Source organism: Hyalella azteca, unplaced genomic scaffold, assembly GCF_000764305.2.
Source record: "Hyalella azteca isolate HAZT.00-mixed unplaced genomic scaffold, Hazt_2.0.2 contig16271, whole genome shotgun sequence".
Lineage (NCBI taxonomy): Eukaryota > Metazoa > Arthropoda > Malacostraca > Amphipoda > Hyalellidae > Hyalella > Hyalella azteca.
Window position 1 is genome coordinate 57,898 of NW_025946097.1, and position 62,134 is coordinate 120,031.

General features: G+C 37.1%; 2 protein-coding genes across 2 annotated transcripts; one reads left to right on the forward strand and one right to left on the reverse strand.

Annotated features, from left to right (window-relative positions):
• Nucleotides 1-2,558: 2,558 nt before the first annotated feature.
• On the reverse strand, nt 2,559-11,931 carry LOC108683389 (low-density lipoprotein receptor-related protein 4-like). The gene is made up of 8 exons (XM_018172702.2): nt 11,879-11,931; nt 9,948-10,040; nt 8,561-8,657; nt 6,088-6,204; nt 4,403-4,525; nt 3,729-3,854; nt 3,410-3,538; nt 2,559-3,206 (listed from the first exon to the last, which is right to left on the reverse strand). Exons 2-8 carry the CDS (start codon nt 9,951-9,953, stop codon nt 3,202-3,204), a joined length of 603 nt encoding a protein of 200 aa, XP_018028191.1. The 5' UTR covers nt 9,954-10,040; nt 11,879-11,931; the 3' UTR covers nt 2,559-3,201.
• A 3,561-nt stretch (nt 11,932-15,492) lies between these two features.
• On the forward strand, nt 15,493-58,012 carry LOC108683386 (low-density lipoprotein receptor-related protein 2). Its single transcript, XM_047884838.1, has 40 exons — nt 15,493-15,573; nt 16,423-16,513; nt 17,153-17,269; nt 17,989-18,111; nt 18,986-19,102; nt 24,014-24,062; nt 29,439-29,496; nt 30,253-30,346; nt 30,564-30,668; nt 31,034-31,147; nt 31,703-31,785; nt 32,770-32,803; nt 34,285-34,401; nt 35,260-35,382; nt 35,855-35,977; nt 36,152-36,280; nt 37,112-37,234; nt 37,544-37,666; nt 37,953-38,078; nt 38,331-38,444; nt 38,824-38,931; nt 39,653-39,769; nt 40,048-40,167; nt 41,594-41,713; nt 42,059-42,163; nt 42,862-42,999; nt 43,972-44,076; nt 44,348-44,485; nt 44,916-45,020; nt 48,110-48,256; nt 48,567-48,671; nt 50,869-51,006; nt 51,363-51,467; nt 53,042-53,179; nt 53,616-53,720; nt 54,225-54,362; nt 55,048-55,161; nt 55,921-56,100; nt 57,109-57,227; nt 57,474-58,012. The coding sequence occupies exons 2-40, from the start codon at nt 16,423-16,425 to the stop codon at nt 57,609-57,611; spliced, it is 4,446 nt and encodes a 1,481-aa protein (XP_047740794.1). The 5' UTR covers nt 15,493-15,573; the 3' UTR covers nt 57,612-58,012.
• Nucleotides 58,013-62,134: the final 4,122 nt, after the last annotated feature.

The following is a 62,134-nucleotide window of genomic DNA, read 5'->3' on the forward strand; positions in this document are numbered from 1 at the left end:
GATTAAGAAAATGGTGGTGACCCAGTGCATTGTCTTTCAAGAAAAGTAATATTTGGAATATTAATACTGTTGAAAAAGTTATTTTGCATCGAAAAGTCAATTTTAAATTCGCAGTTCTAAATCATATTTCTACCCTTCAACGCAAGCACTATCCTAAGCTGAAGATCAACAAATAAATTTGTTTTCAAAACATTGTAATGAACTTCTACTCACATTCATACTTAGCTTCATCACTTTCGTCATCACAGTCTAAGATTCAGTCAAATATGTAGGTTGTCATGATGCATTTGCTGATGGGCTCTCAAAGTTGCAATTTACTAATATAGTAAAAATATAAATAAATATAAAATATAAATAAAAAATGAATTTAATATAAATAAAAAAATAAATATAAAATTTTGGAACCTTTCCGTTTCAATTTTAAAAGACTTTCCTGTGATCAGTGCACGGAACAGTACAAAAATGATGACGTGGATTAAGATCAAGAAATTTATTTCATTTGAGGATTTTGTATAAATGGCTGAACATTAAAGTAGACTTAATATGTGTGCAATGAACGAGCTACTTTTGACCAGTTCATATTAATGCCACACTCAATTAACTTCATGGTAAATGATGTTAATCATGAGTTGTCAATAACATCAACGACTTTTTTATATAGCTATATTTTATATGAGAGAGAAAATATAACGGAAGAGCGAATAGATGCTTATTTTTATTTTAAATAATTTTAAATGAAGCATAAATAAATTTTGCGCTCGAGCGATCAAATTCATTTCATTAAAATTAAATCATTAAAGGGAATCACCTAAAAATTAGTCCGTTTATCGGAATGATAAAACGTATGCTCATTATTTCCTTGAACCGGAATAGGCAGCAAGGTAAGTGTCATAAAATTCTCCCCTTTCCTGGAGTTTCGATTTTGCTGGCGATGGCGATTTTTTGCAGGCAAATAAAAATGCAGTAAAACATTTTTTAATAAAATGCATTCAAATATGAGACTTAAAGAGTGCAGTTCAGTTCATTGCTGCCGATGAACTCAAAGTTTCCTTATGAAAATGAAAAATTTCATCAATAATATAGCCGTAGACCATGCATATCCGGGAACCATTGGAAGCACGTCGCAATCGAGTCACAGTGCATATAACGGGGAACGAAAACCTGGAGAGTTTGGGGCTTGTTCAGTCAATATGTTCGATAAATCTCTGAGTTATTATAATTTGAGTCTCATGTTTGTCCGGTAAAGACGTAATTTCTCGTAATTTATATCAACCGATATGTTGCATTAGAGCGCCAAAATGATTTGATTATATATGAACTTATCTTTTATGTAGGCATACTAGAGTACATTTAGCGCCTGATAGATAAAATGACTTACTATGTCTCGTGTATGTTACAATGCTCTATTTTCTATAGTCTTATCTTGCTACGAGCGCATCTATTTAGATTCTTGTTTTTCAATTTTCTTTGAATTTAACATATAGTTTTGAAATCGCTAGGCAATATTAATTCGGGTGACAAACTAACATGATTTTTGGGCGAAAATGTGGTCATTCAACTAACCAGGTCTCGTAAAGTATGTAAGGATTCGTTTTATATCTACTGTTCTATGCACAACTGTAGCGATGAACGATCTACGAATTCAAACACAGAATCTCCACCTTTGATGCAGTGGAACATTCACTTCTCTAGAAACAAATTTCGATTTCAACATTATTTCATCATAAAATTTTGGCACTTTTCCGCTTTTCCTAATTCATCTGTAATACAATGACTAAACTTTCTTAACTGCTATTAAAGCTATCGTACTTTCGAATTTTCACTTTCGTTGGCCATGAATATTCTTACTGTGAAATTTTATTCTAGAGCGGTGAAACATTATATTTCGCGTGATGAACAAATATATTTGTTACTGATCAAATAATCTATTCAAGTTTTTTAATTCTGTGATTTGAACTGTGAAGAGAGGACATGATTAACAAGGCGTCGAGTTTCGGCTTGTTAATGATGTCCATTAAATTTTTAATATATTCCCCCTCTATTTGTCGTTACACTATTCGTGTTACCACTACATCCGTTAAGGAATTTTATATTCTTCCTGGGGAAACAAAGTTTTCAGAGTTATTTGCTTCAATTATCTCAAAATACTTATAAGCATCTAATTTATATAAACTTCTACTTAGCTAGCTATTCATTACGATATAAACAAGTGCACAGAATCTTCTTGCATTTATCTTCCATTCCAAAAGCAAATTTGAAAAACCTGTTTTTTTTAACTCATTTCTGACTCCGACTTCAGGGTCATTTTCCGGCGCATCTCGTCCAATTTCCTGGTTTCATAAAACATTTTGCTTCACAAAATAATTTTGTGCAGAGTTTCGTACAAGACGCTGTCTTTGTTTTAATTTCGTTATCTCCATTCTTATGACTGTATAATTGTGTTCTTTTTTGTTTCTTTGTTTTCTCTTGATGAATCTGAGGCTCTTTACATACCATGCGTAATTGTATACACGATGCCATTTTTATGCATTAATGAAGATAGGTTAAAAAGTACACAATACAAGCAAATTTGTCTGTATGGAAGCAACATATTGAACGTGTGTGCTTAGTTGCTATGAAATAAAGATGTATTAATATAAGAAAAAATTCAAGGAAATGTATATCTATTTGCATAAAGAATGTTTGAAGTTATCTTCTGCACATTACAAGGGTTAGCTGATATTTATTATGCGAGTCCCAAATTTATTTGGCTCTTGAAATTTCCTTGAAAACATTTAAGAATACAGCTGATAATTTAACGGACAATGCTGAATGATTGCAATGATTTATTCCATTACAGTAACTACCGATGAAACATAGATCTGAATTTAATCGGTTTTGCTCTGAGATCCTTTCAAGCTTCGAGGATCAATCAAAATCAATGACAGCCATTAGCTGCATCTGCAGCTAAATGAGCTTATTTTGAACACAAAAGCCTTTCAACTTCTTGGTTACAATTGTATAGTTTAAGTGATAGTATAAACAAGTAAATTGAAGCTGACAACAATACAATTATGAATGTTTTGATATATCAATAGATAGGAGCATGTGTAATGGTATACGAGAGTGGCTTTTTATTTGTGTTGCATGTTGGTCGTTGTCGAATGTACGTCGGTTAAACAGTATTACCAGATGAAATCTGGAGAACCTGGACCGGACGCCTCAACCTGCAAGGAAGCATGAGGATTAGTCATATGTTCTTTATAAATTGAGAGCATGAAAATATCCTAACCTATAGAAGAAGTCATCATTGCGAACCTGAATTTTCCAAACTCGTAATTTGAAAGAGTTTAAATCGTTAGAGAGTTTAAAGAGTTTAACTGTGATTTAATTGAGTTCAATGTTTAATTTAATTCTTATTGAGGCGTACCGTTAGTGCAGTTGCGCTCATCGCTGTGATCGCTACAGTCGTTGTCACCATCACACTCATATGAACCTGTAATACAGTCACCATTGTCGCATCTGAACTCCGTTGGCCCACATGAAGTCTCTGTTGCATCTGTAGCAAGAACGAAATTATTTGTTTGAGTAAAATGAACTGCAATGAAGTTCATTTTCATTTTATTTTATTCATTTTATATGATTGAAATGGACACGTTTTACAAACAGAGGCCGCATCAAATGCTGTACGTGATTATGAACAATTTTAAATGTTAGGTGGCGCAGTTTCGAATCGAAATTCGACTCACCTTGGTTACAGTTGCGTTCATCACTTCTGTCCCAACAGTCGTTGTCGCCGTCACAGACGAAGCGCGCCGTGATGCATCTTCCGTTGTCGCACTCGTACAGATCAGTCCTGCATCGCCTTCCCTCTGCTATAGATAGAAGTTTATTTGCAATTACTGACTCTACACTCTTTCTAAATGTAAATTAACAGAAAAAATTATGTATCCTAATGAGGGAAAGTTGAAACCTAACATCCTGGAGATGTCCAAAGGACTATGATCTATACGTGCGTATTCATGAACTCCATCAGTGAATATGGTGACTGTACTAAATGATTTATTTTACTACATTGAAATGCATTGAGTAGGTTGCAAATTTACATTGGCGCTTAATTAAAAAAATTACTGGCCAAACAAACGGAAACTTAATAATCGTATGGTAAGACTAAGGTTACACGCAAGGGAAGATGCTTCTCATACAGAACATCTCAGCTATGCAATGTTCTTTCATTTTTCTAGACTGATATCAGTTATGTTAGTTCAGTGGGCTGATAACAGTTCTTGCTCTAATTGCGTAAAAACTAATAGCATTTATCACGAAAAAAATTCATGATTGTCAATCATGAACAACTATAACATTCCTTGTACAACGGTAACAGAGATGTGTTGGCACCACAGGGTAACAAAATTTTACTTACGCAGAGTACAGTTGCGTTCATCACTCATGTCTCCACTGTCGTTGTCGCCATCACAGATGAAGTGGGCCGGAAAGCACCTTCCGTCGTCACATTCATGCTGAGTTATTTTGCAGTTCCTGCCAGCTGTCGGAGAAAAATTTCGTTGCACATATTCACATACTGCAAACTTTTTTTAGATAATCGCTCATTTAAAAGCGAGTTGTTGATGTAATAATTAACCCAAGCGCCTCCTGGCAATTATTGTGAATCCACTCCAACGATCAGGTCACCAGTGCCTGTCGCCAAATATAAATGGTAATGTTTATCGCCAAACAATGAGATCTGTAGCAATTTTCAATAGAATAAATTGAAAAGAGGTTGCCGTCACCAAAATCGTGGTAAGACTACGAATAGTACAGGCGATTTAGTCACTGCAATTACCACAGTTATCATGTGACTTACGAACAGTGCCGTCAAGTTCGTCGCTGTTGTCACCACAGTCGTTGTGAGACTTACGAACAGTGCAGCTGAACTCGTCGCAGCCGTCACCACATTCGTTGCAAAACTTACGAAAAAGGCTCTTACTTTACCTAGGAGGCAGACACCGACTTAATATTGGGCATTGCTCTTTACCATGGTGTAACCACCTTGGCCGCAGGCTTATAAACTTAAGTTAAATTCCTCGATAGATATATTCCTACCTTGATAACAAGAACCGAGTTCTTCCAGCTAAATTTATTATTGCTTCGGATTCTGCCTCTCCTACTTTCATAATTTTCCCTTATATGGCCTCCTATTTGCCTCTTAAAATTGTTTACCGCTTAGTCGCAAAAGATTTTGAGGTGGGTTCAAGAGGTTGCTATAAACTTGTTAAACAGTGTGATATAGATTGGATATTGATCAAATTCTTTGTTGGTCGATTGTTTACATGCGTTTGAAACTATTGTATCTTTCTTTCCATAGAATAACTATTATTCTGGTGGGGTCCGTCGGCAACTTTTTTGGCTCGAGACCGCAACCACTTAACTAAACTATAATTTCGCTATTTACCTGTTTCTGAGATGTATGGTTTATTGCATCATTATTTGTTGAATGTCCATTATTGAAATATTTGACAGCCAAATGAATTGACATTTACTAGCTGGAATCTAAAGGCTTGGTTTGTTTACTTTACAGTTATGTTGAGTCGAGTATTCGTCAGTTACGACGAACCTGTACTAAGTCGACTAAGCTGTTTGACCTTAAGTTTGGACCGATTGTCAACGAGCTTGACTTGATTCTGGGACAGACTGGATACGAGAATTAATTCGATAAATAACATTTTTTTGGAAAATATTTGTTTAAACTTAACACTTACGAACAGAGCAGCCGAAATTGTCGCAGCTGTGTCACCGCAGTCATTGTGACGCTGTGTGTCGCAGTCATTGTGAGACTTACGAACAGCACAGCCAAACTTGTTCTGCTATCGCCACAGTCGTTGTGAGACTTACGAACAGTACAACCGAACTTGTCGCTGCTGTCACCACAGTCTATGCGAGATTTACGAACAGTGCAGCAGAACTCTTCACTGCTGTCACTACAGTCGTTGTGAGACTTACGAACAGTGCAGCCGAGCTCATCGCTGCTGTCACTACAGTCGTTGTGAGACTTACGAATAGTGCAGCCGAACTCTTCACTGCTGTCACTACAGTCGTTGTGAGACTTACGAACAGTGCAGCCGAGTTCGTCGCTGCCATCACCACAGTCGTCGGCGTCGTCGCACCTGTAGCTCTCCGGGACGCAGCGATTGTTGGCGCACCTCAGCTGTCCATCCTCGCACGGGTCTGTGGGCGAAAGTTCAGAGGCATTGTCTATCAACATCATACATTCAAGATCATATTGACTGAATCTCATGATAGAACATCGATGTAAGGTCTACCTATAAGTTTCGAATATTCCTGGATTATATGCTTATTTATTCGTTTCGAACTAGGTGTGCCTGGATGAGGTTCGGTGCAGTGCTGTAGCCTGGAGCTCGATTTAACGTAAATATACATTGGAATAAAGACTGTTAGACATTGAGTGCGAAATGTGAACCTCGTACAAAAATTGTTTATGTAACCATAAGCATGAAATGAGGAGAAGCCGAGAAGTCCGGTCCGATATCTTATGAGAGTCAATAAAATTGTGTTTAGAATGGTTAAAGGCGAAATAGTTCCTGTTTGTCTCAGTTATTAGATAACCATCACCGCCTTGTAGCCCAACTGGAGAATGGTGCTTGCGTAGACGTTGTGTACGTGGACTTTGCTAGAGCTTCTGACAAAGTTGACCATGGTGTACTATTTAGAAAGCTGAGGCTGTTGGGGGTAGGAGGGAACCTGTTAAAATGGATCCGCAACTTCCTTACAGATGGAGTACAAGCTGCCGCAATTTGAAAATCGAAATTGAGAAAAGCGAGGGTGAAAAGCGGAGTGCCTCAGGGTTCGGTGATTGGACCGATCCTCTTCTTCATCCACATCGTCGACATTGATTCGGAACTTACCCACGCATCTACATCGTCATTTTCGGACGATACAAGAGTGCCGATGTAGATAACAGATGACTTAGACTGAGATAACAGAGGTTACAGGATGACTTGTAGACATTCTACTATTGGGCCATAGTCAATAATATGCATTTCAACGGCACAATAATATGTAATTCTATTAAGTGCAAAGTTATGAGATATAGAGTCGGCACAGAGACCTGGATGCCTCATCGCTACTTGGCAACGGTTGGCACTGAAATTAAGGAGAAACAACTTATTCGAGATTTCGGAGTGCTGATGAATACCAAAGACACGTTCGATGACCGCATCTAGGAAATAGTTGCGAAAGGTAGATAACGGATGGGTTGGATCTTGCGGACATTCCGAACGAGAGAAGCAGCACCAATGATAACTCTCTTCTGAGCACTCGTGCTCCCCAATCTTGGGTACTGCTGCCAGCTTTGGGCGCCGCTCAAGGCGGGCGCGGTGCGGAAACTGGAGGCAGTACAGCGGACCTTCACGTCCAGTATCAACGGCATGAAGGCGCTCAAGCTGGAGTGGACTACTGGGGAATATTGAAAAACCTGGGACTGTACTCACTGGAGAGGAGAAGAGAGAGGTATATCATACTGTATACTTGGAAGATAATAACCGGACTGGCTCCCAACTTTGAGAGTGAGACCTCCAAAAGAGCGACATATTACAACGAAAGGAGGGGGAGACTGTGCAGGATTCCCCCATTTAATAACCGAGCCGCGATTAGAGTACAGACACTTTGGGAGGGATCACTGTCCGTAACAGGACCGAGGCTGTTTAAAGCTTTGCCAAAGGTCCTGAGAGGAGGGAGTTCACCCTTGTGTCAAGATTGGAATTAAACAGACTGGATCTGTGGATTTTATTTAAAAAACTATCCAAAAAGTCGTCCTTGGAAAATGAATTCTAAGAAAAGGAGCAAAGTAATTAATACCCTTGGTAACTAAATGACCAGTTAAGAAGTGAATCCAATAAATAATCGTCGTTTAAGAGATTAAAAGGCAATTAAAAAACAATGTAATAGTTATTCAGATGATTAAAAATAAACCTGACAGAGCCTAAACTCACTAAACTACTTTACATGAGGATCGGACGGAAGATAATGATGAAGGACTAAATATGCAAACAAGACGTAATAACTACCTACGCAGTGTTGTTAATTCAAAGGAAAAAGTTAAATTTATTCGAAAATAAAACTCGTACGTTCTGGTATACTGCCTCTATACAAAAAATATTGGGTATTGGAAATTTTGCAGTGATTAATTTCTAATTGCACCCAGTGGATATTTTTTTCTATATTTTGCCTATGAACACGCATTCATCAAATTTTTCTTTTGCCAGAATATTAATGTAAATTTTCTGTCATTTTTCTTATCTTTTATTATGCACAGTAGATAATGTGTATCTTTAATATAAACCCTTGAAATTTCAAGCGGACTGCGGCCAGAAATGAATTGGATAAAAACGGTGAAATTAAATAATTTATTGGCTAAATATCGGACTTAAAAATACTAAAAAAACTTAATATGTCAATATCACGGGAACAGGAGGGTCCATAATTAGACTGATTTTCGAATGGGAGAAGAAAATTTCAAATTTTTGTACTTTGAATGAAAATTTCATTACTCCGCATCTCTCACCGGAAGTTGCGGATGCCTCAGAGCTTGCGACGGCTGCGCAGAGCCAAGCCAGCAGCACCAGCAGCTGCGGCCACCAGTTCAAACGAATGCGCTTTTGCTGCATTCATGGAAGGAAATTAAATCAACTTTAAAAAACATATAATCATATAATAAAAATGGTTATTTTGACTTTTAATGAGAACAGCATGATAAATGGACCGATTTGTTGACATCGATCAAAATTTAATAATTCTAATTTTATCGATTTTTCGCGGGTGTCATTTGGGGCCAAGTATTTTTCCGTTGTGCTACTGTAAATACCGCGAACCTTTGAAAATTTGGCTCTGGTTATAATCGTGAGAAAGATCACCATTTTTCAAATTTAGTTAGAAAAAAGTAGAATATAACCTAAGAAATCCTAATGTTGAAGTACCTCATATCTATAAGAAAACATTAATATGAAAATTCAAATTCAACGAAAATATCGTTAATGTATTTAATTCTAAATAGAATAGAATAGAAGTGTCGGCGCTGAAGAAATAGGCCCATGGCCTGTTGCCGATTCTTGAACTTTTCGTGACTTGATTCACAAGGGATATTATGCATTTAAATATTACTTTGAAGAAACAACACTTCTAAAGAGGCCAGTGTCTCTGATGTTACACATGTACAATGAATTTCTTATTTTATTTTCATATATAAAAATTTTTTTACAAGTTTTCCTTTATATTAATTTTTTATTTTTAAAAGTATTTATTCTGTCAATTGATTAAAGCATTGTCTCTGACTTTACGCAAGTGTGCAAAATTTCCAATCGATTGGACAGGTAAAAGTGTGTTAAATACCGATTATAAGATTTGTAGTAGGCAAACAAACAAACAAACAAGAAGTAAAGTTAAAGAGAAATGTTTTAAAAATGGTGTGCAATATATTAAAATCACCTGATCTGCCACGTAGATAAATAAATTTAGTTATGCAACGAAGAATATCAGTTTATTTGCGTCAACCAACGTCATTCATGCGCGTTGGGCCATAAGCTATAATTTAATTGGAATTCTCTATTATTCCTAGCCAGTGCTACCTATTTTTCCGGTGCAAGTTAAATTACATAGGAAATTATGGTTATTTGTATAAGATATATATAATTTATTCCTATAATTGTATATACTTATAAAATAATGATTTATTTATATAATTATAGTTATTTATATATCTATATAGTTATATAGTTATTTATTATACCGCCTGACATAGTAAGTCAAAAGTCTTTCAATGTTTACAACGGAAAATTATTTTTCATTTGTGCACTAAAAATTATCGACAATGCAACAAAATCAGTTTGAACTTTGAAGAAAATTTTTGGCAAATTCGGAGTTTGAAGAAAAAATTTGGCACACGGTGCACTGACCGTCATAGTTGTGCAGCTGGTCCTCAGCTGGAAAAGATGTCCTGGGCTTCGACACGTATTGTTAAGTTGAGAAAATATATTCTTTTCCGAAACCTGGAATCAGAAAATGAGAAAAATCAATGGTGGCTTGAAAATTTTAAATGAAATGACACATTTATCTTAGGAAACTGTGCGAAACCAGGAATCATAATTAACTCAAAAATAATAAAAATTTGATGTAGTGCAATATAAACAGAATCAAATAATTTTATCTCGACGAAAAAATAGCACATCAATTATTTTTTGTGCTTATCTTTTGCCAGTAGAGATGAGATGAAAATTTCTAAAGCCAAATATTGCGTTTTGACTGCGATGGAGGGCAGAATTCGATATTAGGAAAGAGTTGATATGCTGTACAGCGGGCATTAAGTAGAGACTGATTCGAACATTTATGGCAAGAAGATTTTTATCAACCAATTAGACTATAAAAAAATTTAAATTAAAACATTCATACGAAGCGGCGGATTCAACTGAACTCTCTTTCTCCAGCTCTGTTACCTGAATGCTTGAGCTGAATTTCCTCAAAGCTCTGAACGTTAATCTATCCTCTTCAAAAAATTCCAACATAGTCTATTTACTTGACTTCAGAAAATATCGATTGTGTCTTCAAAATTTGTTAAATCAACGAATTTCATAATGACAGTCGGTTAATCGCATAAATTACATGTTTGATTCTATTACATCTTGTGTTTAATGTATAGGTACAATTAAGATTTTACTAAAGACATTTAAAAAAACTTACATTGAAAGATTATAATCAAAGACGAAATAAAACTTTATGCACACAGTTTTAAATTGTTTATTTCTGTAACGTAGAACCTGGCTTCTCCGTTATAAAATCGAAAATAAAACTAATAGGAATAAATAAAACATATAAAAAACTTTTAAAAACCACGTTTTCTTAACGGACAAAAAAGGAAAATATTTACTCTTACATAACATTTAAGTTATGTAAAATGTTATGTAATGTTATGTAGGAGTAAATATTTTTCTTTTTTGTCCGTTGACAAAACGTTGTTTTTGAAAGTTTTTTTTATATGTTTTATTTCATTATTTTTAGTTTTGTAAAAACCAGAAAAACGTGGTTTTTAAAAATGTTTTTATATTTATTTATTTTCCACTTTTTAGTTTAGCAATTTTAGCAATTCAAATCAATTTCCAGGGTTGGAAAGTCTGGATGTTCGAGAAAAAACTCGATTCCGAAACGTGAATTTTTAGTTTTATTAAATTTTTTTGTTAATTTGTTATTCTAAAAAAATTTTTTAATTCTTATTTCTGATGAAAAAATCTTCTATTGTTAGGCAGCATAAGCATGCATGCCAAATTTCAAGTTTCTATGATGTTCAGAAGAGCTCTTAACCAAGGTCTGAATTTTTGATGACAGACAGACAGACACGAAGCGAAGCTAAGAAAAACGTGGTAATAACATAAATTTTCACCACGTTAAGAATAGTTTTAAAGATAATGGCAAAATTTGTGCCAGAATTGATGAACAAACAAGGCATGTATTCAACTAAATCTACTAGGAAGAGATTGCACGTTTAATTCTGACTTAAATAAATATTTTCATTCGTTTTTATTATGTACCGGAAACTAGAAACTAGCTAAAACTATGTATATACTCGCGTTTCAAACATATAGTTTATACAGTTAGTTTTGAAACTCAAAACTAAGCAATACTAGGTTAACAAACTAACAATGTGCTAGAAACTAGCAAAAAATCCGGAATATGAAGCGAAACTTTTTCGAATTTTTAACATGCATACAAATCCTGATGCAATTAAATTTACGCTATGAGTTCGGTGGCTAGGACTTCATTAATTAACAGAATATACATGAGGCAACTTTGTCAATTCTTAAAAAATTTATTACGAACAAAATGTTTACAATACCTTGGCTACAGTTAGTGAGACCGAAATGCAATGATGGCTCTCTGCAAGCCACCTGCAACTGCTGCAGCCGCTGCTGCCGTGACTGAAAATTGCTGCTGGCGATAATTGCCTGAGTTACCCCGAAATTTTTTCTATAATTAAGAGACTTGAGCTGACAATCTCTTTCGCGAGCTTCGTTAGACTCCAGTTATCTTGCGAGGCGCTTAACTAAATGTTAACCCATGCGCAATTAGCATAATTTGAGGTATTATTATCTATGGTTTTATTTGCATTTAACAGCAGTTTAAAAGTATTGGTCTTTTATTGAGAAATACGTTATTTCCCCGTTTATAGTGTAAGAAAACAGCAATAGTAGAGAATAAAGATAGATAATGATATAATGAATTGTCCTTGCTAATTTATTGATTCCGTCTTTTATAGGAAAAAACGTAATATTTTATTGAACACACGTATTTCATGAGTTGCAATTCTTGGGTTGGACAGGATTTAACTTTTTGTAATTCGAGTTACAACTACTGAGATAGTCGTGAAAAAATTTTGTCTAAAATTAGGCTCAACTTCCTGTCCAAATGTAAATATACTGAATGAAGCAAAGAAATGATGGTTTAAATTGAAAATGGCAATAAAACAAACAAAAAATAAAACGGTGTATAGAAAGATGACAGGAATATTACAACAGCAGCTTGGTTGCAGAGTTTTTGATATTCCTACTGTTCGCGGACAACTAAAGCCGTGATCTTACTTTATTTAATCAACCGATAATTTTATCCTTTTCTGGTTCACGCCCGCAGTATTTGCTACAATTTATCAATAGGTGACGCAACCTTTACGCAAGTAAAAAAAATCACTTACGCAACGCACTAGTGACAAAAAGTATTCTAAAATAATAATAATTTAAATGAGCCTTAAATAGTTCTAAGAAGAAATCAATTCCTGGTGGCGATCAAAATTTAAATTTCGTTGATAAGTTGTGTTGTGAAGTTGATTGCCGTTTAAGCCTTTATCAGATACGTATGTAGCGGTTCCGTTTAAGATTTTGTATAAATATAATACAAAAATTTACAAATTTAGAATTAGATTCAAGTGTAAAAATAATATTTTGTTTATATATGAACGTCACCTAAATGAATACAACAATAGTTAACTTTATTCCAGCCTATAGTATTTTGCTTCATTTCACTAAAACCTCTTATTAGAGTAAGTACTTATAGGTGTTGCCACAGTCATCCTGTTCTAATCATTTTGTTTAATAGATAATTTGATTTATTTTATTTACTTTCCGTTTTCTATCTATTTCTTTTTGTAACTTATAACGATTTGTTATTCATACAGGGTTCTTTACTGAGACCAGAAAAAGCGTCTTTCTTTCCCTAAAATCGAACGTGCGATGCTCTACGTACAGCGTATTGAAAGTTAAACTAAACATGTTATAATCCAAAATGTGTTATAATCCATAAATGGACCTCATATAATTGCATTATAAATCTAACCTTTGCCCTTCTTAGTCAACAAAGCAAAGCTCAGTAGGAGCTTCAGGCGCCCCGCGCAAGTCGAGATGTGGAGCGTTATGTGATAAGTTAACAGTGATAATAAATAACACTGAGTGAACACAGCGCAAGAGTGGAAACTATATAATATTTGTACGCATGTAAAAAGATTTTCTAATCTTAAAATACATTTTAGCATCCAAAGTTTTCTTTGAGTTTTGGTAAATTACAGATGAAATGAGGATCATTTAATTTAAAAATTTAACATGAAATTTCATACCACGAAGTTGAAAATAACTTTGCATATGTATTAAAATCGTTTCGCAGTCATATAATTGAAATGCCTCAGGATCATCGCCAACAACATCCTAAACTTTTACTTGCTTTAAACACGAAAATGACAAATGCAAATTACAAAAACTACTCAAATACTAACGTAATAACCAGTTAGAATAGCAAAAAATATTGAAGTTATCGCTTGTGACTATCGTTAATTAAAGAACAAACTTATTTTTATCATTAATTGCAAATTAAAAAAGATAATTTCTCTAAAAATGATTAATTAGAATAACACTAATTAAAAAAAATAACACTTATATAATATAACTATTTAACATTCTGAATTCTATTAATTCTATACTTACATTTATAGGGATGTTTAAATAAAATATTGTAGTCGGGTCGCTCGTTCTGGTTTGGTTCAGTAAAATGTAGCGCCAGGAATAGATAAAGAGCCTATATTTTATTCAGACATTTATTATGTTTGAATTATGTCATTATTAAGTTATGTCATTATCAGCCTATATTTTGATACAGGGAGTTACAGTTCAACATAACCGGGGGGCAGGAGCAGAATGACGGAACAAAACATGCTTCCAACTATGTGTTTTATGCGAATGTTGATCGTCAGTAAACATTTCGACGTCAAATGAAAATTTTGACGGCAAAATGCTTAAAAATTGATTATTTAAAATCTAAGGAATATTTTTTATTGCATATGTATTAACATCGTTTCGCAGTCATATAATTGAAATGCCTCTGGATCATCGCAAAGAACATCCTAAACTTATATCTGCTTTAAACACAAATGCACATTACAGAAACTACTCAAATACTAACGTAATAACCAGTTAGAATAGTAAAAAATATTGAAGTTATCGCTTGTGACTATCGTTGACTATTAGTTCTATATCTACATTTATAGGGATGTTTAAATAAAGTGTTGTAGTCGGGTCGCTCGTTCTATAGTTTGGTTCAGTAAAATGTAGCGTCAGGAATAGATAAACAGCCTATATTTTGATACAGGGAGTTACAGTACAACATAACCGGGGGGCAAGAGCTGAATGACGGAACAAAACATGCTTCCAACAATGTGTTTTATGCGCATGTTGATCGTCTGCAAACATTTCGACGTCGAATGAAAATTTTGACCGGAAAATGTTAAGAAATTAAGTCTAAGTAATGTAAGGAATATTACACTAAGTAATATTATCGATATTATATATATTAGTATATAATATCGATATAATTCGATATTATATTAGTAATATCGAATTACAATAAGGAATATTACACTTAGTAAATATAGTGGATTATGCTCATTTCTGCCATGGTTTTTCATAATAGTTTTGAAATACTTCCAAGACATTCAAATAAAGAATAAAATTTTCGAAACCAAAAGCAACTGCACGAGTTATAATTTTATTTGTAGTAGTAATAAAATACTACTAATGTCATAAGTTATGATAAAGTTTTCCAATGTTTTGTCAAAATTATGCGGGAGGTTAGGCAGTGTAATATCAGAGTAATATAAGGATACAATCAAAAGGATACAAAAGACTGACATATATTAGTTTATATTGTAACTAACAAAATTTGACGAGCTTATATTTCCAATACTTGACAGGCTGCATATATAGCATGTTCGCTTCATCTCGGAAGATTTTTCGACGGAAAATATGAGGATTCAATTAAAAATGTTACAGGACAGGTGATTCCGAAATAACTAATGCCACTATTGAGGCCTATAAGACAATGATTACGAATCTGGCCCTTATTAATTAAAACTTTTTGGAGGGCTTAACCGCGCTCGTCCACCCAGCAGCAGTTATCAGTTTCTGCAGCAGCGGATGCAGCAGCTGCCATATCAGGCAGGCGTCTCGCAAGGAGCGAACATTTGCACTCTGGACTTTCTTAACAGCAGCCAAGGTAAATTCTTAAGTTACTAAATATAAGAATATATACAGTGGTAAAATTTGTTTATGCTGTTGTAACTGTTATTACCTCTTTTACTCATCGCTTTTTTTTGTTTATACCCTAGTCGTCTTTTCTGTATGTATAACGTTGTATCATCTGTATCCTGTAAACAACGCAAAATATTTGATTATTATATTGTTGATGCAGGAAATGCATAATTATTATGAACGTCCAAATACTTTTATTGTTTGTGCAACATTGCTTATCAATTTCTGTAATTACTTTATCTCTCAATAAAATCAGTAATGACTTCACACTGAAGTTTAACACCAGAAGCAAAATATCCACGTACAGAAACTTCTATTGCCTAGAGCAAAACACAATGGTTGATTTTTCAAAGGCAAAATTTCGCTGCTAAATGAACTTTTTCCGTTGAAAGAATTAGTTAACAATTTGGCACGAGGTTACAAATTTTTCTATTCTTGTCAGACACACGACTAATTTTCAAATCAAATTTTATTAATTTATATATTAATTCATGAATTCATTAAACTTCTTTGATGAATTCCCTACACATAAGCCATATCATAAATAAAGACTATATTTAGCTCTGGCTTTCAAACGACAGTAATTTACCAACAAATTTTTAAACCAAAATAAAATTGGACAAAAATAATTAGGTTAATTTAGCACGAATCTTGATGAAGTTCATGAACTAAAATTTATCATGAATCTTGATTATGAATATTTTTCTCGGCCTTCTTAGAATTTTTAAGAGACCTTTATTGACCTGCTTTTCAAGTTTGATAGTCATCATTTATTTTTTCAATATAAATAAATTTTATTGTTTTTTCATTGCAGATGAAGTTCTTCACATTTGGTTGGATGCTGTCTCTGTTGCTGGTCGTTGTACTCTGCGCTGTTGTGAGTTCGAGTCCAACGGCCACTACAGGTACGATCTTCTGTTTTGTTAACGATAAGGCATCAAAGCATGAATTATTTAGAGCATTAATCATAATTCAGAACTCGCATATAAAAATCTTGTGAATTTCATGCTTATACCGCACCCGCTACATCACCGCTCACTGTAACGAAGTCAATAAAAAACCAATCCGCACGAGCATTTTCAGCGCATTTTCTCATTTATGGAAAAAAGGCGCTATTGTCCTCGTCATGTCCGTCCGTCCGTCCGTCTGTGTGTCCGTCCGTGACTCCACGTTTTCGTTGACGAGAAAATGCGCTCTCTGTCACTCACTGCAGTGAGTACTGAGTTATATATAATTTTTTAGGGGGGGGGGGGCGTGGCCGTTGAATGGAGCGCTCAAGAGATGAAAAATAGACGCTCTCGGTCGGCTTTAGTTTATGCCTGGTGGACGCCACTATAGAATTGCTTTTAAGGAATCGCCTTGAGATCATTGAAATCACGTCGGTTGATTTACTTGTGAAATTTTACTAATCACATCCGCAAAATAGCGTCCAAGTGCCCCTCCAAAAAGTGGCCAACTTAAAGCTAACCGTGTTCTAAGATTTACGGGTTTCTTACGGTATGAGGAGTGATGAGATTAAAATACTACTTCATCCTCGTCCACAGAACCCTGCGGAGACGACGAGTTCACGTGCGCCAACAAACGCTGCATCCCGACGCTCTTCAGGTGCGACGACGATGATGACTGTGACGACGGCAGCGACGAACTCGACTGCACTGTTCGTAAGTTTTACGTCACTGGTTTGCCCTCTTTGATGGCTACACGTCTTTCACAGTCACTAAAATTACATGTGAGAAAAGAAGTTTGCGAATTCTCGAATAAATTCTCAGATATATATTAAAATAGTAACTATAAGCATTTGGAACTATCCTTTATCCGCCGTATTGCTTCGGTTCTCCAAATCGAAACCTGCAAGTCCGAATTAATACCACTTCTGCATAACACAATATTTCAGAGACTTGTAAATCTTAATAGTTCAATATGCAGCAGCGCAGTCCCATGGCTATTTTCTATGCCTTTTTTCAGAAATTGAATATTTCATATTAACATTAATAAATCCAAAAATTTCCAATCTTTTTGTTTAACACTTCTCTTTATTTACAATTGCTCTGCACTTCCAATGCTTCAAATTATCCATTACATTACATAGCATGACAGGCGAAAGACTTTTCTCTAAGAGCGAATTTTCGAAATTATCTTGTGAGTTAATACAACGATAATTGCTGTACAAGATGATACCAAGTACCTCCGTGTTAGCTACGGGAAAATTTTGGCAGCAGAAAAGCCTCAACTGCTTTTTAATCTTTGATTCAAATCCTTACAAGAATTTCTTGCTTTAATTTCCTCTGACTTTACGAGTGCGGGGCCGTAGAATTTGAAATAAATGTGGGTGAGAAAATATGCAATGAAAGCATAAGAAACGATCATTTTTATCCAACAGCTGGCAAAAGATGCAAACTTAGACAGTTTGAGTGCGCCAACGGAAACTGCATCAACAATCTTTTCGTTTGCGACGCTGATAACGACTGTGAAGACGGGAGTGATGAGCGCAACTGCCACCAATGTGAGTTGGAGTTCATGACAAATTTTAATGACATAACAACATTACGATTTAATGCAAGTGAAATGTTCTTGTTAGGAACATAGTAGAAATTAACTTCGTCATTTTAGGATAATGCGAGTAAAGAATCAACGAAAGTGCAATAATTAACTTCTATAGTGTGAAACTGTCATTGAAAAATGCACCAGTTCGCATATGACACATTTTAAAACTCAGTACTAACTGTTATTGAACTCACATAGGCAGAGGATAAAATTTTTCAAATCTATTGAACTACATTTTCATCTTGATTAGACATAGATTTTGACAATTGACTTTAAAATTGCTGCCTGAGTTATAAAGAGAAGTGAAGAAATTTTATTATTACAATAATATTTTAAATGATCTCCTCTACCTTGAATGATGCTTTTCGTTACGTAAAAACTATTGGCTGTCCATCAAGAAAAAATAAAAAGTATACACTCGTAGTGATAACTTCTTTGGCCCGGTGGTCACAGTTCAGAGTAACAGGATTGGAACAGAGAGGTGCGGGTTCGACCCCAGCTACCTGTGACAGTTTCTGGTAAGAATCGGCGAGGAGGCCGAGCGGTTAAGCACAGCATGATTGGAGTAGTGAGTTGCGTGTACGAGACCGCAACAAGCTGTGAATATTCTGCGAAGTCAAGAATCGGTAACATGCCTATGGCCAAATAAACGATGAAGCCGCTATTATTATCATTATTATTATTATTATAATTTTCGAACAATTTCTGACTTAGGAAACAATTCACTCGGTAACACTTTTTTTGATGCCATGCTTTCTCCCCTGTCACATTACACCCGTGTCCGTGGATCAAGATTTTATCACAAAAATAAACCTTCGAGTTTCCATGCGCAGTGCCGTGCGACGACAACGAATTTGCTTGTGCCAACACGCGCTGCATTCCGACGCACTACAGATGTGATGACGACAACGACTGCGGCGACGGCAGCGATGAACTCGACTGTCCTTTTCGTAAGTCCAAGCTCACTGATTTGCTAAGACCTCGTTTTTATTCTTTTTCCGTTAATGATTCGAAATTTATGGAAAGAATATTATATAAAACATTTTCCACATGGCATTCTTATTCGACAAATTTGCTGCTCTCATTGACAGAAATATTTATTGTCAGTACAATTTCCAGGTTCTCAATGCAAAATAATCATCAATTGATTCACTTAATAATTTGCAGGTTGATGCCTCTGGTCCCGGTTCTCCAGTAATCCTGATCGGCGATGCTGCTTTTACGACAACGCAAACATGCATGAACTAAAACTTATCTTGGATGGAACACGTAACATAGACAATAGAGAAGAATACAAATAAGAATTGTCAACATTGAACATATATACATAACATAGCGTGAACATTATTTTACGAGCAATGAAATGCTTCTTATTTTGACATGGCTTCATTTGAAAACTCTCATACCTTTGAAATTTGATGGTACTTGTCGGGTGAGAACCTCCAGTAGACAGTTATTAAGTAGACAGACATGCAGTCACCACACTAATACTAATGTTATATATACCAATGTTAGGTATTTTACGTTAGTTCACAATAGCAATAGAATAGAGCTGCTCTGAATAATTGACTTCATCACGAGAATCGACGTTAAATTCTGAAATTAATATATACATCTTTACCGACATTTAATTAGGCATTTTCAATAAAATTAATATGAATAGCTACATAAATCACAAATTTTAGTATGGTATATAATTTTTTAATCGAAATATGCTGTTGAAGATGGCTGCGCACGGTTTTATTTTATTGTCTGCTTCCAGAATATTTGATAATTATAACTCATGCTTTTATTGTAATTAATTTCTTTTTTCCTAAGATTGCAATGTTTCACCTGCTATTGAGGACTAATTGATATATTAATAGGCGGTGGGGTCCTGGCTGTAGCTTCGCTGCAGAGAGCCTTCAGAACGAGCAAATTGTTTTCCATTCCGTGTTTACAAAGTCAGAGGAACAGAAGGTCAACTTTCTCTTGTAGTCTGGATCGACTGAAAATCATGAATTCGTCAGCATTTAAAGCATAATATCCTTCATTGAACACAACACCAATAAAGGAGGCGTTACGATAGAAGATACATAATTTGCACATATCAATTTCTCGGCGAAGGTGGAGGAGCCTTAGCGAATAGGGTGAAAACATTCCACACATTACTTTAATAAAGACATTAGCTTAGGCTGGTGTATTTTTTTCCTATTGCATTCACCTTCATATGATGATAAGAGGGTAACTGTAGGTTAGATAATTTCATCATCTGCTAGTTTGTTTGGATAGTCATTAGAACACGGTCATAAATGGTACGAGTTCTATAAGAAATTTACAGTTTATTCATTCTTCATGTAAGGATTCTCGGCTGAGAAGAACACATCATATGAAGGATATCAACCGAGAGCAAATTAAGAAATGTGTGAAAATTAATGTCTCTTGTATGCACAAAAAATATATTGTGGAAATATTCGTTGCACATTTTCAATCAAATACAATTTCAGCTTCACGTGAATATGGTTAGAAAAATTCAGGCACCTTTAATGGCTGCAGTTGACATGGCATCCATGCATCGATGAAAAGAAATCATCAATATATTCATGATTTAATTTTGGTTAATTTTCTCCACTCATTGTTGAAGGAATAAAGTTCACATCATTAACAAGAAAAGATATAGTTTAAATTGTACCGTGCAGAGCACAGTAAAATGGATCAGTTTATGAAGCCAGAGCTTCAGTATCTTTCAGTATCTTTACAAAGAAAATTATAACTCGTACAGTTGCTTTTGATTTCGAAAATTCTATTCTGTATTTGAATGTCTTGGAAGCGTTTAAAAAATTTCATGAAAAACCATGTCAGAAATGAACATAATCCACCATGTTTACTAAGTGTAATATTCCTTAGATTTTATAGAATTAATTTTTAGGCATTTTGCCGTCAAAATTTTCATTCGACATCGAAATGTTTACTGACGATCAACATTCGCATAAAACACATAGTTGGGAGCATGCTGTGTTCCGTCATTCTGCTCTTGCCCCCGGTTATGTTGTACTGTAACTCCCTGAATCAAAATATAGGCTGTTTACCTATTCCTGACACTACATTTTACTGAACCAAACAAGAACGAGCGAACCGACTACACCATTTATTTAAACAGCTCAATAAATGTAGAGAATTAATAGAATTTAGAATTGAAAATACTTATATATGTTAACATTGTTAGTATTCTTATTAATTACTTTTATTATAATTAATTATTTTCAGAGAAATTATCTTTATCAATTTACGATTATTGATAAAAATAAGTTTTTCTCTACTTAACTAAAGGCAAATTAACGAAGGGCAAAGAAGTCTTAAATTTGATGATCCTCATTTTCTCTGTTATTCATAAAAAATTAAGAAAACTTTGTGCCGAAATTAGTTTTAAGATTATAAAATTTAATTGCATGCATTCAAATATTAGATAGTTTTCACTCCTGCGCAGAGCTTAGTTATGTTCACTCTTTGTTGTTTATTATCACTGTTAGCTAATCACTTACCGCTCCACATCTCGACTTGCGCGGGGCGCCTGAAGCTCCTAATGAGCTTCGCTGGGTTGATTAAGTAGGGAAAAGGATAGAATCAAGATGAAATTATAGAAGGTTCATTTATATAATTTAACATACTTTAACTAATTTCCAATATGCTATAAGTGTTTGTTTTATTGCCATTTTCATGTCATGCCCTTATTACTTTGCTGTAATAAGTTTACTCAAATTTGTACAGGAAATTGAGCCTAATTTTGGAAAAAATTCTTCACGGCCAATAATAATTAAATACAATCTATAAGGAAATTTGAAATGTGATAAATTTGAACAGCGTATACTGAAGTACGTCTGCTATTGGGAACTCGATAACAGAGCCACATTAGACCACGTGGCTTCTAATTTGCCGTGATAAGACAGACATAAGTCGTTGGGAACTTTCTCGAATAATCTACTGTACTAACATATTAACCCAATCGCCGTTACGGCAATTTCTGGGTTCAAAAATAAGGACATACCAAAAAAATGACGATATTGAAAGTTGATTCAATTCAAATTCATGCATAACTACTGAACATTACGAGTACATTTGACGTATTAGAAAATAATTGTATCCATAACTAAACTATTCCAACGCCCTGGCCTCCAAACATCAATACATATCAGTTGCCTCACATCAAAAAATAAAGAAAAACTTTGTGCTGAAATTAGTTTTAAGATTTTAAAATCTAATTGCATGCGTTCAAATATTAGATAGTTTCCACTCTTGCGCTGTGTTCACTCAGTGTTATTTATTATAACTGTTAGCTAATCACTTACCGCTCCACATCAATTATAGCAATTATAGAAGGTCCATTTATGTAATTTAACATACTTCAACTAACTTCCAATTTGCTATAAGTGTTTGTTTTATTGCCATTTTCATGTCATGCCATTATTTCTTTGATGTAATAAGTTTATTTACATTTGTACAGGAAATTGAGCCTAATTTTAGAAAGAAATTCTTCACGGCCTATAATAATTAAATACAGTCTTTAAGGAAATTTGAAATGTGATAAATTCGAACAGCGTATACTGAAGTACGTCTGCTATTAGGAACTCGATAACAGAGTCACATTAGACCACGTGGATTCTAATTTGTCGTGATAAGACAGACATAAGTCGTTGGGAGCTTCCGCGAATAGTGTACTATACTAAATTATTTACCCAATCGCCGTTACGGCAATTTCTGGGTTCAAAAATATCAAGAAGCTACGAACACGATAAGGCTAAAAATAATTAATTCAGTTGAAATCCATGCATAACTACTGAACATTACGAGTAAATTTGACATATTAGAAAATAATTGTATCCCTAATGCCTCGTTCTCACATTGCCGGTTGAAGGGCCGGAAGACACCCGGAATCGATTCCTGGGGTACCGGTTATCAAACTGGAGATCCGGGAAATGAGATCCAGGAGTTTCTGGAGGGCGTGGCCATAATCCGGCTTGGTCGGAAAAATTATTCAACATGTTGAATAATTTTGCCGGTACGCCCGGAACCATAAAAATCCGGGAGCCAACCTGCTCTTCCGTTGCTATGTGAGAACTCAACTGGCACGGCCGGAGGACCAGCCTTGGGTAGCGGGAGGGGTGAAATCGTCCCAAATTTTTTTTTGTGCGAAAGCCTTGCCACTTATTCACATTTTCAGCCTATGTGCTGTTTTAACTTTGTATTTTTTTGCAAATGCATTGTCAATTGTTCATATTTAATACTATCTGCTGTTAAAATGATGTACTTTTTCACATTTTTGTGCAAGTTTTGTTAATTATTAACATTTCTGTCATGTCTGCTGATTACACTTTGCAAATTTGCATTAGATATACCGGTATGCATGTTTATATATTGTAAACACAATGTAACAATAAATGGGGTGTGATTAATTAAATGAAACATTATCACCATTTTCTTTTTTGTAAACACTTTCTGAAATAATTGTCTGAAATAATTTTGTAAACACTTTCTGAAATAATTTTGTGTTAAAGATGAATACAATTTTTTAACTGAGGCTGATACACATTTTTGCTTTTACTTTCCGAAAAGTTGTCCTTATTCAATAAAGTTCCTTAAACATTTTAATACACTTTTTAACTTATAATACCTGTCCCCATTTACTTTAAATCTGAATATTGTGGAAAAGGTATTAAATTAAATCGGGGAACTTTTCCTTAAACATTGAAAGCTTTTATTGAAAGGGGCGGGCCTAAATTTGCATAACTTACCTGGAATACCGGGAAAAAAGCCGGGCCTACCCTGGTTTTACGGCAGTTCTTACTGCTCAAAAGGCTCTACCTGCTGTTTTATCGTTTTTTCAGGGAATTCCGGCGATTTACCTGGAAATCCGGGAGGCATACGGGACTTCCGGTAAGCTCCCGGGAGTACCGGGAATACGTTGACAGCCGGTATTGCAGGTTCTCCCGGCTACTGAAGCCGGATCTCCCGGATATCCGGCTCTTCCGGGAAACTTACCGGCTCTTACGGAACATCTACCTGGAGGGCATTACATATTAAGCCCTGCCCCTTGCATATTACGCCCTGCCCCCTATACCGGCTATGAATCCGGCATTTCAACCGGCTTGGCGTTTCCGGGACTTCCGGCCCTTTAACCGGCAAAGTGAGAACGAGACATTACTAAACTATTCCAACGCCCTGGCCTCCAAACATCACTATACATATTAGTCGACTCACATCAAAAAATAAAGAAAACTTTGTGCTGAAATTAGTTTTAAGATTTTAAAATTTAATTGCATGCGTTCAAAAAATTTGATTAAAACGATTAGAAACGATAGTTTCCAATCGTGCGCTGTGTTCACTCAGTGTCATTTATTATCACTGTTTACTAAGCACTTACCGCTCCACATCTCGACTTGCGCGGGGCGCCTGAAGCTCATAATGAGCTTCGCTTTGTTGACTAAGAAGGGCAAAGGTTAGAATCAAAATGCAATAATAGAAGTTTCATTTATATAATTTAACATACTTTAACCAACTTCCAATTTGCTATAAGTGTTTGTTTTATTGCCATTTTCATGTCATGCCATGCATTATTACTTTGCTGTAATGAGTTTACTTAAATTTGTACAAGAAGTTCAGCCTAATTTTAGAAAGAAATTCTTCACGACCTATAATAATTATATACAATCTATATGGAAATTTAAAATGTGATAAATTTGGACAGCGTTTTCTGAAGTACGTCTGTTATTTGAAACTCGATAACAGAGTCTTATCAGACCACGTAGCTTCTATATTATCATGATAAGACATAAGACAGACATAAATCATTGGGAACTTTTTCGAAATGCGTACTACACTAGTATCTCATACCCGATCGCTGTTTCGGCGATTTCTGGGATCCGAAAATATCGACAATCTGAATATGAGAAAACAATCCATAAATCTAATGCAGTTGATATCCATGCATTACTACTGAACATTACGAGTTTAGTTGACTTATAAGAAAATGATTGTATCCCTAACTAAACTATTCTAACGTACTGGCCTCCAAACATCACTACCTATCAGTTGCCTGACATCAAAAAATAAAAAAAAATTGTGCTGAAATTAGTTTTAAGATTTTAAAATCTAGTTGCATGCGTTCAAATATTAGATAGTTTCACTCTTGCGCTGTATTCACTCAGTGTTATTTATTATCACTGTTAGCTAATCACTTACCGCTCCACATCAATTATAGCAATTATGGAAGGTCCATTTATGTAATTTAACATACTTCAACTAACTTCCAATTTGCTATAAGAGTTTGTTTTATTGCCATTTTCATCATGTCTTGCCATTATTTCTTTGCTGGAATAAGTTTATTTACATTTGTACAAGAAGTTGATTCTAATTTTAGAAAAAATTCTTCGCGACTTATAATAATTAAAAACAATCTATAAGGAAATTTAAAATGTGATAAATTCGGACAGCGCTTTCTGAAGTACATCTGCTGTTAGAATTAAAGTTATCGTTAAAGCGATTTCTGGGTTCAAAAATATCCTTAAAGTTAAAATAACAACAAGCTTTTCAATTCAGTTGAAATCGATGCATAACTACTGAACATTACGAGTAAAGTTAACGTATGAGAAAATAATTGCATCCCTAACTATACTATTTTAACGTACTGGCTTGTAAACGTCACTACATATCAGTAGCCTCACATCAAAAAATAAAGAAAACTTTGTGCTGAAATTAGTTTTATTATTTTAAAATCTAATTTCACGCATTCAAATATTAGACAATTTCTACTCTTGCGCTGTGTTCACTCAGTGTTATTTTTATTTATTATCACTGTTAACTAAGCACTTACCGCTCCACATCTCGACTTGCGCGGGGCGCCTGAAGCTCCTAATGAACTTCGTTTTGTTGATTAAGAAGGGCAAGGGTTAGAATCATAATGCAATTATAGAAGGTCCATTTATGTAATTAAACATACTTCAACTAACTTCCCATTTGCTATAAGTACCTGAAAAAAGGCTTAAAAGGCATTCACCTTCACATCGCAAATCAACTTCAATACTCGGATAATTTATCATCGTAATTGAAATTTTTATCTCCGAGAGAAATTAATATTTTCATAGAACTATTTGAGACTTTTTTGAATTGTATTTTAAGTCACCAGTGCGTTGCCAAAGTTATTTTTATTTTACTAGTGTAAAGGTTGCTAGTCATAGCAAATGCTGCTATCGTGACCAGAGAATGATAACAACAACAGTGGAGTAAATAAAGTAAGATCAAGGTTTTAGTTGTGTCCGCGAAAAGAACGAATTTCAGACCATCAAGAACTCTGCAAAAAAACTGCTGTTGTAAAATTAATGTCATGTTTCGGTACTCCTGTCTTATTTTATTGTTTGTTTTATTGTCATATAATGTCATGTCATTAATTTATTTGCAGTAATAAGTTTATTTACATTTGTACAGGAAGTTGAGCCTAATTTTAGAAAAAATTCTTCACGACCTATAATTACAATGATTGCAATTACAAAAATTGAAATCCTGCCAACCCAAGTACTGCAACTCATCAAATACGTGTCATTCGTCGATAATATTTCGCGTTTTTCTCCTCCAAAAGACGCAATCCATAATAAATTAGCAGGGACAATTCATTATAGAATTATGTTTTTTCTACTATTTCAGTTTTCTTACGCTGTAAACGGGGAATTAACGTATTTCTCAATCATAGACCAATACTTTTGAAATGCTCTTAAACGTCAATAAAACAATAGATAATAATACTTCTCATAATGTCTTCCTTTCATATACCACCCACAAACTGACTGGATCTTTCGAATCGTGTTACAGCCGCAGGGGAAGTAAAACTCTGCTTTGCCTCATGTATTCACTCGGAAATGTCTCATAATATGTACCACTTTTGAAGATTCCACTCATTTGGACAATATATTACTAATATAACCCAGTCCTAGTATTACTTTAATATCCCATCCCGCGACTCCTGGTTAACTTGAACTTCCCGTGTCATGACTGTGACACCCAACCTAAAAAATTATCTTGACCGACCGAACATATCAAACCTGCTCACAGGGTTGAACCATAGAAAACCTGATATATTTTAAAACAGCAGTTGAAGAAAAACAATGCGTTTATGATCAATCCTAATAGTCTTCAATCTATTATACATCATATCTAAATAAAGTTGAATAATTTCAATAGCTACGGTTTTCGATTAGAAAGATTTTGGCATATAATGTTACAATTGTACTCTTTACACGTGAAAATTTCACAAGGCTTCCATTTATGCTTATACTATGGTTTAACAATTAGTTAAGCGCCTCGCCGGATAACTGGAGCCTAATGAAGCTTGAGACAGAGATTGCCAGCACAAGTTCTAATTATAGAAAAATCTTTGGGGTAACTCAGGCAATTATCGCTGGCAGCAATTATCAGTCACGACAGCAGCGGCTACAGCAGTTGCAATATCAGGCAGGTGGCTCGCAGAGAGCCTTCATTGCAGTTCGTTCTCCTTAACTGTACCCAAGGTATCGTATACATTTTATTCGTTTTATTCTTATACATTCGTTTTAAATTGACAAAGTTGCCTCATGTACATTGTGTTAATTAATGAAGTCCTAACCACTGAACTCATGGCGTAAACTGAATTTCATCAGGAATTGCATGCACGTTGAAAATTCGAAAAAGTTTCGATTCACATTCAGGATTTTTAGCGCATTTTCTCATCTATGGAAAAAATGCCCTATTATGCTCGCCATGTCCGTCCGTCTGTCCGTGACTTCATGTTTTCGTCGACGAGGAAATGCGCTCGCTGTCACTCAGTGCAGTGAGTAATGAGTTGGATATTTTTGCTAGTTTCTAGTACATAGTTTGTTAACCCGGTCGTGTTAAGTTTCGAGTTGTAAAACTAGCCATATAAACTTTATATTCGAAACTCGAGTATATAGTTTTAGATAGTTTCTAGTTTCCGGTATGTAATACAAACGAATGAAAATATTTATGCAAGTCAAAATTAAACGTGCAATCTCTTCCTAGTAGATTTTGTTGAATATATGCCTTGTTTGTTTATCAATTATGATACAAATCTGCCATTATCTCTAAAACTATTCTTAACGAGGTGAAAATTTATTTATTTATTTCTCTATAAATAAATAAATTTCTATTTCTCGATTTCAGTTATTTATTTCTCTGTTAGTTTTATTTTTGATTTTCGAATGCAAATATTGTAATGAGAAGCCAGGTTCTACGTTACACGAAAATTAATAATTTCCCACTGTGTGCATAAAGTTTTATTTCGTCTATGATTATTATCTTTCAATGCAAGTTTTTTTTCGAATGTCTTTAGCAGGATCAGAATTGTATACATTAAACTCAAGATTTTTGTAATGGAATCTAACATGATTTTTGCGACTGATTGACTGTCACTATATGTAATTCGTTAATTTAACAAATTTCAAAGACATAATGGATATTTTCTAAAGTCAAGTAAACAGACTGTATTGGAATGTTTTGTAGAGGATAAATTAACGATAAGAGCTATGAGGAAGGTAATAGCCAAGAATACTAATAAAGTTCGATTGACGCATGTATAAAAATGCATGACACAGCAATCTTTATCAAGTTCAGTTTGATACTCTCATCAAAAGAGCGCACGCACAGAATCATATGCCTGTGCAGTGGGCATCGTATATCTAGGTATACCAATGCCAATTTGTGGATATCTTGAAACTATTAAATATTCATGACCACGCAAATTATCTGCCAAAAAATTTATTGAAATTTAGCTTAAGCATTTGGGTAAGAGAGCTGGAGAATGAGGGTTCTATTCAATCATATGAAGGTTATAATGATTTAATTGTAATAATCTAATTGCTGAATAAAATTCTTCTGACAATAAATGTTCGAATCGGATTCCTCTTAATGCCCACGCCCGCTGAACAGCAAATCCACTTTTTCTAATATCCGAAGTCTGCCCTCCATCGCAGTCAAAACGCAGTATTTGGGTTTAGAAATTTTTATTTCGTCTTTACTGGAAAGCAATGAGCACGAAAAATAATCAAGGTGTTATTTTTTCTTGAAATAAAATTATTTGATTATGTTTATATTGTACTACATCACATTTTTCATTCTTTTCGCGTTATTTATTAACCTTCCTGGTTCCCGCCCAGTTTCCTATAAGACTAATGTGACATTTTTTATCCAAAATTCCAAGCCACCATTTATTTTGCACATTTTCTGATTCCAGGTTCCAAAGTAGAATTTTTTTTCTTAACTAAAAAGTACGTGTCGACACCGAGGGATATCTTATCCAGCTGAGGACCAGCTGACAACTATGACGGTCAGTGCACAGTGTGCCAAATTCTTTCTTCAAACACCAAATTCTTTTCTCTGTACTAATTTTGTTGCAATGTCGATTTTTTAGTGCACTGATGAAAAATAATTTTGTATTGTAAATATTGAACGACGTTTGTCTTACTATAAACTATGATTTCGATCAAAATGTACCTTGCTTCGGAAAAATAGGTTGTACTGACTAGGCATAATAGAAAATTCCAATTAAATTATAGCTTATGGCCCTACGCGCATGAATGACGTTGGTCGAGGCAAACAGACTAAAATTCTTCATTGCATAACTAAATTAATTTTTCTACGTAGAAGATCACGCAGATCACGCTGTTTCAATTTGTTGCACATTATTTTTTTGGAATAAGTACATTGAGGACGCACATTTTCGTTGAATTCGAAAATTCATATCAGTGTTTCCTTAAAGTCATGTGATACTACAAATATTAGAATTTTGGATTAAATTTTAATTTTTTATAATCAAATTAAAAAAAAAATTATCATTTTAACGATTATAACCAGTGCCAAATTTCCTACTGTTCGCGGTATTTACAGTAACACAACTCGACAAATATTCAGCCCCGTGGTGCCCGCAAAAATAAATAAAATTATGATGATTAAATTGTGAACGATGTCAACAAATCAGTCTATTTGCCTTACAGTTCTCAAAATAATTGCCAAAATAATAATTTCTTAATGATAACATTATTTGCCTATGTAAAGTTGATTTTATTTCCTCCCTTGAATGCAGCAAAAGCGCATTCGTTTGAACTGGTGGCCGCAGCTGCTGCTGTTGGCTTGGCTCTGCGCAGCCGTCGCAAGCTCTGAGCCTTCCGCAACTTCCGGTGAGAGATGCGGAGTAATGAAATTTTCATTCCAAGTACCAAAATTTGAAATTTTCCTCTTTCATTCGAAAATCAGTCAAATTCTGAACCCTCCTGCTGGTCATAACATATCCCTCCTGTTGTCCTGATCATAACATATCCCTCCTGTTGTCCTGATCATAACATATCCCTCCTGTTGTCCTGATCATAACATATCCCTCCTGTTGTCCCACAAAAGCGTGTCCGGAGGGCAAGTTCCAGTGCGCCAACCTAGCGTGCATCAGCAGCGGCTACGTGTGTGATGGCGACAACGACTGTGGTGACGGCAGCGACGAGCGTGACTGTGAGTATATCAAACTATGTAAATGTTTCACTGATTGTCTGGTACCAAAAAATGAACTGAAACTCCTAAATTTTTAACATTTTTTCATTTGTATAACAAATAATTTTATTTGTATTGTATAACACTTATTTCTTCTTAAAAACTCCTTCGTACTTCGAAAACCTACATCAAAACTAAATTTTCTTCGACAGTAAAACGAAAATCAAGACATTTCAATTTTAGAGATCCTGATTACATGGATTAATTCAAATTTCTTATAAGTGAATAGAAACTGCCGCTCATTTAAAACAATTCTTAATACCTTTAGTATTAGTAAGTATGCCTTTAGTATTCAAAACAATAATTTTTAAAAATTCTTTGTTTAGGTTCGTGCGGCGTAGATTTCACGTGCGGGAGCGGCCTCTGCGTGCCACAGGAGCAGCGGTGCGACGGCGACAACGATTGTGGCGACGACAGCGACGAGCGCGACTGTCCTGAGGGTGAGATGCAGCTGTTGCGTGGTACTACACCTGCTGTGCAGCTGCTGAGTGGTACTGCACCTGCTGTGCAGCTGCTGAGTGGAACTGCACCTGCTGTGCAGCTGCTGAGTGTTACTGCACCTGTTGTGCAGCTGCTGAGTGATACTGCACCTGCTGTGCAGCTGCTGAGTTAGGGAGTGCCTGCACCTGCTGTGTGCAGGCGCTGAGTTATTCAGGGAGGGACTTCAATAGATGTGTCACGTTAAAAATTCCAGAAGTCAGTTTTTTATTCGATAGAGCAAGATTAGTTCCAGGTAGGATATGGATAATTGACACTTTGAAACACATTTTTTTATATGTAACATTAAAATTGGTACATTGGTATTAGTTTTCTCCGTTGTTCTCATTCAATGGTCTAACCAAACGAATTCAATTAATGCTTAAATTTTGAATAAAATAGGTTTTGCATTTGTATATTTCCCACGACAGCGTGCTGATACCGAATTGTAATGACCCGGATCCAAGTTTTAATCAAATATGAAGATTAGTTCTAATTTCATTCTCGGAACCCTGCAGGCACTTGCACCGCTGGTTTCCTGTGCGGCGGCCGCCGCTGCGTGCCCGTGAACTTCCGCTGCGACGGCGACAGCGACTGCGACATGAGTGGTACTGCACCTGCTGTGCAGCTGCTGAGTGGTACTGCACCTGCTGTGCAGCTGCTGAGTGGTACTGCACCTGCTGTGCAGCTGCTGAGTTAGGGAGTGCCAAGGCATCTATTGAAGTTAGGGACTTCAATAGATGTACCAAGTTTATTATTCTGAAAATTTTTATTCGATAAAGCAAGATTAGTTACAAGTAAGATATGGATTATTTTAACTTTTGCGACACATTTTTTATGTGTAACAATGAAATGGGTTCATTGATATAAGTTTTCTCCGTTGTTCTCTTTCAATGGTCTAACGAACGAATTCAATGAATGCCTAAATTTTGAGTGTAATATACTTTGCATTTGTGTATTACCCACCGACCTTCAGCGCCGAAAAGTAATAACCAGGATCCAAGTTTTAACAAATATGAATATTAATTTTTAATTTTTAAATTTGTCTCAGGTATTTAAACAAATTTAAACAGGTATTGTTAGCAGCCAACCGGCCACAGCTACTCAAATTTCTGTTATATAAACCGTACAACAGGAAGGATTCATCAACGGTAATTCCGTTCACGCGTAATGACCGGCAACAAGCCGCCGGAAATAGACAAAATTTAAAAGTCAATTTAATACCTAATTACCGTAAATAGACAAATTTTTAAGTCCATTTAATACCTAATTCCCGTAAGTAGACAAATTTTTAAGTCCATTTAATACCTAATTCCCGTAAGTAGACAAATTGTTAAGTCCATTTAATACCTAATTACCGTAAGTAGACAAAATTTTTAGTCCATTTAATACCTAATTACCGCAAGTAGACAAAATTTTAAGTCCATTTAATACCTAATTACCGCAAGTAGACAAATTTTCAAGTCCATTTAATACCTAATTTCATTCCTGGAACCCTGCAGGCACTTGCACCGCTGGTTTCCTGTGCGGCGGCCGCCGCTGCGTGCCCGTGAACTTCCGCTGCGACGGCGACAGCGACTGCGACGACGGAGAAGACGAGCTCGAGTGCGAGAACTACAGTGAGGAAACCAGCATTTATATTGACCATCAAATTGATTTAAATTAATTAAATTAATTGCAAACCACAACTTTTGAATGTATTTAGCACTGAAGTCTGAAATGAATTAAAAATTTTATTATCAATTATTAGCCTGTTTTTGTTAGTCGGTATTGCATGTGTTTTAAAGTCCCATGCACAAAGTTCCAAGTAATGGACTTTCCCATGAAATGTCCCATGTAATTAGTGAAGAATAAAAAATTTTACCGTTTAACATAAAATAAAGTAATTTCAAAGTCACGAGTAACATCAATCTCTGCAAGAATCGCCCTGACTTCATCTATATAGCCCCCACTGGGAATATCATATTAGCTGATAATTACAAATTTGGTCTAATATTAGAATTTTTAGTACGATATTCACTCAAAAATTAATTAATTTCAACGTTTTAGTTTTATTCATTTCTAACCACAGTTTTCTTGCAATTTACGGGTTTATATTAAAGAAACACATTTTCTACTGTGCATAATAAGAGATAATCAAAATGTCGGAAAATTTACGTTAATTGTCGAGCAAAAGAAAAATTTGACGAATGCATGTTCATGAGCTAAATAAAAGGAAAAAAATCCACTGATCACTGCATTATAAATTGATCACTGCAAAATTCCCAATCCCCAATATCTTGTTTGTATACATGCGGTGTACCAGAACGTGAAAGTTTTACTTTCGAATAACTTAAACTTTTTCATTTGAATTAGCAACACTGCTATGTAGTTTACGTCTTATTTACGTTTAGTCCTTCATAATTTTCTTCGATCTGATCCTATGCAAAGCAGATTAGTTAGTTTATGCTTTATTAGGTTTATTTTTAATCATCTGAATAACTGTTATATCGTTTTGTCATTTCTTTGTTAATATTTTCAACGAATATTATTTATTAGATTCACTTCTCAACAGGACATTGAGTTGCCAAAGGTATTATTTACTTTATTCCTTTTCTTTACAAGAACATCATTTTGCATAATTTTACTCCAAAAAAATCCTCAGATCCAATCTGTTTGATTCCCAATCTTGATTACTGTGTGTGTAATGACTGGCACTCACCCCACATACACGCCGATCTTCCCTTTATGGCTTTCAAACGCCTGATTTGATTGACTCTCGTAAGCCATCTGACCGGTATTCTCGGCTTCTCTTCATCTCATGCTTATGGTTACATAAAATAATTTTTTACTACGTTCACTTTTCGCACTCGACGTCTAACGTTCTTTATTTCAACGGTACACGTACGTTCCCAACGCTAAAAATCGAGCGCCAGGCTACAACACTGCTTCGAACCTCATCCAGGCATACCTGGTCTGAAAAATACAAAGAAATTCGCAAATTATCCTGTAATTTTCAAAATTTCTAGGTAGACCATACATCGATGTTCGATCATCAGATTCAGTTAACTGATGTTGCTGTATGTATGTATATTCAATGTCTCTGAACTTCCACCCACAGACCCGTGCGAGGATGAACAGCTGAGGTGCGCTAACAACCGCTGCGTGTCGGAGCGCTATAAGTGCGACGGCGACAACGACTGTGGTGATGGCAGCGACGAGCTCGGCTGCACTGTTCGTAAGTTTCACAACGACTGTAGTGAGAGCAGCGAATAGTTCGACTGCACTGTTCGTAAATCTCACGTCGACTGTGGTGACAACAGCGACGAACTTGGCTGCGCTGTTCGTAAGTCTCACAACGACTGTGATGATAACAGCGACGATTTTGACTGCGCTCTTCGTGAGTCTCACAACAACTGTGGTGACGGCAGCGACGAACTCGGCTGCGCTGTTCGTAATTCTCACGTCGACTGTAGTGACAACAGCGACGAACTTGGCTGCGCTGTTCGTAAGTCTCACAACGACTTTGGTGACAACAGCGACGATTTTGGCTGCGCTTTTCGTACGTCTCACAACTGTAGTGACGACAGGGACGAACTCGGCTGCACTGTTAGTAAGTCTCACAACGACTGTGGTGACAACAGCAACGATTTTGGCTGCGCTATTCGTAAGTCTCACAACAACTGTGATGACGGCAGCGGCGTTCTCGACTGCACTGTTCGTAAGTCACATAATAACCGTGGTGACAGCAGCGACGAACTCAGCGGCACTGGTCGTAAGTCTCACCACGACTGTGGTGACGGCAGCGACGAACTCGACGGTACTGTTGGAAAGTCTCCCAACGACTGTGGTGACGGCAACCTCTTTTCCGTTTATTCCGTTGAAAATTGTGACAGATCTTATTGTTGGGCGATAAACCTTACCATCTATGTTTAGTGACAGACACCAGTGATCTAATCGTTGTTGGAATGGATTCACAATAGTCCAGTCGGCGCTTGGGTTAATCATGCCATCAACAACTCGATTCAAAAATGAGGTTTTGTCTATAAAAAATGTGCAGAATGAGAAAATGTGAAACGAAATTTTTATCCGACAGCTGGCAGTAACTGCACAATAACTCAGCATGAATGTGACAACGGAAAATGCGTCCCGGTCCGCTTCGTCTGTGATGGCGACAATGACTGTGGAGACCTGAGTGATGAACGCAACTGTACTCTGCGTAAGTAAAATTTCGTCACCTTGTGGTGCCAACACATCTCTGTTACCTTTGTACAAGGAAGGTTATAGTTGTTTATGATTGGCTATCGTGAATATTACTTTTTCGTGATAAATGGGATTTGTTTTACACAATTAGAGCTAGAACTGATATCAGCCCAGGAGTCTAGTAAGGCGAAAGAGCATTGCGTAGCTGAGATGTTCTCTATGAGACACCTCATTTCTTGTGTGTAACCTTAGTCTTACCATACGATGATAATTTTTCTGTTTTTTTTTTACGCACGACAATAAATTTGTCTGTCTTTTTTTTAATTTATGCTACAATTTATTAATTTGCAACCTTCTCATTGCATATTAGTGTAGTAAAAGAAACCATTGAGAACCATTCCCTGATTAGGATATTTATTTTTTTCTATAAATTTATATTTAAAAGTTGGATTTGAGTCAGTAATTGAAGAAATCGCTATTTCTGGTAGAGGGAAGGAGTTGCAGGACAGATCAGTACGAATGCGACAACGGTAACTGCATCACGGCGCGCTTTGTCTGTGACGGCGACAACGACTGTGGAGACATGAGTGATGAACGCAACTGTACCCAAGGTGAGTCAGATTTCGACTCGAAACTTCTACACCTAACTTTTTAAATTGTTCATTATCACGTACAACATTTAATGCAGCCTCTGTTCGCCAAACTTGTCCATTCCAATCATATATGCTGTATACTTCATTGCAGTTAATTTTAAAACTCGAGAGATAATTTAGTTCTCGCTACAGCTGCAACGGAAACGTCATGTGGGCCAACGGAGTTCAGATGCGACAACGGTGACTGTATAAGAGGTTCATACCAGTGCGATGGTGACAACGACTGTAGGGATCTCACCGATGAGCGCAACTGCACTGATGGTACGCCTCAATAGAAATAGCTACATAAGATGGAAAAAAAACAGCAAAACGTGAGTGTACAAGATGATGAAATATTCGACACCTTGTGTGGTGAGCAGCTGGAAGAGCGGCAAGAAATTTTCCATTGGAGATTGATAGCAAAAATTAATTTTCTTGAATTACTGTACGGTACCATGAGTGAGTTATATCGCTTATATATCATCATTTTCGAGTGTGAGAACCAATAATTTATCTGATCTATTATTATCTTGTTTTTTTTTTTATTATTTGGCGAACTATATGAATAAATATTTATTAATACCAAAACTTGAGTGTAAGGCAAACATTCCTGAAACGTCTTTATTGTACCGTACAATTAGTGCTCATGATTATTTTTCTTTGCAATATAAAAAAATTCATAGGCTTCGTCTGAGCTTACTTTTTCATTCACGTTTTCCGATCGAGTAAATTTTTTTTCCCAGTCCGTTACGAATAAATAAGTAATAAGTTCAATACTATTTAAATGGTCCTATAAAAATTATAGAAATAAATTTTAGCGGGCTCATGACTGAGTTCTTCATATGAGGTCACAATACGATGTTCGAAAAATTTCAGCATTAAATTTTCATACGAGTTTCATTCATGGGGCTCAATTTTAAATTTTCCTAGAGCCTAATTTGTATCATCGAAAGCTAATAAGTTTTCCGCCTTGTTTCAAGCAATTAACTCTAAAAAATTGTATCTGGTAAAAATTTTAGGCCATAATTGGCCTGATATCTTTGTCTTTCGGATAAACTAAAAATTCATAGTATTATCAAATAAGGGACCATAAGTGACGCATTTCTTTTGCAGAGGAGACGGGCTGCCGGCGTTCACAGTTCTTGTGCAACAACGACAGGTGCATCAACAGAAACTTTGTGTGTGACAATGACGACGACTGCGGTGACTCGAGTGATGAACGAAACTGTACTCAGCGTGAGTACATGTAACTTAAGCACGCACTAGCAATGAGTAAAGACTTCCCAATACATTGGGATCAATGTTGCATCCTCAAAAATTTGGTCGTTGATTATCCTCTGGTGAAAAAGTCTAGAATAGGTAGCATAAAAGACATTTTTTGGATCCATAAAAGAGGTTTTATATAATTTGAAATCTTTTTCTTTTGTGGTGCGTGCAAATGTACTCTACTTGTAGTACTGATCTTCCTATAAATTTAGATCAAGAAATAACATTTTCAGTTGCTAAAGATTTCACTGGTCCTGAACTATGGTACTATTAACGCAGCGGGAACGAACTGTACGTGGACTCAGTTCGCATGCGACAACGGGAATTGTATCAACCTGAGCTACAAGTGTGATGGCGACGACGACTGCAACGATATGAGTGACGAACAGAACTGCACCCAAGGTAAGGCCGGCTTCTCAACCCATCATCTCAGTCTGCTTGCTTAGTTCTTTTACCTATTTGGTGTTTCCCAAATCAATAGAATTTAATACACGGAATAACAAAACAGCCGGTGTGTTTTGCGCGATCGACAATCTCGAAAGTCCGCGAATGTATCGCAATTAAAATTAAAAAGGATTTAGGGAAATGAGCTCCACGCAAATGTCACAGTAATTTTAATCGTACAACTTGCCCTTACTTAGCTTGAATGACAACAAAAGGGAATCACTGGTTGAATTAAATTTTGCAGAGAACAACAACTGTGATGTGTTGGAATTCGCTTGCGCCAACGGACGCTGCGTGCGTTCGAGTTACGTGTGTGACGGCGACAACGATTGTGGCGACTTCAGTGATGAGACGTGCAATGGAAACAGTGGTACAAGGGCCAGATAGGCAATAAAAACAGTGGGAAGGGACGAGTGGGCAATGACAGTAGTGGTTATTGTTAAGTGGGCTGGAAGTACTAGATGGGCAATGACATCAGAAAATTTAATTACAGTAAAACTTGATAAACCGGAATATTTTTAATTGAACATGTATAAATGAAAGGCTCAACCCTAAGATTTCTGTTCATGCACATTTATTCTAGACACAAAGTTTTTCAATATATTTTGTCGTTCGCATTCAGGCTTGAATTGCTCAGAGGACGAAATGCTGTGCAGTCACGGCAACAAATGCATCCGAAAGGCGTACGTCTGCGACGGTGACAACGACTGCGGTGATAGGAGTGATGAAGTCAACTGTGAGTGATATTGGCTCACATTGCGCCAATTATATGTGATATTGGCTCACATTGCAAGTTCGTTGTTTACGCAGCACCCATGTGAAAAAGAAACTTGATGCCTCTATTTCCATATTTATTACAAAAAGATATAAGTTTTAAAATAACACTTCAAATAGTGAATGATAAATTTATTAATTAAATGCATCTAGGTAATGTCTGGACCTGTGTGCTGATTGAACTGTGGTCACCACCATAACATACTAGTGATGAGTTTTCATAACTATTACGTATAACCGCTCGTTTCTTATCTGTAGGCACGTATCTTTTTCCCACACACGTATCTTATCTGCAGCCTGTAGGTACGTATCTTATTTACAGGCACGTATTTTATTTACAGGTACTTGCAGCCCAAGTCAATTCACGTGCACCAGCGGACGATGCATTCCCGAACGCTTCAAGTGCGACGGTGACGACGATTGTGGCGACAACTCCGACGAAGGCGACTGTGAGGCTACAAACTAAAATGATGCTTGAAGATCACGATCATTGAATCAATAAATCAAAAGTCATTTAATATTATTTCCTCGCTCAAAAATCATACCTGCAGAGTTTATTGGTGTCGGCCATAAACAGACATGAATCTTACTAGTCTTAATACAATTAATACATGCAGAGTTTATTGGTGTCTGCTATAAACAGATAGGAATCTCACTAGCCTTAATAAAAGTAATTCTTAGTGTAAGAAAATTACTGGAAATATCATTGCATATCTCTGCGACGTGAAACTTCCAAGTATTTTAAATACCACGTCTTTTTCTATCAAATATTATGCTTATTCTTTATGTTTTAGCGTTTAGAATGATTGCCATTTTTACTTTAAACTTATGTTTTGCATGGCATTGCTTCCTTTTTTCTATATTATGCATGCCATTTCTTTTTCTTTGGCCCATTGAATGCTTGCTTGTTCTCTTTTTAGCCTATAATATGCTTGGTATTTCCTATTTTCGTCTATATTATGTCACTTTATTTCTCTTCGCAGCTAATATTATCAGAGAATTTCAACTTTATGTAGATATTCCCTCATGATAAACCTGTTTTAGATGCATTTTAGAAAATAACTTGATATACCATTTTAAAACCTAAACAATATGATTATAAATTCCTCCAAACTGCTAGAGTGAAATCGCACTTTACAAGTCAGCTGACCAGGTTGTCATAATCTGCAGGCGAGTGTGCCGAGGATGAGTTCGACTGTGGCGGCGTTGGCTGCGTTCCTCTGGACCATCGCTGTGACGGCCTGGCTGAGTGCCGAAATAAAGCTGATGAAACAAACTGCACGAAAGGTCAATCTTTCAATAAAAACCTGCCAAAGTTTTGAGCAAATGGATAAATTAGTGTTGATTTTATATACTCTCGTCTTTCTGCGCAGTTAGATGAGACCGATCCAACGTTAACTCAATCTCTGCATACAAGCTCTAAAAAGGTCATGTTAAGTACGACATATAATAAATTATATTCAAATTTTTCCCCAATTTCCATTAAACATTTGAACATTATATTTCTTACTCCCACATGCATGTTATAAATTGAGATTTAAAGTATATTTTGTTACTTGTTGCAGCTGAGTGTCGTGGCTTCAGCTGTGGCGACGGCAGCTGCGTGCCGCTCTCGTATCGCTGCGATGGTGACGACGATTGCGCAGACTGGACTGACGAGCACGACTGCGTCACCGTAGTCGAAAGTGAGAGATAAGAACTCAGATGACGAACACCGGAAGATTAGAATAAATTATAACATAACAACATAACATAGTGATGTCGGCACTGAAGTGTAGGCCTGATGTGGCCTGTCGCCGATTCTTTTCCTTTTCGTGCCTTGTTCAAGCCGAGGATGAGTTCGACTGTGGCGGCGTTGGCTGCGTTCCTCTGGACCATCGCTGTGACGGCCTGGCTGAGTGCCGAAATAAAGCTGATGAAACCAACTGCACGAAAGGTCAATCTTTCAATCAAAACTTGGACAAAGTTTTGAGCAAATGGCTAAATTAGGGTTGATTTTATATACTCTCGTCCTTCTTTGCAGTTAGATCAGACCGACGCAACGTTAACTCAATTTCTGCATACAAGCTTTAAAAAGGTTTGATACTACTTATAAATTATATTCAATTTTTCTTCTAATTATCATTGCACATTCGAATATTATATCAATTACGCCCACATGCATGCTATAAACTGAGAGGTAAAATATATTTTGTTACTTGTTGCAGCTGAGTGTCGTGGCTTCAGCTGCGGCGACGGCAGCTGTGTGCCGCTCTCGTATCGCTGCGATGGTGACGACGATTGCGCAGACTGGACTGACGAGCGCGACTGCGTCACCGTCGTCGAAGGTGAGGGATAAGAACTCAGCACACGACACCAAAAAAAAAACTAGAATAAATTATAGTTAAATTTACAAATCAAGAACACACAATAAGGTTAAATTTCATGTGAGAATGTGAACAACATCCAATGATTTCGTTCATGATCAACAATGAGAATATGCGTAACATCAACAATGAATGCAAGAGTTATGGTTACTGTGTTCGTGTATACACGTATGAACAAAAGAGAGACGCAGTCGAAGATTTTGTTAAAGAATTGTATGTGGTCTTGGTTAAATGTTGTTTAAGAGAGGGAATCTGGAGCACTAACGACTTTTATGGTTGTTCGCTGCTTGCCGGGTAAGAGCACACGATTCGCTGTAGGAATATTGTTGTCTCTTCAACATTTACGTATTTGATTCTAAGAAGGAATAAATTAATAATATGATTGCAATCGAGGTAAGTGCGTTAACACTTTACGTTTTGCGATTTCAACGTAAATATAGTACAGTTCTATTTCAATCCTAGCCATCAGGCACTGAGGCAATAGAGCTTCTACTTTGAGGAACACTTATTCGTTCTAAGCGTTTTAAGCGATTGAGTAAGATCTTCTATAGCTGCATATGGGATTTAAATGCTTTTAAAATGATGCTCCTGCAAAGATCAGCCAACCCTTCAGAGTCACATGTCAGATCATGCTACTTGAAACATGTCATTATAGGAAGATCATGCCACTTGAAACATGTCACTATAGGAAGATCAAAGATCATGCCACTTGAAACATGTCACTAAGATGTCACTGGAACTGCAGGACAGTGCCCCGACTCTCAGTTCGCGTGCCTCAACGGCAGGGAATGTCTGCCTGCCATCCTCCGGTGTGATGGAGGCCCTGACTGCTATGACGCCAGTGATGAGCGAGATTGTACCCAAGGTATTTATTGTTAAGAATTATCATGATCATAGTGATGACGTACGTACACTGTGGCGAAAAACTGGAACTCGATATTTTTATAACCACTGTAATCAACGCGTAAACGAATGTATTCATTGTGACTGAAAATAGTGAATTAAGATTTTGATTCGTCACTGCGACGCTGCAGCTTTTTCTTGATCATACGGATAACATTACTGAACTGACATTATGTGTACAACGATTTGCAATACAAAGGCCAAAGGTGGTCTAAGAAAATTAATTAAACAATTTAAAATAAATCTTCTTCAAAACATCGAGTCATATCTAATCGTGAAAATGTTGTCTAATTCTGTGTTTCGTCAGAGCTTTGCCAGGGCTTCTTGTGCCGGAACGATTCCACCTGCATAACCACATTGCAAGTCTGTGATGAGACTGTTGACTGTCGTGATGGATCTGACGAAAGTGAATGTAAGTTTTCGCATTAGAACCATTGCATTATTAAAACCTTCTCCTGCAAATAGGACTCCTCAGGATAACTAAGCCCTTTACTCAATGAATAATAATTGCATCCATGAAATCAATTTCATTTTATAACATTCTCTGTTCGTGCGATGCACTATTGCACATATCATTATTCACTTCCAATACTGCTGGTAGATCCACATTCTTGTATTCTTTGTTCGTTTATGGCACAATTTATGCAATCACATATCATAATTTTTGAAAAATAATTAATGAAAAGATCAAATACAACTCTCAATCATATTAAAATTGTCAGATCACTCTGAATTTTTAATATCTTACATCATTAAATGAAATGCGCTAACGTTTCAAACTTCACTCTGCAACTGAATAATCGCTTTCGTGAGTCGTTAGAAATTTGCAAGAAGACAAAAAACAATTTTGCCGAGAGAGTGAAGCACAGACGCTGGAAAAAATTACCCTAAGTTATCAATGCCCAAACCCGTGACGCTTTTTGTCCTCACGCATAATGTACGCACTTCTCTATTAAATAATATCATCTGAGTCTCCTATTCAAGTTAACGTGAACCTAAAAAATCTTGTTCAAACCGTGCCATTCTTTGAGCGTATTGAACCTCTGTTCATCGAAGTTTCACATGTCTGAGGGAATGAGTTGCTAACGAAGAACTTTATTATTCGCACAGGTTCATGCAAAGATAACTACATGAAATGCGATAACGCGAGGTGTGTGCCTGAACGTTACCGATGCGATGGCGACAACGACTGTGGTGACATGAGTGATGAGCGCAACTGCAGTGGATCTACTCCGTCTCCTGAAGGAAGTGAGACCAACTTTCCAGATCAGCAGTCGTTGGGCTGCATTTGATAAGATGGAGGAATCTCATAGGCTTTAACAAATTAGAAAGAAATAAGATGCAAATGATGACCTAATGATTAACTCAGCTTTTGCAGGTGATACTTAAGTATTGGTCAAATTGAAGCAGCATTACCTGGTTTTAATGCGATTTGTATTCATAAAAACAATTGTTAAAAGACTCGCACTATCCTCATTATAGCCACAAATAGGAGAATAATGGCAAAATTTTCTCCTTGAAATGTTCCTAACGCGGATCGGAAAGAAAGAAGATGTGAGTGCTGGCTCTTCTCTTTCATGTTAAAATGACTTTGATAGGAGCCTTTTAGTGTCTGATATTGCTTACCCGTCAAAGGTTGGTTCATGTTAGAGGAGTAGCAAGGACCAATTGGACTTTGTAACAGTTTGATTTAGACTTGCAATTTGGTTGCGGGTCTTATCTTCCAACAAATATTCAGTTTTCATAAATTTAACTGATAATTGACAACGTATTGAATATTTCCTAGATGCTTTCATAACGTATCAATCTCACTTTAACAACTTCTACGGCTTGCTGTCTGTCCTCTTCTAACGATTGTTATATCATTCACTCGTTCGCAACCGTCCGTGAGAGCTCCTCACTAACTGCCTGTCCCTTTTCTCTTTTCGATGATCATCAACGTTTCAATAGGTTTCCGAATGGTAATCAAAAATCAGGTTAACGGCTATCAAATTTGTCGCACTAACAGAAAGCTGGTTTTTAAATACAATTAAAACCATAATATCAGCTACTGTAATATAGTTTTTCGCTGATTTTAGAATTTTTCCTTGTTTAATAAATCTTTTTTTAATGGCATATTGATATTTCTTATCAAGTTTCAAGATTCTGACTGCACATGAAAACTAATATCAAATAATTGAATGAATTGTTAATATTTAACTCCTCCCTTTAATATTCCAGATTGCAGCAACGACCAATATTCCTGTGCAAACGGGAGATGCATCAGAGGAAGCTACGAATGCGACGGCGACAACGATTGTAATGACTGGAGCGATGAACGGCACTGTGAGTAAAGTGAATGTACAATATTTTCACCATATATTATGGTAATATTTTATTCCAAACAATAAATAGTATTTCACGTGGAATTGAAGAAGGTATGAAACAGTTCCGATGCCAGAAAATGCAAAAGTTGAAATATCTACGTAACATTTTTTCCCAAAAATTCAATAATAAAACAAAATCCTCCAAATGTAATATTCTAAACATCTTTCTGTTTTTTTTTAAATTAACAACTGTCTTAGATTCGTTATTTTAATCAAATGTTGTGTGGTAGGCGCGTGTTCCTCGGAACAGTTCAAGTGCGAGAACACCGGCCGTTGCATCAGAAGGACGTGGCGATGTGACGGCGATAACGACTGCGGCGACAGCAGCGACGAGCGCGACTGTTCGGGCTCATCGTCATCCAACTCGAGTGGGTTCTAAGATCAATAAATGAAACAGCGAACGAGAAAATAAAATTCGATCTGAAATACTTGGTAGTAAAATATGTTCTTTTCAATTCCATGTCTAGGGCATTTCTCGTCCCCTTCATGCATTCAAAAGACTTCAGTGTATTTCATTCAGCGATTTCAGAATTACCTGAATGAAATCTATGCTCTACCTAGGTGCAATGATCCATGCTTTCTGTTTGCAATCATAAGAAAGTCTCTTAAATTTTTTTACATTCGGAACACTTTACCCTTTACCGTATATCTCCTGCTCTATATTTCAAGTTTTTTTTTCATGTCGTAATTGGCTTCTCTTTCGGACTCTTTAAGATTATTATATGAGTGCGAATCTTAGACCAACAGTGACAATTCAACCAGTCTTGAATTTTTATCATTTCGTTATATGTGATGTAGGCTGCAGCAGCAGCCAATATTCCTGCGCCAATGGCAACTGCATCACAGGACGCTACGAATGCGACGGCGACAACGACTGCTCCGACTGGAGCGACGAGCGTCATTGTGAGTGTCATAACATAACATAACATGGTGATCTCGGCGCTGCAGTGTAGGCCTGATGTGGCCTGTCGCCGATTCTTTTCCTTTTCGTGCCTTGTTCACAGAAGATCGAAATCGTGTCATTTGACCAGATCTTTTAATGACTGACGAAAATTTGAAATAGCTACTCGACTTCCACCGGGTTCGATATGGTGCTAGGCATATCAAATCTGAACATATATTTTTCCATAGCTTTATCTAGTATGTTCCTGAACGCGTTCATACTTGGAGCCCCAACGATGTCATCGGGGAGGTTGTTCCACATATCGGTGATTCGAAGCGAGAAGAAATTTTGTGGCGTGGAGAAGTTGCAGCGTAGTTTTTTTAGTTTATAGCTGTGGCCCCTGGTGTTGGTTCTTGGTTCAAATTCTAGTAATCCTTCGGGGACCTTGTATAAACCATGAGTATACCTGTGTACTTCAATGAGGTCCCCACGCAGACGTCGATAACTGAGGCTTGGAAGCTTCATAATCTTTAATCTTTCTTCATAGGACTTGCCCTTCAAGCCTGGAATTATCCTTGTTGCGCGTCTTTGAACATTCTCTATTAAATTTCTGTCCTTTTCAAATCTCGGTGACCACACAACATTTCCAAACTCTAGATTCGGGCGCACTACAGCAACAAACAACTGCTTCTTCGCTTCTGCATCTAGGAACTCGTATGAGCGCCTGATTAATCCAAGAAGTTTGTTGGATGTGTTAGCTTGCGTTTCAACATGCTTAGAAAATTTTAGCTCCTTGTCGACATAAACTCCGAGATCTTTTTCCACACTAGACTTTTCAATCATTACTCTCTCGTTGCAACCAAGTCTTCTCATACTGTAATCTTGTTGTTCATTGTTCTTCCCGAGGTGAAGTACTTTACACTTGTCAGCATTAAACCGCAGTTGCCACGTATCAGCCCAGTTAACTATAAGCTGTCAAGATCATCTTGCAATTGCGCTTTATTTGACGCATTCTTCACTGTATTATAAACTTTTGTGTCGTCGGCATACATGGAGCACACGCTGGACACTTCTTCTGGCAGATCGTTTATAAAAGCAACGAACAAAATAGGCCCAAGAACGCTTCCTTGTGGCACGCCACTGCGCACTGATGCCCAGTCTGACACGGTTCCGTTAATACTGACACGTTGTCGTCTACCTACTAGAAAATCTCTAATCCATTGGAGTACGTTTCCCTCAATTCCCAAAGACTTCACTTTACGTAACAGCCGCTCATGCGGAACACTGTCAAATGCCTTGGCAAAATCGAGGTACAATGCATCCACTGGTTCCCTTTGTCCAGCAGGCGAGTCCACTCGTTCAACGTAGATAATAAGTTAGTGGTGCAGGATCTACTGGCAATAAAACCATGTTGAAAATCTGATATGAGATGGTGAGCAGTCAAGTGATCGATAATCCTATCCCTCACAACAGATTCCATTAGCTTACAAACAACACTTGTCAGACTTACAGGGCGATAGTTGCCGGGGCTGCTTTTGTCACATGCAAGTATAAAATTAAAACCTCGTAGTAGGGTAGCATTACATTGGAAATAAATAAATAACGGTACACTTCATTGACCAAATGGTACGATGCAGATGTGCCACATTAAAAATAATTAACACGTAAGAATATGCAGGAGGAAGGTTGAAAAAAGGCGGATGATAGGGTAACATGGGGCAGCGAGCCCACTGCGGTCATGGGCCCATAGTGGGTTTCTCGCTAAGTATGGCAGATATTGGTCCGTGTTCTCTACCGCCGGTCGACAGTTTCACTGGGATGAAGTATACGGATTTACGTTTTGCTAAGTGTTATTAAGTTATTTATGAATAACTGTTTTATTCCAGATGAAAATTTTTTTGCTGCTAAATAAAATTTTTTTCGATTACTGTAGATGAAGCTTTTGAAATTACTGTGAATTACATTTTCAAAGTAATATTTATAGGGATAATTTTGAGATCAATTTTAGACTATTAGCTATCAAAATAAAATTTTGACACGATATAAATTGAAATGATACCTAGTGGGGCAACGGGCCCACGCGTGTCACGGGGCAAAGCGCCCCATGGTGAAGTCTTGTGTTATACATCATTAGATTTGTCTCAATGACCTTTTCAAACTATGACTAGCTTTTTGAATTATAAATTACACTTCATATTGCATGATTTTTTAATTGGCTGCCTCAAGGCAGCAGGTTTAGTTTCTAGTTATGCGTATTTATGACCCATTATCGAGTTATTGACTCTTGCCTTGCCAAAAGTTGATTTCAGCCAACACCATTGAGCCGTAAGTTGATGAGTTTTTATGGTGTTGGCTGAAATCACGATTAGTTACAAATTCTCTGCACATAACATCTGGATTATGGACGAAACTGGAACGAAGTTTTTTTCTGATCAACTAAATATTTTTTTTCTAGTCAAGGATACATTTTTTCATATCAAGGACGAATTTTTTATCGCAAGGATATATTTTTTAAGTCAATGATATATATTTTATCTCAATGAAATATTTTTTTTCTTCACGTCAGTGATAGATTTTTTAAGCCAAGAGTATATTTTTTTCAAATTAAGTATACGATTTTTTGAGTTGTTAATAAATGAGTGAATATCATATTTTTTTATTACATTTTCTTATTTTTAACTGTAAAGTGTTGTTTTTCATTTTTAAACGAAAAATATGCATTTATGGTAAAGGGACCAAGGGTGGGCGCCTTGCCCCAAGCCCAAGGGCCCATTGCCCCAGGGGTGGGGCAATGGGCCCATTTTGACACTTTTTACCAAATAGTGTTTCATTAAAAATTGAATAAACATATAGGCGTCAAATTCACATCATGCATTCCTCATTAGTTGTACATTTAAACAAAACAAAGAACCACCTCATATCAATCAAAACTTCATCAAAAATTTAGTTTAAAAAAAGGGGGGCGCGCAGCCCCATGTTGCCCTACTTGTTTTGTGTCACAGATCAGAATCCAGTCACGACACCCTATTCATTTGATAGAATTACTGCTACGGTTTTGAAATTAAGAACACTCTTGTTTCCGTCACGTTTTTCATATTCATCGCGACAGGCGAGTGTACTTCGGAACAGTTCAAGTGCGAGAACACCGGCCGTTGCATCAGAAAAGCGAGGCGATGCGACGGCGAAAACGACTGCGGCGACAGCAGCGACAGCAGCGACGAGCGCGACTGTTCTGGCTCATCGTCATCCAACTCCAGTACGTCAGAGAACTTTCTGAATAAGATTGGGCAATTGGGATCTTGATTGATGCAATATGAGATGCAATTCATTCAAATTTGAGTTTCTAATCTCAAGTTTGAGATTAGATTCACTCAAAGTACTCTAATCTCAGAGTTGTTTTTTCTGATCGAATCTTTTCGAACAGAATCCCAACATTTCGACTCGACTCTTATGTTTTCTTTATCTCTATTGTCATGGGTCACCAACTTTTAACATTGTTACACTAGCGAAATTTTTAATGTACCAGCAGTCATCTTGTATCTTAAATTATTTTCTACGTGATGTAGGCTGCAGCAGCGGCCAATATTCCTGCGCCAATGGCAACTGCATCACTGGACGCTACGAATGCGACGGCGACAACGACTGCTCCGACTGGAGCGACGAGCGTCATTGTGAGTGTCATTTAAGTATAAGATTACACCTACAACCCGCGACCACCTATAAGATTAAAACCTCACTAGCATTACATCCGAAATTAATAAATAACGGTACACTTCATTGACCAAATGGTACGATGCAGATGTCATGCCACATTAACGACGACATTGCCAACGACTGCTCCGACTGTCACATTGCCAACGACTGCTCCGACTGGAGCGATGAAAGGCACTGTGAGTGACGTGAATGTATAGAATCATAATATGCACAGAAATTTAACAAACGATCTCACGTGAGGGAAATAATTTGTGGCGTGAAAATTAGGCATCCTTATTCTTTGAAGCGTGAGAATTTCTTTCAATTCCAAAGGCAGAAATTAGGGAAGTTCACGTGGCAGCAGTAATAATTCTCTCGCTCTGAACGGATTCCATGGTTATCGCAAAATCTTCCAAACTTTTTTTTCTCAGCAGTCACATTAAAATCAGAGTAACTCATTTCGCAAAAGGGCTTAGCGAAGGAGATTAAAAGCGTCAGTGATTATTTAGCTAGTGAGGGGATAAAATAATATAATAAGATCTCTCACGTCTAAATTATATTGATTACTGAGCCCAGATAACAAACACGGGAACAAACATAAAGTTTCTTGATGGTGTAAGTAATGGTCGCACCTGTATGCACGTGCGTTAATTTCAACTGGGGCATCTCAAGTTTTAATTGTTGTAGTTGAGGTAATACTTTTAATCCTGTAATTCATTATTTCTATGCAGTTGATGGCGAACATCTACGGCAAATGTATGGTGATATCGAACATCTACGGCAAATGTTGCTATCATTTTTGTTTTAAAAACGACCTTTCAGTTTGTGATATAAATAGTGATCGAGTGATTAAAACCGTGGCCGTCAATAGTTTATTAACAGATTTCACCTCGTTCTCAAATTGATTCTGTAAATTGTATGTCTCTTTGCGTTTTCCGTGTCATAGTCGTGTCAAGCTACGTCTTCCCGGTATCGTTTCAAATCTTAGACTAACTAGGAGTCCTCATCGTATTGGAAGTCCCATTCCGACCGTTTGTGGGTGTGAAATGACTATTTTACATAGTGGAGAAAATAGGGACTTTTCATCGAACCGAAACTCAATTGACGCCACAAGGCTTGTGATTGACGCCAAAATGTGCAGGTTCATCTATGTTTGGAGCAAAATTTTTATCTTATTGTAAAATTATTTCGGTCCGCGCGTCAGGCTTTGAGTTTCCCGAAACTAATCCTTAATTAAAAAATCACTCACCTAAAATGCTATTTCACAGACACTTGCACTTCGATACATCGTGTTTGACTGTCAACCCCAGAAATCTATTGTATGATGTTCGGTCCAATTTCATCAAACTGGTAGGTATATCCAAAACATGGTTTTGCGGTAGACTAATAAAGCATTTAAAAATAAGTTTCAGAACTGTTTCGGTACGTTAGCAGATGCGCCCACTAGGGTAGCTGGTTGCGTCAGCATTGATCGACATGATACGGCTGCTGTATGGCGGTGCCTTCAGTATAAAAGAAAGAAAAATTGTCATGAGCTGAGAAGTAAAATTTTCGCGACGTTAGAGCATTTACAACCCTTAAACATTTACAACCCTTAGAGCGTCGTTGCTGCCTAAACTTTTTCCGCCGGACGAATACCCTCATTTTCCGCTGGACGAATACTCGAGATTTTTCGTCCGATGAAAAAATAAATAAATTACTATCCACCCTTATGTGCAAGTCGCCAATGTTTGCTTCTCACTACCGCATACGAACGTTCACAAGCAGCAATGCAAGTATTTTTTCTTTAATTCTTCACATGCAGGCGCGTGTTCCTCGGAACAGTTCAAGTGCGAGAACACCGGCCGTTGCATCAGAGGGACGTGGCGATGTGACGGCGATAACGACTGCGGCGACAGCAGAAAGATTAAAACCTCACTAGCATTACATCCGAAATTAATAAATAACGGTACACTTCATTGACCAAATGGTACGATGCAGATGTCATGCCACATTAAAAATAATTAGAACGTAAGAATATGCAGGATGAAGGTTGAAAAGGGCTGATGATACTTGTTTTGTGTTCGCAATTCAGAATCCAGTCATGACACTCTATTCATTGAATAGAATTAATGCTATTATTTTAGAATTAAGAACACTGTTGTTTCCATCACGATTTTCATATTTTTACGACAGGCGCGTGTTCCTCGGAACAATTCAAGTGCGAGAACACCGGCCGTTGCATCAGAAGGACGTGGCGATGTGACGGCGATAACGACTGCGGCGACAGCAGCGACGAGCGCGACTGTTCTGGGTCATCGTCATCCAACTCGAGTGCGTTAGAGAACATTCTGAATAAGATTGGGCAATTGGGACAACAACTCTGATATTGTAGGATCTTATTAAACCTTTTTAGAATGACTTGATTGATACATTATGAGATGCAATTCATTCAAATTTGAATTTTTAATCTCAAATTTGAGATTAGATTCATGCAAAGTTTCTCTAATCTCAGAGTTGTTTTTTCTGGTCGAATCAATTCAAACAGAATTCCGACACTTCGACTCGACTCTAATGTTTTCTTTATCTCTATTGTCATGGGTCTCCAACTCTTAACATTGTTACGCTAACAAAATTTTTAATGCAAAAGCAGTCATTTTGTATGTAAAATTATTTTCTACGTGATGTAGGCTGTAACAGCGACCAATACTCCTGCGCAAACGGCAACTGCATCAGAAGAAGCTTCGAATGCGACGGCGACAACGATTGTAACGACTGGAGCGATGAACGGCACTGTGAGTGACGTGAATGTATAGAATCCCAATTAATCGATAATATGCACAGAAATATAAATGCGAACACATGTCAGTGAAAGAATTTGGGGCATGAAAATTAGGCATTTTTATTCTTTGAAATCTGAGAATTTTTTTCCATTCCAAAGGCAGAAATTAGGGCAGTTCACCTGGCAGCAGTAATAATTCTCTCGCTAAGAACGGATCCCTATGATATCGCAAAATCTTCCTAACTTTTTTTATTCTCAGCAGTCACGTTAAAATCAGAGCAACTCATTTCGCAATAGGTCTTAACGAAGGAGATTAAAAGCCTCGGTGATCATTTAGCCAGTGAGGGGATAAAATAATGTGAATAAGATCTCTCACGTAAAAATTATATTGAATACTGAGCCCGGATATCAGACACGGGAACAAACATAAATTTTCTTGATGGTGCAAGTAATGGTCGCACCTGTATGCACGTGCGTTAATTTCAACTGGGGCATCTCAAGTTGTAATTATTGTAGATGAGGTAATACTTTTAATCCTGTAATTCATTATTATTATGCAGTTGATAGCGAACATCTACGGCAAATGTATGTTGATAGCGAACATCTACGGCAAATGTTGCTATCATTTTTGTTTTACAAACGACCTTTCAGTTTGTGATATAAATAGTGATCGAGTGATGAAAACCGAGGTGGCCAGTAGTTATTTAACAGATTTCACCTCGTTATCATATAATTTCTGTACATTGTATGCCTCTCTGCGTTTTCCGTGTCACAGTCGTGTCAAGCTACGTGTTCAAGGCATTGCTACAAGTTTTAGACTAGCAAGGAGTTCTCATCGTATTGGAAGTCCCATTCCGACCGTTATGTGGGTGTGAAATGACTATTTGTTTGGGGTAAAATTTTTATCTCATTATAGAATTATTTCCGTCCCCGCGTCAGGCTTTGAGTTTCCCGAAACAAATACTGAATTAATAAATCACTCACCTAAAATGTTATTTCACAGACACTTGCACTTCGATACATTGTGTTTGACTGTCAACCCCAGAAATCTATCGAATGATGTTCTGTCCAATGTCATCAAACTGGTTTATCCAAAATACGGTTTGGCGGTAGAATAATAAGGCATTTAAAGAAAAAGTTTCAGAATTGTTTTCGGTTGGTGTAGATGCGCCCACTAGGGTAGCAGGTTGCGTCAGCATGGATCGACATGATATGGCTGCTGTATGGCGGTACTTTAAGCAGAAAATAATGACAAATAATTGTCACAGAGTTGAGAAGTAAAATTTTCGAGTCGTTAGATCATCATCGTAAATTTATACTGGAAAATTCCGGGAATCTTTTCAACTCTTAAAGGTTCTCGTTTTAATGAGAATAATATATTATTTAACACGCAATTATAGATACTGTCTTAACTTTTTCCACCGGACTAATACCCAAACTTCAAAGTCTCGAGATTTTTCGTCCGATGAAAAAAAATTACTATCCACCAATATAACGTGCAAGTCGCCAATGTTTGCTCCTCAATACCGCATACGAACGTTCACAAGCAGCAATGCAAGTATTTTTTCTTTAATTCTTCACATGCAGGTGCGTGTTCCTCGGAACAGTTCAAGTGCGAGAACACCGGCCGTTGCATCAGAGGGACGTGGCGATGTGACGGCGATAACGACTGCGGCGACAGCAGCGACGAGCGCGACTGTTCTGGGTCATCGTCGTCCAGTTCAAGTACGTAAGAGAACTTTCTTATTAAGATCGTGCCATTGAGATAACAACCCTAATTAATCAGCCTTTTAATAGGGTTAAATATGTTTTGTTCAATGTTGTTCTTAAGCTACTTAATTATATCATCCGGCACTTGCAACGAATATATGTATGCCTGCATGCATCTCATACGACTTTTTCAGAATTACTTGTTCAAATACATACATTATGAGATGCAAATAATTAACGTTTGAGTCACCAATTTTGAGGAAGTGTTATTTCCCTTCCAATCACTTCGAACAAGAGGTAGTAAGATTTCGACATGGCAGTATGTTTTCTTCAGCTCTATTGGCAAGGTTCACCAACACTTCATTATTATTACACAAGCGAAAATTTTAAGTTAACTGCAACCAATATTCGTAATCATCTGGTATCTTAAATCCTTGTCTATTTGATGTAGGCTGCAGCAGCGGCCAATACTCCTGCGCAAATGGCAACTGCATCACAGGACGCTACGAATGCGACGGCGACAACGACTGCAACGACTGGAGCGACGAGCGTCATTGTGAGTGACGTGGATGTACATAATCCCAATAATTCATAAATGAAAAATTCCAATTTAATAAAAAATTATATGCAGTTGAATTATTTTGCGGAATGAGAATTAAGCATCATTATTATATGGGCTCGAAAATTTTTTCCAAAGCAGGAAATTAGGGCAGTCCCTGGTGAAGAGTGGAAAATTCTACGACCATCGAAAGTTCTCGTTGCTACTAGAACAACCAAATTTTTGTGACTTTGACCCGTTAGCATCGTAACAATTATCAATAATCCCACTCTCATTTTATTTATCTCGTATTTTGGAGAGTTTGAGTTTATTGCACGGTTAGAAAATGCCGCATGAACAATTGAAACCTGGAAAACTTGTAAATTTTTATTTTAATTAACTCACCTGTTTACTCAACTCGTAGTCGGTAAAAACGTTTTACTCCTCACCATTTATTCCTCACAACCGGCAACAAGTGTTTGCTTGCATCATTACGAAAATTTTAGTTTAAATTTCTCCCAGGTGCGTGTTCCTCGGAACAGTTCAAGTGCGAGAACACCGGCCGTTGCATCAGAGGGACGTGGCGATGTGACGGCGATGACGACTGCGGCGACAGCAGCGACGAGCGCGACTGTTCGGGCTCATCGTCATACAACGCAAGTACGTTACAAAAGGTTATGAATAAGATTGGTCAATTAGAACAACAACTTTGATGTTGTAAGATCTTATTGAACCTTTTTAGGTTCAACACTTGTTAGGTTCAACACCTTTTTAGGTTCAACGTGAACCTTACTGTATCGATACTTGATCGATACAGTACGAAATGCATCTTATTCAAATTTGAGTTAGAATCTTACGACAGCATTGCTCTTTTGGTTGAAACACTTCAACAGAATTCTAAAATTTAGACTCGACCTTCATGTTTTCTTCAGCTCTATTGGCATGGCTCACCAACTCATAATATCGTCACACAATGCGTTTCCATTTTCCATCTAAAATTTAACTGATTAGAAAAGACATCTTCAGATGAATTCGTTGATTCTTTGAAATAAATTTTGTTTGTCGTTAGCTCTTCAGTGTGATACATTGTTCCTATTATTATCATTTGTAATTAATCGTATTTGGAGAATTTAAAATAATATTAAAAAATAAATGTTCATGAAGAATCTCATTAATGAGGATTGGCGTGTCGTCTCTGCATTGGCGTGTCGTGTTGCACGAATAATCCCAACATAACCCCAACGTTGATGAACCATACAAAAGAATATATAAAAGGGTGTGTTTTAAACAAAACAATGATTATTTGAGCATTTAGTTACTCTGATGAATTTTTACCGTAATTAAGGCACAGACAGTAGCAGCAACCTATATTCCTGTTCAAACGGGAGATGCATCAGCATCACAGAAACTTCTGAATGCGACGGCGACGACTGCAACGACTCGAGCGGTGAACGGAGCTGTCAGTGTTGTGAACGTGCTTTGAAAAATCAATTGTAGTGTATTCATGAATTTTATATAAAGTCACGTTTGACAGAAATAAATTGTGACTTGAGTAGAAGGTACAAAATTATATGTAAAATACCAAACTGTGAGCCTAGTTCACAGGATTGTTAGTTTCCCGCAGGAATCTACATGGCGATCTTTTTTTCTTCGCCAAGCTTCCAAAAAACATGAATAGTTGGCACTCATACTGTCTAATTTGTAACAAATGATGAACTGGTTCAACACTTGGCATTTAATATTAATACATGATGATAAGTGATCATATCTCCAGTTCGATCATTATATTCCAATTAAAAACCTTTAGTTAACTGCTCGCAAAAGGTCGCTGTTTGATTAATTCGTGGCAAAAATGAAGAAATAAAGCCATTTTAGTCTGGAATATAATTAATCGTCTCTTTGGATAGTTTCACCTTATCGCGGAGTTCTCTAAAGCTTTCCTATCATCGAGAGTCACGTCCGACTTATTTTACATAAGCCTCATTAACATACAACCTAAATTTAATCAAATTTTCAGCCAGCTACGACTTAAATTGACTGAAATACGTCGCTTGTTTGCAAATTGTATTGAGTCCAAATCGCACATCAGTGCGATTCGGACTATTTTCCTCATAGCAGTAAGATTGAGATTCATTACTCAGAATAATAATTTCAGAAATCAATTGAAATATATCTTGAAATTTTTATGCAAATTGTTGTAAACAATATTTATTTGTAGCCGATGACACTTCATGTCCTCGTAATTTCGAGCGAGTGGCGGACAAGTGCGTGATGTATCTGAGCGAGGAGCAGACATGGCGCTCTGCTGAGGACACTTGCAGATCCAGAACTGGTCACCTCGTCACCTTCGCCGACGTGGACGAGCTCATCTTCGTGCTGCGATTCCTCACCCGGCCTGGTGAGTCGTGCAACTCCAGCAAGACCTTGGAAACCCTGAGGGTTCACTACCAACAAGTCTCTTGTACTGACTAATCCTTATGTTAGGGGTCATAACCATCGGGTCTCGTGTGATTACTAATCCATATGTTAGCGGTCATTACCATCCTGATGGTTGTAGACTCATTCATACTTTTGTCACAAGGAATTTGTTTGTTTTTTTTCTCCTCAAGGTTCATTATACTCACTTTCAAGATTCGGGATGGGCGGCGTATTTTTTCGACTTGATTGTCAAAATTCTTTGAAAGCGATAAAAAAAACTCTAACATGTTTTAAGGGCTTTTCATGTTGCACATAAGACTGTCAACAGTTGGCACATATTTTCGTTGCAACATGGATATCGTTTCAATTTACAATAATTATGAAATTCAAAATGCGATTTTTACACAAACCGCTCCACAGCGATGGAAGTCGACTAAGTACGAAAGGTAACTGTAAGGAATGAATATTAACGATGATATTCTTGGGAACTCATCGAGTTGTTACGAGTATATCCTTATACAGTTTGAAGCCGTAAATACCATCAAGCCATAATAAAGCAGATACTTTCAGTTGGTAAATTATAAAGGGGATACTATGCTTGATACCTGATGGTTTCGGTGTAGTAGGCATTTAGGCCTGTCCACCCGACTTGGTTGCTTCTAGGCTATTTATACTTCGTTTGGTAGATGGTGTATGGTAGATGACGCAGACAACAAGAAAGCAGATAATTGAACTAGCTAGTGGTAGCTCTCAGAGTCGAGGAGGCTCGGCAGGTTCGCCTAAAATTCATTAAGCCTGTTTTTGAAGGCGTTTAAGGAGGGGGCAGTTACGACTCTGCCTGGAAGATCACTCCATGAGGACAAGACCCTATGTGGAAACAAACTAGTCATTAAGTTTCGTCTGCTGCATTCCTGGGCGAGCTTCAAGCTGATACCATAGCTTTTCTTCTGTGTCTTGTCTTGAAATTTCAATGATTCCCCATTCTCAGGACCTGCCACGAACGTTTTCCCGCCGCTGTGGGTTGGCATCTCCGCGGAGAAAAACACCGACGTCCCGGACTCGGAGGAGCTGCAGTGGCGTTGGGTGAACGGTCGTGTCGAACCACACGTGAGTGACACCAAACTCGCTCAACTTCATAAAGCGAATGATACTATACATGGAATGATAAATATATTACGAGCAAAAACTAATTACTCCTCATAATTCACAATCAATTCAAAACACGAGAAAGTTGAATTCCATTATTTCGTTCTAAAAAGCTCGTGATCTCGGCTAAAATAAATTCATGTCCTGGACTCGTCCAAGAAAGAAGATTTTTTGACCCGCCAAGTAAACAAAGTATAATATTTCCAGCCATCTGCTCTGCTGGCGACGTCACGCCCAACCGAGGAGCGCTGCGGGTTCCTGGATTCGCTATCGTCGGCCTACATAAGCCTCACCGTCGACTGCCGCGATCGCAAGCGCGCGCTATGCGAGGCTCCGCCGCTCTAACGACCATCACGACCCCTGATGAACTACGCAGATTACCGACGCACTGGAACGCTCTATGAGGATCTAACTTCGTCTTAATTTTATTCACCTTGGACTTGAATATTCTCTGCAAAATCACTTGCGTTTTTGCTTTATTCCGGGCAGTAGGAAGCCACTTATTTCAAGTAAGAAGCTCAGCCACAACCGTTGACCACATTTGGCAATTTTTTCACAATTTACAGGCTTCTTATCTCCATAATTTTGTTTCTCATTATCGATTAAACATGAAATTTATTAATATGAAAAATACGTATTGTTTTGCCCACATAACGTTGAAAATTATGGTGACTAGGGAAAGATTATATTTCTCATAAAATCAAATTAATTTCACTCAAAAAGTCAAATCGGCTAATTTCTTTAAATTTCTGTTCATGTATTTTTCTAATAATTTCAATCAGATAGACATTTTCATTTAAAAATATCGATAATGCAAATGAGAGTAATGACTTAGTTCGTCATATTATCATATAACGCCTGAATTTGGAGACTTTTCTTGTATTATCAAATGAATTAGACAATATGTTATAAAACATCGCTGCATAAATTGCTTTTGTTTTCCCTCCGTTTATCTTTAGCAATAGATACAAAATCAAATTAATATTAGAAGAGTGAAGAGCGAGAGTAAGACGTTGTAGAATGACGATTAATTTACGAAGACGAATGACGTAGAAAGACTTCGTCAGAATGATGACGAAGTCTTTTGAATGACGAAGTCTTTTGATTCGGGTAATTCCAATTATTCAACCAAATGACCATTTACCTGATATAATAGTACCGGCTATCCAACTACTAATTATCATAACTTAGTTCAAGTTAGCATGAACCAATAACTAACAGAAAAAATATTACACAGAGAATTTGAGGTTTAGAAATTAACGAGACAGTGAACACACGTTGAATAATTGACCTTTCACTACGGTCATTACCACACGACTTAGTCTGTGGTTAATGTCAGACTATCTTACAGGAAATCAAACTACTTCTAATCTACTATAAGCTTCACTCGACCGTGTCAATGATATACATTGAATACGTTTTAATTCACCTTTTACGATTATTCAGAACTCTCTGGGTTAAATATTCCTTAGGAATTACCTTATAATTTCATAAACCTGACGAGGTCATTGATGATATTAGCATCAATACCAAGTAGACCTTAACCTTATTTCGTAACTCAGCAATATCTGTGTTGTAATTCAGTAGCCATAAGAGTTTAACCTCTGAAACCTAGTTGCGGTAATGGATAAAATCTTGTGACCGTGAGTGATTTTTTGTGACAGTGATTGAATTTCTGTACAACGTGGAGTGAAGATTGGCAGCCGTAGTGTCAGTGCTTCCTTTTTAGCGCATTTTCTCATTTATGGAAAAATGCACTATTGTGCTCGCCATATCCGTCTGTCTGTCTGTCCGTCTGTCCGTCCGTCTGTCCATGACCTCAAGTTTTCGTCGACGAGAAAATGCGCTCTCTGTCACTCAATGCAATGAGTACCGAGTTATATTTTTTCTTAATGACCACTCCATTGCATACGTTGGTAGATATGAGCAATTAACATCCAAAATCTCACACAGCCCTGGTTAGAGCTCATATGATGACAATTATTGACACAGAATGCAGAATAATGATAAATATACTTAGTTTCATTATTTTCCTAATACGTGAACGTATTTTTACAACTCGCTGAATTTGCGGAATTCGCCCGCCCGCGGCATTCTTCGGATCATTTGTTCGCCACTTTAGCGTCTGCTGATAGCCCTGTAGGGCAGCTAACATGGGCCACCAAATTCCATTTTCTGCTATGAGCACCCTAAGCATAGAGGAGACACTTACTGTCCTGAGGGAGATACTACACAAGTGCTGGACTAGGAACTGGAAAACGACTGTTGCTCACACTCAGAAAGGAGCTTTTTTGAGTAACAATATGGTAGAAACTGGAACCGCGACTTCGCCCTTGGCTTTGCCTGAAGTCCCGCAAGCTAGATTCTAGAATGTGGCAATGTGCATCTGCAAGAATTAGAATTGGGCATGCAGGTGTCAGGAGCTATCTGCACAGGTTTAAAATGAGTGATTCTGATCAGTGCACCACCTGCAACACAACAGACACAATTGTTCACTTTCTTCTGGACTGTCAACGTCATGTGCAACCAAGACAGGAGGCTGGAGCTACTAAGTAACTTGAGAAGCATCAATGTCGAACTTAACCTTTGTAATCTCCTGGGGGGAGGTAACTTTAGTGATAAGGTGTCACAGAAAATCTCTCAATTTTTCAATGCATTTATTTTAAAGTCAGGTAGGCTAAGTGATCTTTAGATGAGCGCCTTGCAAAGCTATATATATGGAAGCACGATAGAATTGTTAATGCATGGCTACTGCTGATATATGTTTTGATTTAGCAAGCAGATCATCTAGGTTTTTTTCAATATTATTATAGTTATGTATATATTTCTATTATTATTGTTATTATTATTATTATTATTATTATTATTATTTTGTTTAATTTTGTTTAATGAAGGCTGTTATATTAGCAGCCCTTACTTATCTAAATTACATTAGCAGTAACTCATTTCATTTACTAATATATGTTCCCTGTAAACTTCTACCCAATCCTGCACTGAGCTTACATCAGCCAACCTCACTAAATGGCAGCAATTAACTTCGTATACAAAGAAGCTGAAAACCCCAAGCTATAAGCTCTCAGGCCCAACGGTCATCCATCTGGCAGACCTGCGGCTTTAAGTCCACTCCAAGTGGACACCCTGCAAAGAAAGAAGAAGAAGAAGAAGATAGCCCTGTAGCATCATTTACTACATTTAGCATCACTTGACACTTGTCAGTTGACACTAGTCTGGAAAAGTCCTATTTTTGTCTGAAATATCGCGGCTCTAATATCATATAATTTCAGTAGGTATGAAATATCGCGGCTCGAATGTCATAAATTTTTGTTTGATTAAAAAATCGCGGTTTGCACTTCGCAAACATGTCATTTCATAAAATTTTCAACTTCCGCAAATGCCACTCTGCAAAGTGCAGGGAGTGGGCGAACCATCCTTGTTAAACCACAAGGGCCTAATGCCATGACTTTTCTAAAAGATCCAATTGGCCTGGCCAAAGGAATAAAAAACTCTCCTTTTGGTACAGTAAAGGATTTGATTGTGCGTCCTAACCCACGTCGCCAGCTGGTTGCACTTGAGTCTCCCTCATTCAGTGGGCAAAACATTGCTAATTATTTAACTATTTCAGCAATTGGGAAGTGGGCTGTTCGCTGCTATCAGCCAGGTTCTGATATACGTGTGCCTACTATGCAGAGAGTGGATGAATATTGCAAGATCTTTGGCGACGCTTCAGTAGCCAAATTTTGGCCTTCAGAAGATCTTGCCGACACATTTAGATTGAAATTCTTGCATTCAATATATTTCTCAGTCTTCGGCCAACTATTTAGAAAAAAAGTAAGGTTTCCGGTACGTTGGATGGATTACGATGCAGCGAAGCTTGTCCGGAAATCAGTTGTGATGAGTTCCCACAAAAAATGTAAACAACATTTTTTTGATTGCGTAGTTTCGGTCACATTAGAGCGGTCAGACTGCTTTATTACATGTTCAGTTGACACTTGCTGTACAATCAGACTGTTTTTAGAGTAAAATTAGTTATTTGGGGTAACACGTGCATGCAACCTTGTAAATAAGTTCATGGCTTGTAACTAGTTTGTCATTACTCAGCGTAAATGGCTTTTCATTAAAAATTACCAGGCGACGCATCTTTAAAGTGGCCGGCAACGCTTTGGGCTTAAAAATCCATAAATTGGCGACGCTGCATCCACCCTCTGCATAGTGGCGTGTGCATGGTGTTTTTGGACCAATTGAACCTAATGTCAGCGTGGAAGAAGTGATGGAACTGGCCTGTGCAGGAGATATTGTCATCTCTGATATCATTCGTCTGACTAGGTTTCACAATGGAAATCGTGAGCCATCAGCCACACTTAAGGTTACCTTTCAAGGTCAAACTCTGCCCAAAAGAGTAAAAATTGGATATGTTTCCTATCAGGTGAGACCATTTGTACGACCCGCACTGAGGTGCTACAGATGCCAAAGATTAAACCACCTTGCTGAAGGCTGTAATGCTCCCAGACGTTGCGTACTGTGTGCTGGGCCGCATGAACATACTGTGTGCACCTCAACTGAAAAATGTTGTGCAAATTGCAGTGGACCCCATGTTGCAAATTCTACAATGTGCCCCTTTATCTCCAAAGCAACTGCTGTAGAAAAACTGCGGGCCACGGGACGCTCATATGCACAAGCTGTCAAGGAAGTGAACTCAAACACTCGGTGGAAAACCCCTAATCAGGCAGTGAATAGTGCTTCCCACCCTCAAGCATCAGTGGATGTCATATCGGATACCAGCTCCACTGGGGTGGGCCTTTCCAACAGAGTGGTCACTGTGGATGTGCATCAATCTCAGGGCCCCTGCTCAGTTTTCAGTCCTACCCACG

Excerpts from the sequence above, each read along its gene's own strand:
- LOC108683389 (XM_018172702.2), bottom strand. Across the intron at positions 4,526-6,087 it reads CGAACTCGGCTGCACTGTTC|CTGGCAGGAACTGCAAAATA; the intron begins GTAAGTCTCACA and ends TTTCTCCGACAG. Across the intron at positions 3,855-4,402 it reads TGAACGCAACTGTACTCTGC|CAGAGGGAAGGCGATGCAGG; the intron begins GTAAGTAAAATT and ends TTCTATCTATAG.
- LOC108683386 (XM_047884838.1), top strand. The coding sequence starts at position 16,423 with ATGAAGTTCTTCACATTTGGTTGGATGCTGTCTCTGTTGCTGGTCGTT. Across the intron at positions 24,063-29,438 it reads GGAGGCATACGGGACTTCCG|TACGTGTCGACACCGAGGGA; the intron begins GTAAGCTCCCGG and ends TTAACTAAAAAG. Across the intron at positions 41,714-42,058 it reads TGAGCGAGATTGTACCCAAG|AGCTTTGCCAGGGCTTCTTG; the intron begins GTATTTATTGTT and ends GTGTTTCGTCAG.